The sequence below is a fragment of the Somniosus microcephalus genome, chromosome 33, assembly GCF_052327205.1.
Source record: "Somniosus microcephalus isolate GS21.2 chromosome 33, FLI_Smic_1.0, whole genome shotgun sequence".
Lineage (NCBI taxonomy): Eukaryota > Metazoa > Chordata > Chondrichthyes > Squaliformes > Somniosidae > Somniosus > Somniosus microcephalus.
In genome coordinates this window covers 29,450,902-29,522,990 of record NC_141019.1, presented here as the reverse complement: position 1 = coordinate 29,522,990, position 72,089 = coordinate 29,450,902, and the positions used below count along the sequence as shown (strand labels likewise).

Genomic DNA, 72,089 nt, shown 5'->3' with positions numbered 1-72,089 from the left:
AGCATAACTAGAGGCCATCAATATAAGATAGTCACCAAGAAATCCAATAGGGAATTCAGGAGAAACTTCTTTACCCAGAGAGTGGTGAGAATGTGGAACTCGCTACCACAGGGAGTGGTTGAGGCGAATAGTATCGATACATTTAAGGGGAGGTTAGACAAGCACATGAGGGAGAAGGGAACAGAGGGTTATGCTGATAGTTAGATGAGGAAAGACGGGAGGAAGTGCGAGTGGAGCATAAACGCCGGCATGAACTGGTTGGGCCGAATGGCCTGTTTCTGTGTTGTATATCCTATGTGATCCCATGTAAGTCAATCTCACTCTATTGCTCCTCAGTTGGGTAAATTCATGTTAAATTAGTATTTTTAAGTTGTTGTTTAGTGTCACTGAGGAGTGGTATTGTTGGTAGATTTTATTTGTCTAATTGAAGATTGAGGGCTTATTTTCCAGGGGGTTTCTCTGGAGCGTACCTGCTCTTGTTGCTGTTTAAATGTGCAGCATGAGCATTAGTGAGGGCAGCAAACCGGAGCGATTCTATTTAGAGAATGCTATAGCGTAGAGGAGAGTCGATGAGAGGTAGTGCCATAGGAAACACTGATTTAAAAAAAACTTACATTTCTATAGCGCCTTCATGACCACCGGACGCCTCAAAGTGCTTTACAGCCAATGAAGTACTTTTTGAAGTGTAGTCGCTGTTGTAATATCGGAAACGCAGCAGCCAATTTGCGCACAGCAAGCTCCCACAAACAGCAATGTGATAATGACCAGATAATCTGTTTTAGTGATGTTGATTGAGGGATAAATATTGGCCAGGACACCGGGGAGAACTCCCCTGCTCTTCTTCAAAATAGTGCCATGGGATCTTTTACATCCACCTGAGAGAGCAAACGGGGCCTCGGTTTAATGTCTCATCCGAAAGATGGCACCTCCGACAGTGCAGCACTCCCTCAGCACTGCACTGGAGTGTCAGCCTGGAGTTTTGTGCTCAAGTCTCTGGAGTGGGACTTGAACCCACAACCTTCTGACTCAGAAGCGAGGGTGCTGCCCACTGAGCCACTGGCACTGAAAGGACCAAAAACTGTGACAACAGGAAGTGAGGTTTGTGGACAGGCAAGATTTTTAAGAATAGATCATCTTAAACAATACAGGAGCAGAAGCTGTTCATGGTGATTTCTCTCCAACCCAACTCCCGCCTTGGGCACCTGTATAAAACAGACACTAGGAGAGCTGCAAGCTGTTCATTGAAGAACTCCACCACTTAAAGCTAAGCCACCATGTTATTGGGACTCGCATTCTGACCGCTGTTTCTGACTAGAGCAACTGAAATTTGTGCATTAGAGTTTTTTTTCCTGCTGCTATTTTGCTTCAGTTCAGCATTCCTTTGGTGCACACCAGTTCACCCCTGCAGCGGCAAGCAGCATTGACCATGCGCATTGCATTGGGCCTGCTAATGGCAGTATTGGATTTGGAGAAAGACAAGGAACTCCTGAGGAGGGAGGAGAGGCAGGTGCAAAGCAGGCACCTGGCACCCCCCACAGATGGCCCAGGAATCACATCATACGACCCAGGGGCAACTACTTACGTATATTGGAAGAGATTACCTGCAACACAACCGGGATGCAGTCAGCAGGTTGTGCTGTCTACTGGAGGCTTGTAATAAGGGAACATCTATAATTATGGGGGATTTTAACTATCATATTAATTGGACAAATCAAATTGGGCAGGGCTGCCTTGAGGATGAGTTCATTGAGTGTATTAGGGATGGGTTTCTTGAGCAGTATGTAACTGAACCGACCAGGGGGCAAGCAACCTTAGATCTGGTCCTGTGTAACGAGACAGGATTAATTAAAAATGTCCTAGTAAAGGATCCCCTTGGAATGGTTGAATTCCATATTCAATTAGAGGGTGAGAAGGTTGGATCTCAAACAAGCGTGCTAAGCTTGAATAAAGGAGTCTATGAAGGTATGAGAGCGGAATTGAGTAGAGTGGATTGGGAAAATAGATTAAAGGGTAAGACGATACATGATCAGTGGTGTACATTTAAGGAGTTATTTTACAACTTCCAAAAAAAATATATTCCACTGAGAAGAAAAGGGTGTAAAAGAAAAGACAGCCATCCGTGGCTAAGTAAAGAAATTAAGGATAGTATTCGACTAAAAACAAGGGCATATAAGGTAGCCAAATCTAGTGGGAGGATAGAGGATTGGGAAAACTTTAAAAGACAGCAAAAAATAACAAAAAGTTTGATTAAGAAAGGGAAGATAGATTATGAAAGTAAATTAGCAAAAAATATAAAAACAGATAGTAAGAGTTTTTATAGTTATATAAAAAGAAAAAGGGTGGCTAAAGTAAATGTTGCTCCCTTAGAGGATGAGACCGGGAAATTAATGGTGGGAAATATGGAGATGGCAAAAACACTGAATGAATATTTTATATCAGTCTTTACAGTAGAAGACACTAAGAATATCCCAACACTGGACAAACAGGGGGCTAAAGGGGGGGAGGAGCTAAACACGATCAAAATCACTAAGGAAGTGGTACTCGGTAAAATAATGGGACTCAAGGCGGATAAATCACCTGGACCTGATGGCTTACATCCTAGGGTCTTGAGGGAAGTGGCGGTAGGGATTGTGGATGCATTGGTAATAATTTTCCAAAACTCCCTGGACTCGGCAAAGGTCCCGGCAGACTGGAAAACTGCTAATGTAACACCCTTATTTAAAAAGGGCAGTAGACAGAAGGCTGGAAACTATAGACCGGTTAGCCTAACATCTGTGGTAGGTAAAATTTTGGAGTCCATTATTAAGGAGACAATAACAGGACATTTGGATAATCATAATTTAATAGGACAAAGTCAGCATGGTTTTATGAAGGGGAAGTCATGTTTGACAAATTTGCTGGAGTTCTTTGAGGAAGTAACATATAGGGTGGATAAAGGGGAACCAGTGGACGTAGTGTATTTAGACTTCCAAAAGGCATTTGACAAGGTGCCACACAAAAGATTATTGCTTAAGATAAAAAATCACGGGATTGGGGGTAATATTTTGGCATGGATAGAGGATTGGCTATCTAACAGAAGGCAGAGAGTTGGGATAAATGGTTCATTCTCAGACTGGCAATCAGTAACTAGTGGTGTTCCGCAGGGGTCAGTGCTGGGTCCCCAACTCTTTACAATCTATATTAACGATTTGGAGGAGGGGACCGAGTGTAACATATCAAAGTTTGCAGATGATACTAAGATGGGAGGGAAAGTAGTGAGTGAGGAGGACATAAAAAACCGGCAAGGGTACATAGACAGGCTAAGTAAGTGGGCAGAGATTTGGCAGATGGAATACAATACTGGAAAGTGTGAGGTTATGCACTTTGGCAGGAAAAATCGTAGAGCAAGTTATTATCTTAATGGCAAGAAACTGGAAAGTACTGAAGTACAAAGGGATCTGGGGGTCCTGGTGCACGAAACTCAAAAGGTTAGTATGCAGGTGCAGCAAGTGATTAAGAAGGCCAATGGAATGTTGGCTTTCATTGCTAGGGGGATAGAATATAAAAATAGGGAGGTATTGCTTCAGTTGTACAAGGTATTGGTGAGACCACACCTGGAATACTGCGTACAGTTTTGGTGTCCATACTTAAGAAAGGATATACTTGCTCTCGAGTCAGTACAAAGAATGTTCACTCGGTTAATCCCGGGGATGAGGGGATGGACATATGAGGAGAGGTTGAGTAGATTGGGACTCTACTCATTGGAGTTCAGAAGAATGGGAGGCAATCTTATTGAAACATATAAGATTGTGAAGGGGTTGGATCGGGTGGATGCGGGGAAGATGTTCCCGATGATGGGTGAAACTAGAACTAGGGGGCATAGTCTTAGAATAAGGGGCTGCTCTTTCAAAACTGAGATGAGGAGGAACTACTTCACTCAGAGGGTGGTAGGTCCATGGAATATGCTGCCCCAAAAAGCTGTAGAAGCTACATCATTACATAAATTTAAAACAGAAATAGACAGTTTCCTAGAAGTAAAGGGAATTAAGGGTTACGGGGAGCGGGCAGGAATTTGGACATGAGTCTAGGTTCGGATCGGTCATGGCCCTGTGGGTAGCGGAGCGGGCCCAGGGGCCGTGTAGCCTGATCCTGCTCCTATTTAGTGTGTCTAATTCTGTTAGATTCAGGAGATGGTTCTGTGATAGTGGATTGGCGGTTAGGATCAGATCAGCCATGATCTTATTGAATGGCGGAGCAGGCTCAAGGGGCCGATTGGCCTACTCCTGCTCCTATTTCTTATGTTCTTATGGAGCATGACCTTCAGTCAGCGTCCAGCACAGGGACAGCCCTGCCTGTTGCAGTTAAAGTCACCACCACATTGAATGTTTATGCTACTGGCTCATTTCAAGTCAGTGCCAGTGCCATTTATCAAATTAATCATTGATGTGTTTGACGGGTCACTGCAGCCTTGCCCGCCAGGGGCAACACATTTCCCACTTTCCCAATGGAAAGGAGACAACAGCTGGAGAAGGCCCAACACTTCTATCAGGTGGCTGAGTTCCCAAGAGTGTCAAGTGTCACTGATGGCGCCCATGTTGCTATCAGGGTGCCAGACAACAACTCCATGCCATACAGGAATAGAAAAGGATTTCATTCGATCTACATGCAGATGGCCTTGGACCTTCATAACTGAATAATGAGGGTGACTCCAAGATACCGTGGCAACAGCCATGGTGCTTTCATCTTGCAACAGTCAACAGCGCCACAACTCTTTGAAGGAGCAGGATGGGGGCCAGAGATAATCCCTAGCTATTTAGCATCAGTCTGGAACCTCCACACGGGCACCAAAAGGAAATATAGTGAGACTTGTGCCTCCACCTGAATTCTTGTAGGATATGCTATCAGGATGTTGAAGCTGCACCTCTGATGTCTGGACAGATCAGGCGAGGCCTTACTCTGAGAAAGTCTCAAAGATCATTTGAGTCTTCTGTGTTCTCTACAATTTTGCCGTTAGAAGAGGGGAACCCAGGCAGTCAGGGGGAGCCTGCACCCATGCCTGATTAGAAGGAAGCAGAGGAGGAAAGAGAAGTGGTCCTGGTGGATGCATGATCAGGCAGACTGGTGAAACAAGAACTGATTGACAAGACTTTTAGTCGAAAGCAGTCCTGCAGCCCCTACAGGAGCAGTCTTTTGGGTCACTCCCTCCCCCTATGCCAACACTTAACTTGTTTTCTTCTTCTCCCTGGTGCCAGTGCCCAATTTGGCTGAAAACAAGTTCCAACAGCAATTTTGTCAGTCAATCAAACATTTAAAGGTTAAAGGTTGGCGTGGCTGTAACATAGATATTACTAGGTCAACTTTTGATACAGTTTTACTCATCAAGCAAAGAAGGGCTAACAACAGATGAATGGACTGAATCAATTGTGTAGATGGGCTGAAATATGGCAGATGGGTTTTAATGTGGATATAGATGTACGGTAATGCATAGAGGAACCACGAACAGCAAACATGTGTGTAATGTGAAAGGGTCTAGTTCTCTAGCATGGTAGCTATCAAGGGACCCAAGACCTTGACTGTTAATGCAGTTTACAAGGGCACTAGACCACCTAACCCAGAGGTTGTGAGTTCGAATCCCACTGTTGTGAGTTGTATAAATCTGGTAATTTGTGGGAAAATGACTCTGCAAGCTGCCAGGTTGTTGTAACAATCCACATGGTTCACGAATGTCCTTCAGAGAAGGGAACCTGGTCTGCCTTGCATGTGACTCTAGTCCACAAGACATGATTGACTCTTAATACCCTCTGAAGTGGCCTAGCAAACTCACCATCTTCTCAGGGCAAATAGGGATAGGCATTAAATGCAGCCATCTCCCAAAAAACAAAGTTTTGTCTGCAACACCCCTGGTGAATTGATTTTTTGTTTTTTGTTTGGGCTCCATTCTCCATTTTGGGGAAAATGCATCTCTATTGTAAATCAACAGGGAAAATATTATAGTAAATGAACTCACCATGTTGACTAAATGCCTTGATGTTGACTTGATCGGCAGTGACATGTAGATTATCCCCGATCCAATCACAGCTCCAAGACACTGAGCCAAAAGATAGGACACAAACTGGAGAAAATCCAGCTTCCTGGTGCACAGGAACGCGAGTGTGACAGCCGGGTTTACCTGAGCACCGCTAATCTCTCCAAAACAGTGGATCAGGCTGACAGCAGAAAACCCAGCAGCTACAGCCACCTGCATCAGCACTGGAACTCCATCTTCCTGTCCAGGGGCAGAGGCGCCCAAAATAACCGAAACCAAGACCAGGGAACCAACCAGCTCTGCCAAGACCGAGCGCCAGAACCTGCGACTCTTCAACTCCTAAGACAAAGAAAGACAGCGTCACTGGGGAGATTCTTTTCCCTTTTGGATTGTATTTCCTTGCAAACTTTACATAGAATTACATAACATGCACAGCACAGAAACAGGCCCTTCTGCCCAACTGGTCCATGCTTCACACGAGCCTCCTCCCACCTTACTTCATCTCACCCTATCAGCATATCCTTCCATTCCTTTCTCCCTCATGTGTTTATCTAGCTTCCCCTTAAAGGCAAATTGATCTTCATTTAGCAACAAGGATGAAATGATTGTCTCTGCACACTGTTCCACAGCTATTCTCAACACTCATCCCATTGACTTCCATTCCTATTGCGATCACCCGGCTACCGACCATAGAGCACATATACCAGAAACGCTGTTTACGGAGGTCACGGTCCATCATCAAAGACCCTACCCACCCCAGCCACAGTCTGTTCGCCCTCCTGCCATCTGGGAGACGCTACAGATGCATTCACACCCGAACGACCAGATTTAGGAACAGCTTCTTTCCCAGGGCTGTCATCCTACTGAACTCCACAAATAAACTCTAAAGCCTGCACATCTGCCAATGCACTTTATTATGGTTATGTTTATGTTAATGTATTACAAGCCAAATGTATGTTGAATGTTTAAATGTCTTAATCTAAATGTACACTCTCGGGAGCCGCAAGCCTACATTTCGTTGTACTGCACTTGTGCACTAACAATGACAATAAAAGTTGATTATGATTATGATTATTATTCCCCGTTCCCCCCAAAAATCTCTGTTATTACCAGGCTTCACACTTCCTCACAAGGATGATTTTGACTTCTGGATGAGGACTCCGGCCTTCCTCACCAAAAATATTTTACATATCTCAAGTGAAGCCTGAAGTTTTCCACAGACCCTAGGTCCACACGTGAATGTTCCATCGACTCCGGCAGATGTCCCACAGGCCTGAGTGGACAAATCCTGGATTCCCTGAGACTGATGTCAACTCCAGGCTTCCTGTTAATACCTTTCCACCTGAACATGCATGTTTTTCATCGGTACACTGTTGATGTTATCTTGCAACGTAAGTGAGATCCCGAGATAGTTGATATTTCAGTTTAAAAAGGGTTTAAAGATGCCAAACACAAGTTTACAGGGAAACATTGCAAGTCTGGTCTTGTACAATCCAACATTTTGGTTCGGTTCTCAGCTCACCCCCGTGTGTTTAGGTGCTTAAGCAATTCACATCAGCCAGTGATGTTCTGTTTCTCTCTTTTTCTTTTTCTCTTTCTCTGTCACTCTTTCTGTCCTTCTCTCCCTCTCTACCCTAAATTCTGCAAGTCTGCACCAATGGCGAGGTGACTTGCCCACCAACCCAGCAGACCTCTTAATGTCTCTTCACTTCTCTTTTGTTCTATCGCAGATCTATTTTATTTCCTTTCCAGTTTTGAAAAAGGGTTTCGACCCGAAACGTCGACTTTTAATTTCTCTCCACGGATGTTGCCTGGCCTGCTGAGTTTTTCCAGCATTTTCTGTTGTTATTACAGCAGACACTCGTGGTTGTGCTGTTGTGATTTATCGTCGCCAGGGCATATCGTAAAGTTTGTGGGGTATAAATCGTCCAGCTGTTCTGCCCACTGCCCGACTTTCTTTTCCATTGGTCAAAAATTGGGCGGAGTCAAATGTAAAACAGGCAGTCGATTCGCTATTGCCTGTTTTGCGCTACCACCTAAAATGAATTTATATCCCTGTGTCTCTCCTTTTACTTTGTTCTCTTCATTGCTCTCTTGTTCTGTCTATCTTTCGCTCCACATCGCTGCAGACTTGATTTGTTCTCTCCATCTTTCTATTTCTCTCTCTATATACCTCTCACTTCTTTCTATCTACATTACAAACATCATGAAAGGTAACACCTATACACATGTAATACAGGGGACATACATGGATTGATTCGGCAGCTTCTATTCCCACTTTAAGCACTACACAGGGAAATGACAGATTCTCCATTATCAATACCGACCTTCAGGTTCTGAAACACTGTCCCCATGCTGAGGTTCATGTAACTTACAATGTATACCGAATACGATTACCACTAAATTCCCGTCAGCTCAGCAGCGATGATGGGGGTCGAGCATAAACAATGGAAAGTAAACCTCCCCAGCTATCCGACAGGAGCTACATACCATCTGTACATTGCACTTACACCATTTGTACAGGCGATGGGCACCATTTATGTCACTTCTGCATCCATCCGAGAACTTGAAGATGAATACTAGCCTCTCCATCACCGAAATATCTCACTCAGCAATTAAATATCAGCTCTGCTGAGCTGGACATGTCACCTAATCTATTTACATCAGCTGCATACAGGAGAGAATATTGCATATAACAGCCGTACAATACCAAATCAAATTGAGTTGTTTTACCCAGTGGGTACTATACACAGTACAAATGGATGATACAGTATATTAATCTTATATAAAGACTCATATAAATGAACAGATATGTATGAATTGTTAACCATTAAATTTATGTGCACTGTATTCATTTACACCTCTATCAGGTCTGCCAACTCCTTTGTGTTTTTTCTGCCTCTGATTTTCTTTCTTTCTACCCATTTATTTCATCGCCTGGTATTTATCTTCTTCATTTATAGTCAGACTTTATGTAAGTTTCGACATCCATCCATTGCCTTTTTGCTTATCTATCCCCCCTCGCAATGCTACATATCTTGCTACCTCTCTCTCCTGTGTACCTATCTGCCTGTATTTATCCATCATTCTGTCTTTCAAGCTACAGTGTCTAATTTTTGTTTTTTGATTCACCTATTCATGTCCCTCCATTACCCTCTATCCATCTATTTTTACCCTTTTTTTTATCTTGCCACGCTAAGACAAATCTCTGGATAGTTCAAAAATACAAGTTTTAAAGCCGTAATCTGCAGAAAAACAGCGAGCACTTCAAACCACTTTAAAGCACGCTTGAACGAGATCATTTAGCATCCTATGATGAACAAACTACAATCGGACGTTAATTGCCTTCAAGCTGAGAATATTCCCTGATTGATTGGGGAGGGGAGAATTAAACCCCTTTCCTTACCTCTCGGAAGGACATGCTGACTGCCAAGGGGAGATGCTTCTGGTGACTGATCTCACTCCAGAATATTTTTCCTCAGCTGTGTCTTTCAACAGAACCACAAGGGACCCCCAAAGAGCTCAAGAGTAGGAGACACAAGCCAACTGGCAGACCTATCACTCGCAAAAGAAACAAATGAATCCATTTCATTCTACAATCAACCTCCTCCTCCTTTGCCACCTCCCTCAAACTGTGTTAATTTGAAGAGGATAGAAAAGATTGCAGGGCACTGGTAGATCAGCTCAATACTCTTAATAACCCTTTAATGCGTAGGGTAACATTGGTGTAGCAGATATTTTATACAGCGAACACACAATAACTGGCAACATTTATTATACGGAACTAGGTGAGAAACAATGTAATGGAAAAAGTCCTGGTTCACAAATCCACTGTTAGAAACTCGAAAGGACAAGACTGGAGTAACTTCCTTCTCATCCCTTCGCTCTCCCATTGAACAGTCCTTTTCACATCTCTCCTTTTCCCACCAAAAAGATGCCACAATCTACAGTTCCGTCACTGTCTGCGTCAACTCCCATTCATACCACCCCATCAAAGTAACTTCCAAACCTTGCCAAGAACAGTGTCTGTACATACAACAACTTTAGTGCTACCATCATACGGTGTGCATGTGCCCACTTCTTACCACAGTGTTTCCCCTTTGGTGCAGGTGGATGATGCTTGACCTAATCTAGTGCCCTTCCTAGATGTTACCTAAGTGCCAGGAGTGCATGAGGTACCTGGCTATTGCATTCCAATATGCGTCTCTTGGGTGGCCTCTTCTCCTGTTACATGGGCACCCTGGTCCTGTGAGGGGGCTGGCAGGAGGTCACGCATGTGCTGCCATCTTGAAAGACAGTGAGCAAATTCTTGCCGTGCCACCAGTACTGGGCCCTGGTTCTGCATGGGACCTGATCTGCAGGAAAGCAGACCCAATGATACCAAGCAGATGAGTGAAGCCCGAGCAGATACTTGTCCATATCCCATCCCCATACGCTTGGAGGTGGGAAAAGACAGCACTCTGCAATCTGGCCAACAAAGCCTCTATGGCAGAAGTCTGTGCAACATGGCAGAAGCTTAAAAAAAGAAAGAACTTGCATTTATATAGCGCCTTTCACAGCCAATCAATTACTTTTGAAGTGTTGTCACTGTTGTAATGTAGGAAACACGGCAGACAATTTGCGCACAGCAAGGTCCCACAAAAAGCAATGTGATAATGACCAGATAATCTGTTTTTAGTGATGTTGGTTGAGGGATAAATATTGGCCCCAGGACACCAGGGATAACCCCCCCTGCTCTTCTTCGAATAGTGCATGGAATCTTTTCCGTCCACCTGAGAGAGCAGATGGGGCCTCGGCTTATCACCTTATCTGAAAGACAGCACCTCCGACAGTGCACTCAGTTCTGTACTGGAGTGTCAGCTGAGATTATGTGTTCAAGTCCCTGGAGTGAGACTTGATCCCACAGTCCTTCTGAGTCAGAGGTGAGAGTCCTACCCACTAAGCCAAGGCTAAGGAAGAGTTCCTGAGTGATCACAGGTGTAATGACCCCTGAAGTGCTTTGGTCACACCCCTCACTACCCTGAGACCTGTGTTTGTAGGCCTTTCCATATGTAGCTAGACATGCCAGAACGCAGGCTGTCACAGAGCTGTGAAAGATGCTGCATGGTGACAGCGACAGCTCTTCCCATAGATGTGAAGGTCACCACAGGAGGTCATGAAGCTTCCATCCAAGCCACCCCTGGAAGCCAGCTGCCACATCAGGCAGTCTGCCGTACACATCTGTATCAGGGAATTGACAACTGCTATGTTTGCAAGGAGCAACTCCTTCATCAGTTGTCCTGTGCAAAGGAGGGATCAGCTGGACAGAATGGCAGGGTTCCCTTGAGTGCAAAAAGTTGCACTTGGTACTCCAATGGGCATCAGGGCTCTTTATGTCAACCCCACAGCTTTCATGAAGAAGGGTTTACACAATCAATGTTCTTCATTTTGCACGTTAGTGGCTATTATCCAGGAAGCAGCCATGATATCTTTATTGTGTGGCATTCCATGATTTTGTGTTTCCCAGCCAAATGTGCTACGAGTTCTTTGGGCAAGCCTTTCCTTGTGGTCTATTCAAAATAGGGGGCAAGCCTTAGATTGCAAAGTTTGGTGTGAGCTGCCTGCTCCCTCCCCCCAGCCACAGAGGCATACAGCCCCAATTTTGCCGTGATTGCAAAGTGAGGGCTAAGATGTTTATGGTACTGGCAATACTTTGAAAATGGAACTTAAAGGCTCACTTATTCCCCAAGCTTCTCAGTTCGAGATGGCTGAGTGAGTCATGGATAAGATGAACGCCCTTAAACAGGGAAAATTATGCTAAAATGTAGATTTAAAGATAAATATTGAATTAATGCTCTGTTTTCTTCCACTAAAAGCAAGCAACAAGCAGCCATCGCCTCCTTTGATGTGCACAAATACATGATCAGTGTTTGATCTGCCCTGTGCTGAAGTCACGTGGTTCTAATAAAACACAACAAAGCCTGCAACGTTAATGGAGCTCAGAAATAAAGGCTTACATTGCAGGGATCAGGTACTGTCCTAGAAGCTCTTTTTAATGCCAATGATATGAATTTGTATATGTCTAAAAACGCTGTGTAGTTTGACACTACCTTTCAGCAAACCTAATGCCATTCAAATGTTTTTCTAACCTTTAGTTGCCAATTTAAATGAGTTTGCTAGTAACCCTTCACTTTAAATCTCTTTCCCCCCTACAAAATGGCTGATCTAATTAAGGTTCCTGATTATTATCGAGTATTAATTATTTAGTCCGCTTTACAAACAAATTTCACGTAACACGAGGGAGAAACGAATTCTGGACCTAGCTAGAACTGTGTATGTACCCACCTGTTCTTAACCATAATGGAGACAAATTGGGATCGTTTCTCAAACTGGAACATCTCCCCTGTAGACTTTCATTCGCCTTTCAGTTTATAACGTTGGGGCCAGGATAGTGTGTTGAGGTGAGCCAGCCGTGTGACAATCACAGAAGAGGATCAGACTTGTTTGTGATATCACTGTTACTGGCCCATGAGGGGGGAGATGCTCGTTGTTGGTGGGGGTCGGGGTCGAAAGGCAGGAGTAAAAGCATTTGATGGCAAAGCAAAAGGAAATAAAGGTTTGTACAAATTGTTTTCGCGCTGTTCGTAGCTTTCTGAAGTGCCATTGAACGTCATGTTGTCATGGTAACAAGGTTTTTTCATTTCAAAGCACAGGAGAAGCTCCTTCCCCCACAAACTGCAGTTGCCCTGGCAACTGTTGTCCACCACCTTTTGCTGAGATTTGGAGAAGTAGCCACTTAATTTACAAGGGAGGGAAGGGACTGCTTTATGAATAGCAACCTCAAATCGCAAGCTCATTTAATAAACATGAGCATCAAATAAAGATTTGAAGTATCGTGGTATCAAAAGGTGTGATTAGGTTTAACATTCAGCCAACTGAGATCCCTTCTATTACTTGAGAGTGATAATTAGACACGAACTACATCTTGGCAACCGCAGGGAAGATGAGCTCCCGTGTTGTGTCCTTCACTGTCTGACACGCATCCATTTCATTAAAGATCTGTGAGTGGTTTTACTTATATTCCAAATCAGAGCCCAGTCAGCTGTTTCTCCTTCGTGTTTCTCATGATCACTCCACTTAATGCCATTTGTCTCCATGAATCCTCATTAGGCGAGCAAGGGTGAGCCACACCTCATTACTAGATTAAACTATCCACTGAAAGTACAACAGTGCGAAAACATGCAAACACATGAATTAGTATCCACTAGAATTACCCTCATCCATGCTTTTGTTACCTCTGGGCTTGACTATTCCAACGCACTCCTGGCTGGTCTCCCACATTCCACCCTACGTAAACTTGAGGTCATCCAAAACTCGGCTGCCCGTGTCCTAACTCGCACCAAGTCCCGTTCACCCATCACCCCTGTGCTTGCTGACCTACATTGGCTCCCGGTTAAGCAACGTCTCGATTTCAAAATTCTCATCCTTGGTTTCAAACCCCTCCATGGCCTCGCCCCTCCCTATCTCTGTAATCCCCTTCGGCCCCACAACCCCCCGAGATATCTGCGCTCCTCTAATTCTGCCCTCTTGAGCATCCTTGATTATAATCACTCAACCATTGGTGGCTGTACCTTCTGTTGCCTGGGCCCTAAGCTCTGGAATTCCCTCCCTAAACCTCTCCGCCCCGCTACCTCTCTTTCCTCCTTTAAGACGCTCCTTAAAACCTACCTCTTTGACCAACCTGCCCTAATTTCTTATGTGGCTCGGTGTCAATTTTTTGTCTTATTACACTCCTGTGCCGCGCCTTGGGATGTTTTACTACGTTAAAGGCGCCGTATAAATACAAGTTGTTGTTGGTTTGCCGCGCCCAAAAACGAATAAACAGGAAGCGGGCCAAGTGGGATCGTAGCTTAAGTTCTGAGGTTTGCTTTGTTGCTGAGGAAAGGTCGTTGAAAACATTACCAGTCTTAACAAATAGCCCCCCCCCCCCCACCCCGGCACATCACAACACACAGAAGTGGAAAAATCAGGTTTCTATATTAAAGTATAAACAGAAAATGCTGTGAAATACTCAGCAGGTCGGGCAGCGTCTGTGGCGAGAGAAACAGAGTTAACATTTCAGAGCCATCTTTTGTTTCTTTATTTGTCAATTACCACCCACTTTTGCCTTGCACCATCATCCCTTTGTGAATCTTTGGGCTTCTCTTCCCCAGAGAGCTGTGGAGGCTGGGTCATTGAATATATTGAAGGTGGAGATAGACAGATTTTTGAACGATAAGGGAGTCAAGGGTTATGGGGAGTGGGCAGGGAAATGGAGTTGAGGCCATGATCAGATCAGCCTTGATCTTATTGAATGGCGGAGCAGGCTCGAGGGGCCGAATGACCGACTCCTGCTCCTACTTCTTATGTTCTCTCGATCCTCCTCTTGAGTTATGTTTTTATGGTTCTGAAGTGCAGAAGGAAACCTCGAGAACATGCTCTCGGGGTGGAACTACCTACCTTCATGGGTTGTATCTAAAACTACATTCGCCCTTAGAACACAGACCGCAGGAGTCTAGCATTTTGTGCATTGGCTACCGTGATTGCCTCGTGACGCAGAACCTGAAAAATGCAGAAGCCAAGATTTGTTCACCTTAAAAGAGATGGGGCCGTACTTTACAATCTTCTAAAGGTGGCTATAATATAAAGCTGGGTCTTTACTGATGCCTATGCTGCTTCCATAGTTACGTGATGTGCTGACTGTTGTCATGGAGCTGTGATTCTCAGCATCAGCATCTGAAATGCAAGGCTACCAATATGAACAATGAACAGAAGCTATCACTCCTAGATCTGCTGTGCTGGCTGGGCTTTGAGTTCCAGCATGAACAAGATCAGCAAAATCCCACTGTTTTTGACCACCACTTGATAAACTCTGTGTTTATCCCCCTTTTGCAAACAGAACAAAAAGAAAAGCAAAATAAGTAACACATCAGCTAAATCCTGACACATCCACTCTCCCCTGACACTGTGGCTCATCCCCATTGTTCTGACAGCTCTGAATTCTGGAATTTTTTTCTCTCTCTTTGCTGAAAGTCCACTGCATTTTCTTTTTTTTTTCAATCTAGTTTGCTGACTGCCAGAGAAAAATCAAACAATTGATAAGCTGCGTGTTCAAACAGATTCGAACAAAAGAAAGGACTCAGAGACTGTTTCCCAAATCGTGCCATGTGCCATTTGTCACATTGTATCAAAATCAACATTTTGTCCAGTGTGCTGACCCCCATGTCATTGGAGCACTCCTAGGTTGCACAAAATTGCTGCCAAAGTCAGTGTGTTAACAGTGAGGGATAGTCAAACCCTCAACACTAGGGCTGTTTCATAGGCTTTCGTTATGAAACACACCTAGCATATAGGCTGAGTTATATTACACATTTTGCATCAATTCAAAGCTGTTTCAACTTTGCATCGACACTGAGGTGTCAATGAAATCCAGGCACATAGCATGAGATGCTTAGAGGAGGTAGTTTGGTGTTGGACTCGTTGAATTCACTGACTTGTCCCACGTATAAAGAATGGCCACTTGGGTGAGATACTCGCATCTATTGAACTATACCCAGCAAGTCAGTACAGCGGCGAGAAAACTGGGAGGAAAATGCAACAGATGACATGGGGAAGTGCATGAGAAGCAATTAAATGGTGGGAGAGGAGAGAAAAATCGCATTGTTCCCCAGGCACTCGCATTCATTTTCAACATTATGCAGGTTCTCCAGATAATTACTCACGAATATGAGTGTTTATCTAAAGACCTGATTTCTATGGAAAGCCTGGCTTCACTTTCTTTGCATTTGTTTTATTTATTCATTATTCGATTAACAGCTGTTTCTGTCATGAACCACTTGTCAGAGACAGGAAGAGAATTAACAAGCAGCATGTGTTCCAGACATGTGACAGTGCTGCTCTACAGATTCCCAACCGCCAGACATTTTCTCAATTTACGCGTGACTGCAAAATTTGATTTATTGAATTCCAAATTGCTTCCCAAAGTAAGCTCAACTTGGAACTGACATCAGCCTCTGTAATCTGTGTCCCTCAGTAATACCGACCAGGGAAGTCTCACATTCGATCCCTGCTCTGAGCTGAGATAGCTCATCTCATACTGATCTGCAGTGAAAGTGTACAAGTGGCTTCTGTGCCCCAAGGGAAACGTCAGCTATAATTCCCATTCCTGATCCCTATCCAGTGATCCTGCTGGGAAGTCCATGTGTGGATGTTGGGCAAGAACAGAATTGGACACGGCTGTGAAATCTCCATGGTTAAATCATTTGCCAGCACTCACTGTCCAGTGATTGTTGGCAGCCTATTCATTGTGTGCGTTTACCTCCCTGAATATGCACTTTAAAAATGTTTTATTCGTTTTTTATGGGATGTGGGTGTCGCTGGCAAAGCCAGCATTTATTGCCCGTCCCCTAATCACCCTTGAGAAGGTGGTGGTGAGCTGCCTTCTTGAACCGCTGCAGTCCGTGTGGTGAAGGTACTCCCACAGTGCTGTTAGGGAGGGAGTTCCAGGATTTTGACCCAGCGACGATTAAGGATCGGCGATATACTTCTAAGTCAGGATGGTGTGTGAGTTGGATGGGAACTTGGAGGTGGTGGTGTTCCCATGAGTCTGCTGCCCTTGTCCTTCTAGGTGGAAGAGGTCGTGGGTCTGGGAGTTGCTGCAGTGCATCTTATAGATGGTACACACTGCAGCCACATTACACCGGTGGTGGAGTGAGTGAATGTTTAAGGCGGTAGAGGGGGTGCCAATCAAGCGGGCTGCTTTATTCTGGATAGTGTCGAGCTTCTTGAGTGTTGTTGGAGCTGCATTCATCCAGGCAAGTGGAGAGTATTCCATCACATTCCTTACTTGTGCCTTGTAGATGGTAGAAAGGCTTTGGGGAAGTCAGGTGAGACACTCACCGCAGAATACTCAGCCTCTGACCTGCTCTTGTTGCCACAGTATTTATGTGGCTGGTCCAGTTAAGTTTCTGGTCAATGGTGACCCCCAGGATGTTGATGGTGGGGGATTCGGCGATGGTAATGCCATTGAATGTCAAGGGGCAGTGTTTAGACTCTCGCTTGTTGGAGATATTGCCTGGCACTTCTGTGGCGCGAATGTTACCTGCCACTTATCAGCCTAAGCCTGAACGTCATCCAGGTCTTGTTGCATGTGGGCATGGAATGCTTCATTATCTGAGGAGTTGTGAATGGCACTGAACACTGTGCAGTCATCAGCAAACATCCCCATTTCTGACCTTATGTTGGAGGGAAGGTCATTGATGAAGCAGTTGAAGATGGTTGGGCCTAGGACACTGTCCTGAGGAACTCCTGCAGCGATGTCCTGGGCCTGTGATGATTGACCTTCAATCACCACAACCATCTTCCTTTGTGCTAGGTATGACTCCATCCCGTGGAGAGTTTTCCCCCCCGATTCCCATTGACTTCAGTTTTACTAGGGCTCCTTGATGCTACTCTCGGTCAAATGCTGCCTTGATGCCAAGAGCAGTCATTCTCACCTCACCTCTGGAAATTCAGCTCCTTTGTCCATGTTTCGACCAAGGCTGTAATGAGGTCGGCAGCCGAGTGGTCTTGGCGGAACCCAAACTGGGCATCAGTGAGCAGGTTATTGATGAGTAAGTGCCACTTGATAGCACTGTCGATGACACCTTCCATCACTTTGCTGATGATTGAGAGTAGACTAATGGGGCGGTAATTGGCCGGATTGAATTTGTCCTGCATTTTGTGGACAGGACATACCTGGGCAGTTTTTCACATTGTAACTACAAAAATTGGGTTTGTGATTGGAACTATTCCTTACGCGCAACATGTTCTCATTCTGGATTCTCTCCCCACTTCTTTGACTGGGGGTCCAGTCAGTGTTTCAGAATTCACTGACAAGAATCAACGTGCCACTTGTATGGAAGTTCTGCTGCTAGTGGAAGTGGATCTGGCCACTGTATACCATGGGCTAGAGTTCTTATGAGAACAGGAGTTCCTGCCTACAGTATGCAGCAGCTGGAATCACTTCCCAGCAAGACTGAGGTAAAAGCAGTGCTGAGGGGATATGGATGGCAATGAAGGAGAAGAGGGCAGACACTGGGAGCGATGCTTTGAGGGGGCAGTGGAGAGAATCTGGGAGTGGTGCTTTAGAGCTGTGGGAGGATTTTGTAGAACACTTAAGTTACCAACAGTGACAAGTAGGGCCAAGCTTGCGTAAGATTTCCTAGTTTTCTGCTACTATTTCCGGTCAACTATGGCCATGACTGGTTTTTGACAAAGGGTCTACACTCAAAAAAGGTTCTCACTTTTCTTTCTGATGAGGAGTTAAGTGTTTAAAATCATGAAGGGTTTAGATAGAGTAAATAAATAAAAAGAAACTGTTTCCAATGGCTGAAGGGTCATTAACCAGAGGGCACAGATTTAAGGTGATTGGCAAAAGAACCAGAAGATTTGGAATGCACTGCCTGATAGGGCGGTGGAAACAGATTCAATAGTAGCCTTCAAAAGGGAGTTGGATAAATACTTGAAGGAGAAAAAATTTCAGGGATATGGGGAAAGAGCAGGGGCGGGGGGAGTGAGACTAACTGGATTGCTCTTCGAAAGAGCCGGCGCAGACTCGATGGGCCGAATGGCCTCCTTCTGTGTTGTACTATTCTATGATTCAAACTGCACTGTAGAAGGCGGTGTCATCAAGAAGAACAAAACTCTTGACATCCACTAGATAACTGTTAAAGACAAAAATCTGAGTGAAATCAAGCATGCTTCCCCTGATTAGATGCTACTTTCTACATCGACAGAACCAATTTTCCAGTCTGAGCAATTATCACCTACCGAAACTTTAGGTAAACCCCATCACCAAACAACAAATGGAAAAATCCATAGTCGTGCTGCTGACCCCAAATTTCCTGGAGTAATCTTAATGTAAATAGTTTGGAGTGTTTCTGCCTGTGCTGGAGGTGGAAAATCTCTGCTGCTGCAGGACTCTGGCACCTAAAGTTGCTTAAAGGAACCATCTTCCTCTAAGCCAGCAAAAAACATCTGGACTCTGCTAGGTCTGCCACAAGGCATCAGTAGGCGAAGGCAAATTGATCGCCCCTCAGAGGTGCATCTTTCATTTTTTTTTTGAAAAAAAGGTCTCTGGTGGGCCCAGCAACATAGGACACCTGTTGTATACAGGTGTTCCATTGGTACTGGCTGGCTGTAAATAGTACACCACAGGCAACAAGTGGAGGAGTTAGAACCCAGCATTGCAACACAACCACTCATTTCGCACTGAACGACGGCCAATGTTTTCCTACCAACGATATGGATTCACAATGTAGCTGTGATGGGATTCCAGGGCATTTATGGGACAACGCAGTTGATCCAACCTCCCCAGAATATTTGGACTGTGTGTTGCAGATAGAAGTGTAGTCCTGGATGGTCACATACACCTCACAACAGTAGCTCTATTGTTGCTTTGCTGGTAAAGTAAGACAGACACTAAGGTACAGTATTAAGCACCATAGTTAGTATCATAACAAATAGAAGGAAGTTTTCACAAATGTAAAAGTCTTGTTACAGAAGTTAATGGTCTAACATTCGATTTATTAAATATCTTAATCATAAAATCCAGTGCATATATTGCAGCTTAATACAGGCATAGTTACTTTTGTGTTTCTTTTTCAACCTTATTCTTGGGTACAAAGATTATTTGTGTAATTAATACACCATGGTAGTTGAAATTACACTGTGGGGTAATGTGTTAAGTCAAAATCTCTCAAAATTGGTAAATGCCTCTGCTAAAACAAACAGTTTAATGGCTTCACACCCATGACCTCACAGTATAATTTCAAGCCCCATATAATGTTACTGCAAACGGTTAATGATAAAATGTGCAACAAATGGCCATGAGTTGTCAGTGTATTCCAGCATCAGGTTTCTGGACTGTAGAAGCATATCTGCACAAATGCGTACAATGGACCCAGGGGATTATAAATCTCTAATCTACAACACAAAGCAGAAGTTATTCTGCAGTAGATGTCTAATCCCCTTCCCAGGAGCACAAAGCCATAAGGGGGTAATGTTGAGATAGATACAGATACACCTTTTAAAAATGTTTTAATCTAATCATTTAAAAGTGAATCATTAAAATATTAGCCACCCTTAATTATTCACGAGAATAATTAAAGCAAGTTTCTGTTAGACAGTTTCTCGGGTTAGATACACACCACTTACACCAATTATTGAACTTTGAAAAAGCTTGGATGTTGGCAACATCCAGGTTGTAAAAAAAACAGAAGCAGGGCAGAGACCGGAGTAAAAAAAGAGATTGTGAATAGCACCATCTTCTGGCAACCCAGCTTCCTGTTTCATTTCAAAATGTGTAGAGATCGTAATTAGTGCGTGGACGATTCCGATGTAAAATGATCCACGTTTACTAGATACAAAACATTGACAGACCTCACCAAGATGAAGACAAGTCCCAACAGCACATGATTTAGATTTACAATTTATTTAGGTCGAGAACTACTATAAAATTTGGTTTATTTAGGCAGGGAAAAAAATTGGTCGGAGGTTAAATGAAACCCTAATGCACGTTGCACAGGCAAGAGGGGGAATGTTAGCTATCTACTGATGATTGTATTTCAAGAATGAGGAAGACCAATCTACCTACACAAAAAGAATTTACAATCATTCATGACCTTGGAAAGGGCCAAGGATACCATCTGTTTGAAATTCATACCCTTGGGCTGCCACTGATTGTGTATCTTTCTCTACTCCAAACTACTGCTTTTACCAAAGGGACTTGAAATTACAGCACAAGCAATGCACACAAGTATTTACCCTAAGATGCAGTAGGTCAGAGAGTCAGGAGACAGGATTACATAGCATTTACAGCACAGAAACAGGGCAGTCGGCCCAACAGGTCTATGCTCCATACTGTAAACATATATTGTGTTATACAATGGAACTCTGTCCTGTCGGTGCAGCAATGAGGGGTTTTGCTTGAACTGATGTGAGTTAAGGAGTTCCGTTAAATCCGGGCTCCCTGATGACCCAGTTTGAACGGAGCCATAGACCCAGGCTTGGTCGCGGTTTTGTGTTGAATTAGTTCCAGCTGGGCAGTGCTGGGACCACCCTATTGGCCTGTGTTGTCCCCCAGCCAGTGTTACCGTTCCGTGATTGCTATCCATTAACTCTTGCTGGAAAGAGCACGTGTGGAGTTCAGGTGAGAGTGCAACTGGGTTCAGCTGTGAAACCTCCCATAGCCAAATAACCTGCCAACATTTACTGTCGAGCGTCACACTTCAACAATGAGCACTTGGGAGAGGTGCTGAATGCCAGGGATCCCCAGCAAAAGTCAGCACCTTCTGGAGAGAATATTAGAATTTCCCCATTTATTTGAATGGGCCCAATATCAGTATTTTGAGTGAATTTTATTTCTGTTCCTGAAAAGATTGAACTTCTGAAAAGTCTGATGTTTATGTTCATTTTTTGGTGGCTACAGTAAGTTCAGTGTGGTGTGGTGCTCATTTGCTGTTAGTTTGCATAGATTGACTGATTTTGTTGTGCTCTGCTCTGTTCTGTTCTTTTGGGGTTTTTTTGGACCCATATTAAAGCTATTTCTCTCTTTAGGCCTCCTCCCCACTGAGAGGAGCAGAGAATAACCATCTCTCAGCCAGTGGCAATGCTTCTGTGTAAATGGTTAATGAGGTGTGAGTGTGTGACTAGTCTGTGTAACTGTTGATGGGTACAGGGGCAAGAATGTAAATCAGGTTTCACTTTGTGTTCTTTGTTAAATACATCCCATTTCAAAATAAACACTCAAAGACAGTTGCAATAAAGCTTTATTTGCATCGTACATACATATACAAAAATGTACAAGACATACAAAAATCCTTAAGGGACTAGTGTAACCATAATGGACTAAAGGCAGTCATGAGGTGTTTAAAGATGAAAGGATAAACTTTGAAGAGACTTTGGCGGATTTAGTTGAGACATTTACAGTAAGGTATTATAACTAATGGAAAATCTGAATTTTTCAATTAAGAAATGAAAAAAAAAAATCCTACAATATAGTCAGGCTACAGTGTCGTTTCCCTGCAAGTCAAAGATTAAAGTCAAAAGCAGAAGGTAAGAGATTGGAATGGTTAATTTACAGAAAGTATTGAAAGTTCAAAATAATTAAGCGAAGCTTCAATTTGTTTTGTTACTTGTACGGTTCTAAAACAGGGACAAGAGAAAACACAATTTAAATTAAGTTCCTAGCCGGGCATCAAGGGATGAACTCAGAGTCAAGACCTGAATATTTTCCATTTAAAAAGTGTACTGGAACAGTTTTACTGACATCCAAATTACCAGGTCACTTGCTTATCAGTAAACTGATAACTGAAATTGTGTCAGAAGTATTAAAACTGAATCCTGGCAGACAAGAGAGAGTGTTTTGATGTTTCTTTCAATGGGGAACAGGAAACCAGGAAGACATCACTAGATTTATATCAGGCCACATTTCCATAATGAGGATTAGCACTGATGCAAATATGATGCCCTATAGAAGCTTTCAGCTACACCAAACAATGGAGACATGCAGAACGGGTGCTGTATTTTTAAAAATTTGAAAACATGGTGGCATTAAAGACAAATTATTGCAGATGAACTCTGGTTAGATCTTAAAAGTTGAACACTCCTGGTAGAATCTGAATCAAATCTTTAAATGATTTTGGGGACTCTACTATCAACAGGTGGCCAACAATCCAGCTTACAACAGATAAATACCTACATCTTTGGGACAGTTAGAAAAAAAGCTTGTCCTTATACTGCAGGACCAGTCACATGATCCAATACAGGAAACTCTTTTATCTGGCACCAACGTGGTGCCGGTTTATCAAAAAGTCCGGATTACAGAGAGGTATAGTTAAAAGGTACGAGAGCTCCGTACACAGCAACAAATCCAGGCTTCCCTGTTGCTTAGCAACAGGTGCAAGAAGCCCAGCCACAGACCAAGCGTCCCTGTTGCTTAGCAACAAGTGCAGGAACCCCAATTACACAGCCACAGATCCAGGAACGGCCACTAATATGAAGTAAAACTTACCTGAACCTACTCCTGAATTTTGCTGGTTAACAGAGATTTCCGGTTATTTAGGTGCCGGTAAATCGAGAGTTTCCTGTATATGCCTTCAGGTCTTCAGTTGGAAAACTGGCAATACCTATTACGTGGTAGTAAAGTTCCTGCCACCTCTGCCTTCTGTTTACAGGGAACATTTCAATTAACTGATGTAAAGATTGTGAAACTGCAGGAGCCCTGTGATATTAAAACAAGCAACTCCAAAAAAAATTACAGCAACATTTATAATCATGTCCTTTTCATATTACACATTTTAGAAAGCAAAGCCCCACAAAAAGATCTGAGCCAACTGGTTAAAGAGTGTTAGTGTTAAGTACGAGAGCTCAGGCACTTGGAGTAAAGTCAATCCTGTAATTTTTAAGCTGGAGACCTTTAAAGGACAAAAAGAAATTGATGCTGGAACTCACACGATCAAAAAAGGAAAGTCTTCATGACAGAGAGGGCATCATTTCTGATGAAATGGAGAATGTATTTTGAAAATTAGACAATTTACACAGCGATGAAACCGATTGTTTCTAAGACAGCAGGAAAAGTGTTATACTTGAGCTAATTAGGCAGTTTATATAGTTGATTGATCACAAAATGTGAAACAGCTTGAGTATTACATAGATGGCATGGATTTTCGGTTTTAGTAAGGAATCGCCATGGACATTTACTGTTCATGTACCCAACAAGCATAGTCAATCAAGCTCTTGAAGTGTCCACAACTTCACATTTCTGCAACTAAACCAGTCTCCTCACCAGAATTCGAGGCAATGATACAGATGATGAAAAAAGAAAATACCAAACTTCATAATTGCACCACCCACAGGGCAGGACATGTTTGCTCCTCATGAACTGACACCAGAAATTGTTGGAGCGACTTCTGGCTGGTTATGCAAGGGGGCAGCTCGATTGGGACAAAGTGCTGTGGAGCAGAAATATGCAGAGTTAGAATCCAAGATAATACCAATTTAAAAGCTTCTGCGATCAGTTTTAGGGCTGCAAACAAATCTGAAAGGATGAATGCAGCTCCAACAACTCAAGAAACTCGACATTATCGAGGACAAAGTAGCCCGCTTGATTGGCACCCCATCTACCACCTTAAACATTCACTCCCTCCACCACCGGCACACCGTGGCTGCAGTGTGTACCATCTACAAGATGCATTGCAGCAACTCGCCAAGGCTTCTTTGGCAGCACCTCCCAAACCCACGACCTCTACCACCTATAAGGACAAGGGCAGCAGGCGCATGGGAACACCACCACCTCCAAGTTCCCCTCCAAGTCACACGCCACCCTGACTTGGAAATATCTCGCCGATCCTTCATCATCGCTGGGTCCAAATCCTGGAACTCCCTACCTAACAGCACTGTGGGAACACCTTCACCACACGGACTGCAGCGGTTCAAGGCGGCGGCTCACCACCACCTTCTCAAGGGCAGCTTGGGATGGCCAATAAATGCTGGCCTTGCCAGCGATGCCCACATCCCAGGAACGAATAAAATAAAAAAGGTTTGGAACAAAAAGAATAAAAATCAACTGCCCCCTCCAGTTAGACTCTTGCAACACACCCATCTGTCCAGTGGGTGGTGGTGTACATAGCTGGAAAGTTTTGCAAAGCTATTCAAATTTAAAGAAGGATGAAAGGCAGCCTTGTTTTAAAGAAGTGGTGACACAGGTTTGTGCCCAGAACCAAGGGTGGCTCCTTTAGCACCAGAAACAGATTTTAATTTGGGCCAGTTATGCAGGCTCTGTAGAAAAAAAAAATACAAAAATACTTTGATGGGGCATGTCCAGATTATTGTTGAATGGTGACAACTAACTGAACATACAGTCCAAAACAGGAAACCAGCTAAAAAGTTAGAACCAAAGCTAGCATGTTTGTTTCACTCAGTATGGTAATTTGAAAAAGATTAAAATGGAGTCTGCATTTTAAGAACACAAGAAGAAGAAATAGGAGCAGGAGGAGGCCATTCGGCCCTTCGAGCCTGCTCCGCCATTCAATAAGATCATAGCTGATCTACTACCTCATCTCCACTTTCCTGCACTATCCCCATATCCCTTGATTCCCTTAATATTCAAAAATCTATCGATCTGTCTTGAATATACTCAACAACTGAGCCTCCACAGCCCTCTGGGGTAGATTCATAACCCTCTGAGTGAAGAAATTTCTCCTCATCAATCCTAAATGGCCCCTGGTTCTAGGCTCCCCAGCCAGGGGAAACATCCTCCCAGCATCTACCCCTTCAAGCCCCTTAAGAATTTTGTATGTTTCAATGAGATCATCTCTCATTCTTCTAAACTCAAGGGAATATAGGCCTAGTCTACTCAATCTCTCCTCAAAAAGGACAATCCCCCCATCCCAGGAACCAGTCTGGTGAACCTTCGTTGCACTCCCTCTACGACAAGTATATCCTTCCTAAGGTAAGGAGACCAAAACTGTACACAGTACCCCAGGTGTGGTCTCACCAAGGCCCTATATAATTGCAGCAAGACGTCTTTATTCTTATGCTCCAATCCTCTTGTAATAAGGGCCAACATACCATTTGCTTTCCTAATTGCTTGCTGTACCTGCATATTAACTTTCAGTAATTTGTGTACAAAGACACCTAGGTCCCTCTTTGGAGACGGCAAAACTCTTCCGTTCCCCATGAGGGCTTTCGTCTCACTTTCTGAAAGCCATGCAGAAAGAGAGACAAAAGCTTTTACAAATATTCACGTCAACTTGTAACTGTTGCTGAAGTACACTTGTGCAAGTCACAAACCTAGATTGGCATACTGTAAATCACAAATGCTACTGTAAGAAAGATTGACCTTGTTTGCTCCTTTCCCTTCCCAGGAACAAAATTCACACTAGACCAAGGGACAATACCCCGGAAGTTCTTCTTTGGTGGTGGTATTACTCACCATAACTTCTTGTTGCTCAAGTATTTTGGCTACTGGATTGGTGCAGTTTCTCTCCCTCTTTATCCTCCCATCAGGTGACTGGATGGCACGAGCGAGCCAACAGGAAACCTCGTCGTCTAAAAGTGCCTCCTGGAAACGTTTTCGGCATCCAGGAAGAATCTCACCAAACCTTTGCTTGATGCTGGTCGAGAGCAGGGTAGCTCTGCCTGGAGGTCAGAACAGGCAGCTTTTAAAATTGCCAGCGCAACTCTAATGGTACTCAAATAATTTCCAAAAAACTCGGATCAACTGTCTTTTGGTGAATACTTGTAACTAAGTGGGACATTTTTTTGTTTTCAATTGTAGTATCCAAACCCAGAACTTGTCCTTTTTATACTTCTCCGGAAAAAGAAGCATTTCTAAATTGCACCTGTGAATAGACTTTACAATTCATGAATAGAGTCAGAATCATAACGTCACAGAAGGAGGCCATTCGGCCCATCGAGTCCGTGCCGGCTCTCTGTAGAGCAATCCAGTCAGTCCCATTCCCTCGCTCTATCCCCGTAGCCCTGCAAGTTTATTTCCCTCAAGTGCCCACCCAGTCTCCCCTTGAAAACATCGAGTGTCTCCGTTTCCACCACTTCCGTCGGCAGCGAGTTCCAGGTCCTCGCCACTCGCTGCGTAAAAAAGTTTTTCCTCACATCCCCCCTTATCTCTTGCCCAAAACCTTAAATCTGTGTCCCCTAGTCCTTGTACCATCAACTAGTGGGAACAGCCTTTCCCCGTCTAGCCTATCCAAACCAGTCATAATCTTGTACACCTCGATCAAATCACCCCTCAACCTCCTTTGCTTTAATGAAAACAAATCCAGCTTCTCCAACCTGTCCTTGTAGCGAAGATCCCCCATCCCCAGAACCATTCTGGTGAATCTCCTCTGCACCCTCTCAAGGGCCTTCACATCCTTCCTAAAGTGTGGTGACCAGAACTGGACACAATACTCCAGTTGAGAATAAAAAGTGGGATCAAACTGCAATAGTTATTCATTGATCAATGATCAGCTTTGCTCAGTTGATAACACTTCCACCTCCAAGTGAGAAGATTGTAGGCTCAAGCACCAATCCAGGACTCAATCTAGGCCGACACTGGAGTGCGGTACTGACACAGCTGTTTGGGTGGAGGTTAAATGTCCTGGCCAAACTTTCACCCTCAACCAGCTCCACTAAAACAGATTAGCTGGTCATTCTTCTTATATGGTTATGTATGGGATCTTACTTTGAGCAAAATGGCTGCTATGGTTACCGACATATAACAGCAGTCTTTGCACTTCAAAAGTAATCCATTGTATGTGAAGCATTTTGAGATCTTGGTGAGATAGACAATAAAGTGCTGCACAAATACAAGTCTTTTTCCTTTAAAAAAAAATGTTGCTTTTGTAGGGGGAATGGAATGTTCTTCATTCCAGTAACCTGGAGGGACTTTTACTCCTCTTCAGAGATCTGGTTGCTGTGCCGAGAATGAACATTCCCAGTTTCTGCTGGATACTTTTAGCTCAGAGACTAAACAGGGATTCAAAACACATGAGAAGAGCGCTGTGAATCTCACACGGTCTACCCTTAATATCATGGCATTTCTCATCCTTACAATACATCAGGATATTACTTCAGAAAGTGTCAAAATTTAAATAAACAAAGATAGGCAATCATTTTATATTGACCTGGAGCCATACAAGCACCCGCCGATCTGAAAACTTCCCTCACCGACAGAAATTAACCTCATTATCCCCATTTACAACAATTAGGAATTTGTGGCCTTAAAAGGACTGGCCCGGTTAACTGTAGCAGCAGAATATTATGCTGCAATAATATGGTAGAAACAGTCCTTTCATTATAAAAGCAACCTATCTAACTTCCTAAATCTACATATATAAATGATTCTATGATACTAATGATAAGTAGCTCACACCTCTGTTTCCACTGCAAAAAGGAGATTGGGATTTTAACCCCTGGACAGTTGTGTGCAAGTGTGAAGAGCTCTGGGAAACGGGTGTGGGCAATGTGTCCATCACATTCAAAGCCATGTCAGTAGAAGAAAGCAACAGCTCAGACTGGTGGCCGATGGTAGGAAGACTATTTGCAGCTCCAGAAACACAGTTAGTCTGTATTGAACAGTCCACAGGCATAGGTGTTTGATTGGAAGTCAGGGCCGTACAGTGGGAAGGCAGGGCATGTTTTTCAGCTTCTTGCTGCTTCAAGGCTGTGGCGATTGGTCTGCTTGTCAAGACGGCACCAGCCAAATTGGGATGTTCTTCTGGGAAGATGGGTACACTTGCGACACAGTTGCTTTCTGTGAGCGTCTCTTCAATCACCTTTACCTCTTGCATCTCTTTCTGAAGAAGCTGTGCAAGAAGTTCAATTTTCTGTAAAATAAAAATCACAACAGCTCAAGAGCATGAACAAGGACAAAGTCAACATGGCTTTACAAAAGGTAAATCGTGCTTGACTAATCTACTGGAATTTTTTGAGGATGTAACTGGTAAAATAGATAAGGGAGAACCAGTGGATGTGGTGTATTTGGACTTTCAGAAGGCTTTCGATAAGGTCCCACATAAGAGATTAGCGTGTAAAATTAAGGCACATGGGATTGGGGGCAAGGTATTGACTTGGATAGAGAACTGGTTGGCAGACAGAAAGCAAAGAGTTGGAATAAATGGGTCTTTTTCCGAGTGGCAGGCAGTGACTAGTGGGGTACTGCAGGGATCGGTCCTTGGACCCCAGCTATTCACAATATATATTAATGATCTAGATAAGGGAACTAGATGTAATATCTCCAAATTTGCAGACGACACAAAGCTGGGTGGGCGTGTGTGGTGTGAGGAGGATGCCGAGAAACTCCAGTATGATTTGGACAGGTTGGGTGATTGGGCAGAAGCAATATAACGTGGATAAATGCGAGGTTATCCACTTTGGTGTCAAAAACAGGAAGGCAGATTATTATCTAAATGGCAATAGATTGGGAGAAGAGGGAAGTGCAACGAGACCTGGGCGTCCTTGTGCACCAGTCGCTGAAAGTAAGCATGCAGGTGCAGCAGGCAGTTAAGAAGGCAAATGGTATGTTGGCCTTCGTAGCGAGAGGGTTTGAGTACAGGAACAAGGATATCTTGCTGCAGTTGTACAGGGCCTTGGTGAGGCCACATCTTGAGTATTGTGTGCAGTTTTGGTCACCTTATCTGAGGAAGGGTGTTCTTGCCATGGAAGGAGTGCAGCGAAGATTCACCAGGCTGATACCTGGGATGGCAGGAATGACGTATGTCGATTGGGCTTGTACTCGCTGGAGTTTAGAAGAATGAGAGGGGATCTCATCGAAACTTAGAAAATTCTAATAGGACTAGACAGATTAGATGCTGGAAGGATGTTCCCGATGGTCGGGGAGTCCAGAACCAGGGGTCACAGTCTAAGGATAAGGGGTAAGCCATTTAGGACAGAGATGAGGAGGAATTTCTTCACCCAGAGAGTGGTGAACCTGTGGAATTCTCTACCACAGAAGGCAGTAGAGGCCAATTCATTAAATATATTCAAGAAGGAGTTGGATATATTTCTTAAGGCTAAAGGGATCAAGGGATATGGGGAGAAAGCAGGGACAGGGTACTGAATTTGGATGATCAGCCATGATCTCACTGAATGGCGGAGCAGGCTCGAGGGGCCGAATGGCCTACTCCTGCTCCTATCTTCTATGTTTCTATGTAGAACCTGGAGAAAACAGAAAGAAAATGATGACACAGCACTTGGTACTCCACTCTTAAATCACGGATCACAAAGAAAGATGCATACCAATGCTCCCTTTAATTTTTTCTTTTGGGTGCGTGGTCCCTTGAACGGGCTGCGCGGCCTATTCAAAATGTCACGCATGTGCAAAATCTCCCAGTCAAAAGCCGGTAAGCGGCCTGCGTGGGACCTCTAGACAGCTGCGCAGCCACGTAGCTTGGCGGGAACGTTGATGCATACACGGTGAATGCTCAGCTATGCCATTGTGAGGAGTGGAGAACAGAAGTACTGGCAGAGAATTGAGCAGCTCTTCTTTTAGCCAGGGAACGGCAGGTGGGGAGGAAAATTAGCACTAGAAATGAGAAAGAGAACACGGAAACCAAAAAGGGAAAACACTCCCATTAGTCTTAGTACCTTAGGTTGAAAGAATCATAAGCTAATTATGCAAACTGTATTCATTAGTTTTTTTTTAATAAGGATGCTGGAGGGGAGAAGAGTTCCTCTTTTTTCCTCCCTTTCCCACAATGCCATATGAAATTGTTGGGAAAAGAGAAGGAAATTAATGAGGCTATGAAAGGAGCAAAGTTTTATAACACCCAAGTGATAAAAAGTCAACAAATAACGACATTACTGGAAGCCGTACATGTGTATTTTAACTAGTGTTTAAATTACAGCCATTAAACGCTGGTTCTTGTACCTTTAGCTTTTCCAGCTTTAGATCGACTAGCCCTGGACCCTGCTTGGACTTTGGTCTTTCCAATTCTTGCTTCAAGCTTGGGGGCTCTGTTGCTTTCTCGACTTCATTTGGATCTTCTGAATCATTAAAAAGACGAAGTACTATCCGATCCTAAAATAGAGGTGTCAAACCCATTACGTACGCAGTGCAAAATCTCATCACGCCTTCACTTTGATATGTTATTATACACAACTTCATTTGCACCCCATCAGAGAATTGGGAAGCATTGGTGGCGGTTCTAGAGAGTGTACCTCCTAGTGACAATTGATGGAACAACACTGAAGGCTTTAGCTTTGATTTCTGCCCATCTGCGTATACAAAACTGCTTAAAATTTGTAATTAAGACAGTTAACACACTCTTTAAAACCAGGAGGCCTATCTAATTTGAAAAAAAGGTAACCAACATGGTCACACCCCTTTAATTTCGAGAAAGCCAATTTCTGCATTTTGTTTGCGCAGTGACCAGCTATTTGGACAACGTTCGTTTAGTGCAATATTTAGCAGCCTCGTTCAACAACAACTTATTATGTCTATAAGGCAACGTTAACTGAAAAAAACTTTCCGAGGCACTTTACAGAGGGAGAAAAAGGAATGGATTCCAAGCCACAAGGGGAGAGTTAGGACAGGTGACTGAAAGCTTGGCCAAAAAGATGAGTTTTATAACAGCTCTTTCAACCCCAGCGACATCAATTCTTGTCTTGTACAAGAGCATATACAGTAGTCTTAGAACAAACATTGCAACTTTTTCTGTTGATTTAAGTTGGTAATGTGCTACGTGACACAAATACGGTCTCACTATCCTTCACCCACCATTGGCAGATATTCACCATCCTTTGCATGGTCTGAGGCATTACTCTCATCTGCCTTGCCCGTAACAGAGTGAACATCTGACCATTTCACAGGTTTGTAAGTTGCAACCTGTAGGAATGAAAAAAGGTAGGTTAACAAAAGAATCTAGACCAAATTTTTGAACGTCTGTGAATGAAAAAGGACAGTGCTTGGAAGCAGAAATTCAGGATCTCAAATTCTCAACACATACAGGAGAAGGAACACTACAAATTGAACAGGGTAGTGAGAATTTTCAAAGAATTTATTAAGAGTATTAGTAGCAATAGGAACACATTTAACTGCTCATTTTGAAGTCATACTGGCTTTGTGGGTTTGTCAGTCACTCCATTAAGTGTGAACACTGATTTTGAACCAGTGTTTTAGAAAAAGAGCTATCCAGTCTAATCCCACTTTCCAGCTCTTGGTCCGTAGCCCTGTAGGTTACGGCACTTCAAGTGCATATCCAAGTACTTTTTAAATGTGATGAGGGTTTCTGCCTCTACCATCCTTTCAGGCAGTGAGATCCAGACCCCCACCACCCTCTGGGTGAAAAAAGTTCTCAACTCCCCTTTTGTACCACTAATGGCAATTAAAAGTACACATATACAAGTTCTTTATTAAATTGCTGAGCCCATATTGTCACTAAATGTTCATGATTGGTGGGAGCATTTGAGTACGCAGCATTTTAGAATTTAACTCATTTTACTTCAATAAACTTGTCATGAATCTTACCATTCATGTAGAAATGTCTCATGAGATAACAATGGGCGGCCAGCTAGTGGCGCCGTCCAAGGAGTATAAATACTCGGGCGTGGGCCCAGCTTGCCCAGGACGTTTTTGTAACCAGGAACTAGTGATGTAACTAGAGCTCATGGTTGTGAAACAGTTGATTAAAGCCTTGTTTTATACTCAAACCAAGTGCTTCGTAGTTTTCTTACGAACTTGTTTTGACCTGAATTTGCAATTATGCTGTAAATGTAATTGAACTTAGCGGCAGGAGGCAGAGGGTGATGGTCGAAGGTTGTTTTTGTGACTGGAAGCCTGTGTCCAGTGGTGTACCGCAGGAATCGGTGCTGGGTCCTTTGCTGTTTGTAGTGTACATTAATAATTTAGATATGAAAGTAGGGAGGTATGATCAGTAAGTTCGCAGATGACACGAAAATTGGTGGAGTGGTAAATAGCAAGGAGGGAAGCCTCAGGCTACAGGACGATATAGATGGGTTGGTCAGAACAGTGGCAAATGGAATTTAACCCTGAAAAGTGTGAGGTGATGCATTTTGGGAGGACTAACAAGGCAAGGGAATACACAATGAATGGTAGGACCCTAGCAAGGACAGAGGATCAGAGGGACCTTGGTGTGCATGTACATAGATCCCTGAAGGCAGCAGGACAGGTAGATAAGGTGGGTAAAAAGGCATATGGGATACTTGCCTTCATTACCCGAGACATAGAATACAAGAGCAGGGAGGTTATGATGGAGCTGTACAAAACGCTAGTTAGGCCACAGCTGGAGTACTGTGTGCAGTTCTGGTCGCCACACTATAGGAAGGATGTGATTGCATTGGAGAGGGTGCAGAGAAGATTCACCAGGATGTTACCTGGGCTGGAGTGCTTCAGCTATGAAGAGAGACTGGACAGGCTGGGGTTGTTTTCCTTAGAGCAGAGAAGGCTGAGGGGGGACCTGATTGAGGTGTACAAAATTATGAGGGGCATAGATAGGGTAGATAGAAAGGAACTTTTCCCCTTAGTAGAGGGGTCAATAACCAGGGGGCATAGTTTCAAGGTAAGGGGCAGGAGGTTTAGAGGGGAGTTGAGGAAGAACTTTTTCACCCAGAGGGTGGTTGGAATCTGGAACTCACTGCCTGAAAGGGTGGTAGAGGCAGGAACCCTCACAACATTCAAGAAGCATTTAGATGAGCACTTGAAACGCCATAGCATACAAGGCTACGGACCAAGTGCTGGAAAATGGGATTAGATTAGACAGGGCTTGATGGCCGGCGCGGACACGATGGGCCGAAGGGCCTCTCTGTGCTGTATAACTCTATAAACTAAACAATTAATGCAGAGTTTAAAGGAAAATTACTGTTCACTTATTTTACTCAACACAAGTAACTCTCAAAAAAAATCAAATGTTAAAATCTTAAAGTACTAGACAGTACATTTGAGCATGAATTTCTATTTTATTTCCAGCAAGTTCCTTTATATCCCCCTTCAAGTCCCCCTCCCCTTTCTTGTAAAGATAGCAACTCATGCTGATGTATTGTTCTACATTTCTCTACTACCTCACCTAAACGAGGATTCTTTATAAGTGATCTTTCGTCAGAACTGGACAAAAGCAGTTCTGACGAAAGGTCATCGACCTGAAACATTAACTCTGTTTCTCTCTTCACAGATGCTGCCTGACCTGCTGAGTATCTCCAGCATTTTCTGTTTTTATTTCAGATTTCCAGCATCTGCAGTATTTTCTTTTTGTACTGATTAATATAAAATGCTTTCAATTTCCTTGGATAGGACGGTCATTACAAATACATTGTCCAGTTACTAGTTTATTATACCAATCTACTACCCTTGGATCATCGGTACTCAAAATGATTTCTCAGAAGTCTAATACACAAACCACCAGTTCAAACCCAACCCTAGATGTATACTGACCACACTTGAAGGGGGAGCAGGTATACGTCTCGGATGCCATAGGATTTGTGATGGCGCCCGAGTACTGCTGAAGTGATGGTTAGATGGCCGTAACACTCTGTCAGGTGTTTGCATTTCTAGATCTGAAAGAAAGAGAGGTTTTCACAGTATCAGCATCACCTCAGTCTTACAAAACCATCAGAGTGACAACATGAGTCTATGGCACAATGTGTTCATTTTATGGCTGGGACTTTGGTCTTAAGCTAGCACAAAGGATGATGGCATCTCCTCTGACACGGAGATCAATGATCTTCGGTGAAAACTTTGAGCGATCTCAGTCCAATCCATGCTCCACCTCGATAGCAAAACTCATAATTGGCAGATAAATACTGTCTCACAATTCTCTGCGTGAAGAGGTTTCTCACTTTCTGTTCCACATATACGCCGACGATACCCAGCTCTACCTCACCACCACCTTTCTCGACCTCTCCACTGCCTGTGTTGTCAGACTGCTTGTCCGACATCCAGTCCGCCACCACAAACTCCGTTCCCTAATCACCGATTCCATCCCCCTCCCTGGCCACTGTCTCAGGCTGAACCAGACCGTTCGCAACCTCTGCGTCCTATTTGACCCTGAGCTGAGCTTCCGATCCCCATATCTGCTCCATCACCAAGACCACCAACTTCCACCTCTGTAATATCACCGGTCTGCGCCCCTGCCTCAGCCAATCTGCTGCTGAACCCCTCATCCATGCCTTTGTTATCTCCAGACTTGACTATTCCAACGCCCTCCTGGCTGGCCTCCCATCTTCCACTTTCAATAAACTCGAGCTCATCCAAAACTCTGCTGCCCGTAACCTAACTTGCACCAAGTCCCATGCGAAATTTAATTACATTGACTCTTGATGTTTATTCTGCCAAGAGTTGAATTACTGGTGGGTATTAGACAGAATGGAGGATGCAGGTTCGACCTTCACTCTGCTGAGCAGTTCTTGGCCATGCTGCAAAAGGGGAAAAGTGAATGGGGAGCCACCACTGGGCCACTTATTTGTCTCCTGACATTCAGCTAAAAACAGCACTGGGACCAGGTCACCCAACCTGCCCCATCATTATCACATTGCTGTTTGTGGAAGCTTTTTAAAAAAAAAATTGTTTACGGGATGTGGGCGTCGCTGGCAAGGCCAGCATTTATTGCCCGTCCCTAGTTGCCCTTGAGAAGGTGGTGGTGAGCCGCCTTCTTGAACCGCTGCAGTCCGTGTGGTGAAGGTACTCTCACAGTGCTGTTAGGGAGGGAGTTCCAGGATTTTGACCCAGCGACGATGAAGGATCGGCGATATATTTCCAAGTCAGGATGGTGTGTGACTTGGAGGGGAACCAGGTGGTGTTCCCATGCGCCTGCTGCCCTTGTCCTTCTAGGTGGTAGAGGTCGTGGGTTTGGGAGGTGCTGCCGAAGAAGCCTTGGTGAGTTGCTGCAGTGCATCTTTTAGATGGTACACACTGCAGCCACGGTGTGCCGGTGGTGGGGGTAGTGAATGTTTAAGGTGGTGGATGGGGTGCCAATTAAGCGGGCTGCTTTGTCTTGGATGGTGTTGAGCTTCTTGAGTGTTGTTGGAGCTGCACTCATCCAGGCAAGTGGAGAGTATTCCATCACACTCCTGGCTTGTGCCTTGTAGATGGTGGTAAGGCTTTGGGGAGCCAGGAGGTGAGACACTCGCACTGTCGATGACACCTTCCATCACCAGGTCACCCACCCTGCCCTGTCATTATCATATTGCTGTTTGTGGGAGCTTGCTGTGCACAAAATGGCTGCCGCATTTCCCAACATTACAACAGTGACTACACGTCAAAACTATTTCATTGGCTGCAAAGCGCTTTGGGATGTCCAGAGGTCGTGAAAGGCGTTATCTAAATGCAAGTCTTTTTTTCTACCTACCTTTGCCATCTGGTTTCCAAGTGCCGGGAACTCCAGCAGAAACAAACATGGGGGGAGCACAGCTGGAAGATTCATAAGCTCCTTCCATCTGAAGAGAGAGATATGAAGAAAATGTTATGCAGTTCTAGATTATCCAGATTTCAATGGGTGGGGGGGGGGGGGGCTGGGGGGAAAGAGAGATGGGGACACAAAAAGATAGAAAAAAAATGGCCAAATTATGGGAATGGGTAATTTTGGGAAAGGGGAAAATAGCACCATTTTGGCCCAAATGACCTCACTGGCTCAGCTGTCATTAATCTATCCCAGTTTACATCTACACTCTTAATTTATAGCAACTTGAAATCCAAAAATCGGGAGAGGTCTAGAAAAAAAAAATGCAATCTTTGGTCAAACACCAATGGTCAAATAACGAGTGGATGCTCAAAAGTTTGTAGTTAGTTAAAAGCATTGATTCTACAGACAGAGGACGTCTGAGGTTTGCCATGGCTTCAACTTTTCTAAAGATTGCTTTGAACATTGAAGACTACCAACACTTCTTGTTTCATCTATATTTAATATTTGCAACAAAAAGATCAGTAAATAACTTAAGTAGGAGGCTGGGATTGCCACTTCCTGTGTAGGGATGACTAAATCTCACAGCTTAGGCAACATCAACGGAATGCACAAAATCTGAACCAGGCTGAACTGAATCAGAGACTCATTTGTAGAATAGCTGGAGTGGGGGGAGGCGGGGTGCAGAAACAATCCATATATGACGCACTTCCTTCCTTCTCTAACTGCCTCCTTAAAAATACTTCACAAAGGCCCAGTTTAGTTCTTCTGCATCCCAAAATATATTGAGAGTTAGGAAGCCAAAATCAAGTTCCCTGCTCATGGTGACTGACATAAATCGTGCCATTCATGTAGAAATGACCGATGAAATATACTGGGTGGCCTGCTGGTGGCACTGTCCAGGGAGAGTATAAATACTCGGGCACGGGCCCAGCTTGCTCAGGGACATTTTGTAAACAGGAACTAGTGAAGGATAACTAGACTTCAATGTTGTGAAACAGTCGATTAAAGCCTTGTTTAATACTCTGACCAAGTGCCTAGTAGTTTTCTTACGTCAGTGACTATTGCCAGTATACTTTGCAATTGATTCTTCACACATGCCATGCAGTATTTCCCCCACTTTGCACCTGCCATAGGAACGCTTACAGCAGTCCTTGAATGCAAAGTTCTGGTGTGTGTAGACCCAGGACTGCACTTCAAACCTAACCCCGGAACAGCACAGCGGTTATCCCAAAGTGAGGGGATCTTACTGTCTCGTTTTTCTTTTGTGAAAAGACCCATAAAATCACAAGTGAGGACACAGAACAAAAGATTGATACAATAAATAGGAACTATTAGCACAAAGGAGATTTCACACAACCCAAGTTTGCCAAAACTTGTAGAAGGTTAACTTCATTGAGACAACTGATTAATCATATAGGCCAGTAGTAAAACAGTTGCTCCAATATAGCATTTTTCACAGAACACAGCAGGAACAGGTTAGATTAAGTAGAAACAATGGGATTGAAAAAAATGACTATAATTTCTCCCTCTTTTGGTGTTCTCATGCCACTCAATGGCCAAGATAGTCAACTTACTCCTAGGGTCACTGTGATTAGCTGCTAGGAGGGGAAGAACACTTCTAACTGACTCCATCTTAAGAGGGAGCAGATACCTGGTTTCCATTAGGAACCTTCCCAATGGTCTGACTGAGATTGGGTCCAGTATAATTTAATAAAGTACTTCATACTGTAACCAGCCACCATCTTGATATCCCTGTGTTTTTTTTTTTGGGGGGGGGGGGGGGGTGGGAGGGAGAAGGGAAGGAAGTAAAGGAAAGAAATTTATAATTCACAAGACCATCTCAGCACATTACTCTAGTGATCCTGGGGCGAGGGGGCAGAGGTAGAAATGTTTGCATAAGCTATAGTCCTGCTCATTTGCAAAGAATACCAAGATGCTTGGTACTCTTTCACTACTATCCAGAGACATATACAGACCAAGTTGAAGTCCAGGCCATCAGGTTTACGGCTGGCTGATTTCTGGGATGAGAAATGATGTCTACTGCTCAATTGGTTATATAGTTTGATTGGCTGAAGAACTCTGCTTGGAGAGCTTATTTCAGTACCTGAAAAGGGAAAACAAATGGTAAAGTATTAAACCTCTTTCATGCAAAGCTAAAATAGTAATTACCAGAAAAGACAGAGAATGAAATGTACTTTAGTAGTATTATTTTTGAACTCTTCATAATTTGCAGTGTCATAAATCGGAGAGGTTGAACAAAGAAGCACAAAGGTACGTTGGCCAAAAATATAGCAGGTACACAAGGTCAACCCAGGGAAGAAAAAAAAAAGACTGGGGTATAGCAGAAAGCGAGTTCTGCATCAACATCATTTGGGCTTCTGATCTGCAGTCAAGTCAAAATTAGTGAAAGTTTGAACCTGGTGGCCTGACTGATACCTCGCCTAAATGGTGGTGTTCTGCAACTACTCAAAATATGCAGAACGGTAATATAAATGCACGGATCAAGGTTACATTCTGTATTACAGGAGTGGTGGTCTTCATTCGTTCAAAACAAGTTCAATCTACACGATAGCAAATCCTACACAGGAGAAAAAAAATACCCAAAAATAGAATAGATCCCTATTCAGAAAGGGAAAAAAATCTTTCCATTAGGTACTTTGCCACAATACAATTGATTCAGTGAATCTGATACAATATATTCTCAAATTACCTTGAGAATGTCAATCATCTGCTGCAGTTTTCCAGTATCCAACTCCTTTCCTCCATGGCCCAGCACTCTACCTCGTTTTACTCTCGATTTTTCTCACTATTTTGAGTGCAGATCACATTGGAGGAGCTATAGAATCATAGTAATATCTGCGCTGAGGACAACTCCAAGTCCAGAAGAGATTCCCTACTGGCACCTGGCTTTTTTGTGACATAAGCCTCTGTTGTGAGGCTATGCAGGAGTTGGCCATCAAAAATGGTAATAGATTCGTAAGTGGCAGAATAATGAGTTCACCCTTCCTGTCAATTCTAATTAGGATGTTCGTCCTTCCAGTCTGGGAAGTTAGTCAGTATCAAAGGGCTAGCAACAGAAGGATTAAGCACAAAGTGGTGCTCTACTAGTGATGCTGAGAATGCCTGTACCAAAGTCAAGGGGGCGATTCTGCCAGCCCTGGGGAGGCGGGTATGGAGGTGGGACTGCCGGGAAAATGGCAGAATCTGGGGGCGGGTACCCATCCCGCCCCCAAACCCACCTCTGTGCCATCTTCCCAGGAGGCGGGTACCCGACCCGTGCCGGGTCCCATCTCCTGGAGGCGGGAAGGGGATTACAGCCACTTAACTGCCTATTATCCCCATTTTTCCAGCAGAGGTGCGGGCTTCCCGCCAGGGTCACCGAGGCGAGCAGTGGGTCAGAGGGGTCCAAAAGTGCGCTGTGGAGGTGAGTGATGGGTGCAAGTGTGGAGAGGTAAGTATGTGAGGCGAGTGAAAAGTGTTAGAAAAAGTTTCCTTACCTTTGTTTCTTCGTGCAGGCTTCAGTCGTTGGGGATCCGGAGGCTCTGGCATCTCCACGGCAGAGATGACAGAATGGCTGCTACATTCTCCGATGCAACAGCCATCTGATTTCTGCTCAGAAAATAGGTTTGGTGAGCCTTGAGCACAAGAACTCGCCAAACAACAGAGAATGTCAGTGTTTGACAGCTTCTCAAAGCTGTCAAATGATAACAATTCATCTGTCAAAAACTTTTGACAGATGAAACGTCATACGCTGACGTTCTCTGTAACCGGCTTCCCCTTAATTAGCCTGCTAAGCCCGCTGGGCAGGCTTAACAAGGTCAATCAAGGGAAAATAGCGTGGGTTGGCCACAAGTCGATGGAGGTGGGACTAAAACCCGACAAGCAGCAGTCCCGCCTCCAACACGCCCCCATTGGCAAAATCACCCCCCTTGAGTCAGTATCAGAAAGTCAGCAAGTCTATAGTAGCCATCTGCACACTACACACCACGTGTTCTTAAAGACTCAATGTGCCAGTGTACATAATGCTTAAGGAGTCCGAGAAGATTCCCCAGTCAACAGCTCATCTCTTGCATTTGCAAAAGATGCATCAATTGGAAAGTTTGTCAGTCAAAGCTGCCCCTTATTGGGTGTAGAGCAGTATGGGAATCTTTACAATTACCAGGTTGGAGACAGTAACATAAGGCACTGACACCACCATCTACACAAGGACACTGATGCACAAGTCAGTCCCAGCATCAGGCCGCACCGCAGCAGTTCCACTACCAGAGATTATGTGGGCCTCGGCACCTTCTCTCCAACCACGGTTCAGTGTGGAACACTGGTCGACGAATGCCTCTTTTTCTGGATTGCTCCCAAGAGTAACCTCTAACTGAATCAGATTATTTTTGATGTGGAGATATAGGTGTACTTCTTGGAACGATCAAAACTATCCATTTGAAAGAAGAGTTTGGACATTTTTATAAATAGGCTAAGAGGAGATGGTGTCATTGGTCATTTTTGAAAAAATAATTTAACTAAGAATACAAACTACATTTTTATACAGCACGGATGAGTTTGGTACACAGGCTTTCTCCAATGCAGATAGACAAGTCAAGACTGTTGACAAAATGGGAGAAGAATACTAAGGATATGGTTCAGAATAAGGCCATGTATACAACGGAGTGGGAAAAATGAGGGAAGATCACTCACCAAAGTTCCCTTGCCATTCCCCACCCATAGTACCAAGTTTTACATGTGGAATGAAGCAATTCTGAACAGCAGCTTACCTTTGGTACCCAGATTAGCAATGCAGGAGGCACGGCCCCAAATAAGTGGTAAAGTGGGACGATTACAGGGCATGTATGATGACCTTCCCATCTACAAGAAAGGGAAAATAAAACAAGGAAATGTGATGGTGGCTTACATAAATTCTCAACCATGTTTACAGAAAAACACTGACAGTAGGAAAAAAGGTTACTGGATCCAGAAAAATAGAATTTTGTGGCAAATTCAACTTTTTGTAAACTTCACTGGTGGCAGGTACCATAGACAGCTAGCATGCTCAATGCAGTTACTGCACAGCACTCTTATTGAAACATGAACAGTTGTGAAAAAACAGGAATTGCGTCTTAATAGTCTAGTAAATATTTCAGACTCCTTTGTAGAATATATCTGCTACAATGTTGGAATGTCTTGCAAGAATCTTAAAACCAACTGGAAAATGGAAAAAAGTAACAAGTTCATTAAAAGGGTTATTAGTAGGGGAACATACTTACATTCTGTTTATCAATTGGCACTTAAAGCCTTGCAGTACTCATGTGGAGTTGGCGGGGGGACCCTCAAGAAAACACACAGTTGAGGCAAGATTCTCCCAACATTGAAATTAGAAATTACAGTACAAGATGTCAGACAAAAATGATTTTGGCTCACAATGGGAGTTGAGAGGGGTGGACCCGGGTTCAAACCCAGACCCCCAGAGAGAGGTTCCAATAGGGCCATGCAAGGTGAAAGTTTTTGACAGTTTAAGTGGAATATTAGGTCTACTTGGATGCTCAATTTGCACAATCTCAGAATTATGAGTTGATGCGCCATCAATTACTCAAAAGACTGAGGTTAAGCGAGTAACAACCAGGCTTTTATTAACTAAAGAATGAAGGTCTTGTCTCGAGTGGTCGACCCGTCCAGAATACTAAGGGACTGGGAGGTAGTCACTTATATACCTGGAATAGTGGGAGGAGTCAGCCGAGGCATGTCCAGACCTGTACCTAGTGGAATACACATACAGGTTATAACAGTGGTTTACCACATTCACCCCTTGTTTAAAAATGAGTCCGGCGGGGTGAAGTGTATTTAAAAGTTCGTGTATTGGAGTCTCTCCGGAGGTCTTGTCTGCCGCTGTGATCGACGTGGCGACGGCAGGGGTGGTGGAGCTTCCGGCGTCGCGTCCCGTGTAGGCTGGGGCCCTGGAGTGTAGTCCTCGTGGGTGACGGTCCGAGGTGAGCCGGCTGCTGAGGTTGGATATCGGGTCGTGGGGGGGGGGGGGGGGGGGGTGGTAATGGGTAGTGGGTTACAGCGGTCCCCGAGGGTGCGAGGTCTCGTATGGAGACTGTGTCCTCCCGCCCGTCCGGGTACGCAATGTAAGCGTACTGGGGGTTGGCATGGAGGAGGTCGACCCTCTCGACCAGGGGGTCCGTTTTATTGGCCCTCACGTGTCTTCTCAGTAGTACCGGCCCTGGGGATGTCAGCCATGGCGGTAACGATGTCCCCGATGTGGACTTCCTTGGGAAGACAAACATTTTCTCGTGAGGGGTGGCATTGGTGGCAGTGCAGAGCAGTGACCGAATCGAGTGGAGCGCATCGGGAAGCACCTCCTGCCAGCGGGAGGTTGGAAGGCCCCTAGACTTTAAGGCTAGTAGGGCGGCCTTCCAAACTGTTGCATTCTCTCTTTCCACCTGTCCGTTCCCCCGGGGGTTGTAACTGGTGGTCCTGCTTGTGGCTATACCCCTAGCGAGCAGGTACTGGCGGAGTTCGTCGCTCATAAACGATGAGCCCCGGTCGCTATGGATATAGCTGGGGAAACCGAACAGGGTGAAGAGGCTGTTCAGAGATTTAATGACCGTGGCACTGGTCATGTCCGGGCAGGGGATAGCGAACGGGAACCGGGAGTACTCGTCAATGATGTTGAGGAAGTACACATTGCGGTCGGAGGAGGGGAGAGGCCCTTTGAAATCGACGCTCAGGCGTTCGAAAGGGCGAGTGGCTTTTATCAGGTGGGCTCTGTCTGGTCTATAAAAGTGCGGTTTGCACTCAGCGCAGACTTGGCAGTTCTTGGTCATGGTCCTGACCTCCTCGATGGAGTAAGGCAGGTTGCGGGCCTTGATGAAGTGGAAGAACCTGGTGACCCCCGGGTGGCAGAGGTCATTGTGGAGGGCCCTCAGCCTATCGATCTGCGCGCTGGCGCAGGTGCCACGCGATAGGGCATCTGGGGGTTCATTGAGCTTCCCAGGCCGGTACAAGATCTCGTAATTGTAGGTGGAAAGTTCGATTCTCCACCTCAAGATCTTGTCATTTTTGATTTTGCCCCTCTGCTTGTTGTTGAACATAAAAGCAACTGAACGCTGGTCAGTGAGCAGGGTAAATCGTTTTCCGGCCAGGTAGTGCCTCCAATGACGCACAGCCTCCACGATAGCCTGGGCCTCCTTCTCGACTGCGGAGTGTCTGGTCTCCGGGCCCTGGAGGGTTCGTGAGAAGAATGCCACAGGTCTCCCCGCCTGATTAAGGGTGGCGGCCAGAGCGAAGTCGGACGCATCGCTTTCCACCTGGAAGGGGATGGATTCGTCCACTGCGTGCATGGTGGCTTTGGCAATGTCTTCCTTGATACGGTGGAAGGCTAAGCGGGCCTCTGCCGTCACGGGAAAAGAGGTGGACTTGATCAGCGGACGGGCTTTGTCTGCATAGTAGGGGACCCACTGAGCGTAGTAGGAAAAAAACCCTAGGCACCTCTTCAGAGCTTTTAGGCAGTGGGGCAGTGGGAGTTCCATAAGGGGACGCATCCGGTCCGGGTCGGGACCGATGACCCCGTGTTCCACAACACAGCCAAGGATGGCGAGGCGGTCTGTGCGGAATATGCACTTCTCCTCGTTATATGTCAGGTTCAGGAGTTGGGCGGTGCGGAGGAATTTCTCGAGGTTTGCGTCATGGTCCTGCAAGTCATGGCCGCAGATGGTCACATTATCTAGGTAAGGGAAAGTGGCCTGCAGCTCGTTTTGATCGACCATCCGGTCCATCTCCCTTTGGAAGATGGAGACCCCGTTAGTAACGCCGAAGGGAACCCTAAGGAAGTGATAGAGGCGGCCGTTTGCCTCAAAAGCAGTATACTGGCGGTCTTCAGGGCTGATGGGGAGCTGGTGGTACGCTGATTTCAGGTCAATGGTCGAAAAGACGCGGTACTGCGTGATCTGGTTGACCATGTCAGCTATGCGGGGGAGTGGGTAGGCATCCAGCAGGGTGTAGCGGTTTATTGTTTGGCTGTAGTCGATGACCAGGCGTTGTTTCTCGCCGGTCTTAACGACTACAACCTGGGCTCGCCAGGGGCTGGAGCTGCCCTCAATAATCCCCTCCTTCAGGAGCCGTTCCACTTCGGTTTTGATGAAAACCCTGTCCCCGGCACTGTATCGCCTGCTCTTTGTGGCAATGGGCTTACAGTCGGGGGTGAGGTTAGCAAACAGTGGGGGGGGGTGGGGGGGGGTGACTCTGAGTGTGGAGAGGTTGCATCTGGTGCGCGGCGGGCAATTTGGAGGCAGCTGGCTGCGGACTGTGAGTGGGGGGAGGGGGCCACCGTACGCCATCGTAACGCTTTTGAGGTGGCACTGGAAATCCAACCCCAGTAGAACGGCAGCGCAGAGGTCGGGCAGGACCAGGAGTTTAAAATTATTGAACACAGTCCCGTCTACTACTAGTGTCACCGCACAGTAGCCGCCAATGTCCGCTGACTGGGACTCGGAGGCCATAGAAATCCGCTGGTGCGCAGGCAGGACGGGGAGAGAGCAACGCCGCACCGTGTCGGGGTGGATGAAGCTCTCTGTGCTCCCGGAGTCAAAAAGGCAGTTTATTGCATGGCCGTTTACCTTAACGTCCATTTTGGACCGAGCTAGCTGGTGCGGTCTCGTTTGGTCCAGCGTCACAGAGGCCAGCGTAGGGGTCGGTGTGTCGCTGCGAGTATCAGATTGGGGGGGGGGGGGGGGGGGGGGGGGTTGGCGATCTGCTGCGTCCCGGCTGGTGTCCAAGATGGCGGCGTCCATGATTCCCATGTGGCTGGAGTCGTCCAAGATGGCTGCTGCAGCGGTGGTTCGCACATGGCTGGGGAGGCCCAAGATGGCGGCCCGCACGGCCCACACGCGGCGCTGTTGGGGGCCCAAGATGGTGGCTCGCACGGCCCACACGCGGCGCTGCTGGCGTTCGGGGTGGCTTTGGCCTTGCAGACGCTGGCGTAGTGTCCCTTTTTCCCGCAGCCCGAGCAGGTCGCATTCTTCGCCGGGCAGCGCGCTCTGGGGTGTTTGGCCTGGCCACAGAAGTAGCATTTCTGGCCTTGGGATACTGCTGTCTGGCTTTGGGACACTGCTGCGGTAGTTGGGCCGTTGTTGGGCTGTGGCTGGGGTGGCACGGTGCTATGGGGCTGTCCTACCGTGTCCCAGGTTGTCGTTCCCCGCGGCGTCCACGGTGCAGAGGAGTAGGCATCCATGCCCCGGAAGGCTGCGTCCAGCGTTAGTGCGATGTCGGAGGCTTTGTCGAGGGTGAGGTCACTCTGCTCCAGCAGTCGCTGTTGGGTGTAGTTGGACCTGTGGCCCGCTACGAAGGCATCCCGGATCAGTTCCTCCGTGTACTTAGTGGGCGTTACCGCCTTACACCCACAGGCCCGGCCAAGCACGGACAGTGCTTGGAGGTATTCCTCAGTCGATTCCCCAGGTTGTTGCTTGCGACTCCCCAGAAGGTGCCTAGCGTATACTTCGTTCACAGGGCGCGTGTACTGGGTCTTGAGGAGCTGGAGGGCGGCTGTGTACGAGGTCGCGTCCCGGATGACTGAGTACACTCGGTGGTTCACCTTGGAGAACAGGACAGACAGTTTGTCCGCATCCGTTTCGACTGCAGTGGAGGCAGTCAGGAATGTCTCGAAGCACGTGAGCCAGTGAGCAAACTTGGTGGAAGCGTCCGCTTCCCGACTGTCCAGGTCCAGGCATGCTGGGGTGAGGATCTTCTCCATTATAAAAAATTTAGTTAATAAAATTGATGCGCCATCAATTACTCAAAAGACTGAGGTTGAGCGAGTAACAATCAGGCTTTTATTAGCTAAAGAATGAAGGTCTTGTCTCGAGTGGTCGACCCGTCCAGAATACTAAGGGACTGGGAGGTAGTCACTTATATACCTGGAATAGTGGGAGGAGTCAGCCGAGGCATGTCCAGACCTGTACCTAGTGGAATACACATACAGACACAGACAGGTTATAACAGTGGTTTACCACATGAGGCAAGATTTTTCCCACAGGATTCTTCAAATGTAGTTCACACAGCTTGGAATGCATCTATTGTCCATTGGGAGAAAGCCATCGAGACGTGGTCCCTCAAGATCTGCAGTTTGAGTTGCATTACTTTCCCTACACTGCGCTAAGAGGCCCACCAAAGGCCAGTTCAGCGCTTTTCAGACAATTTGCAGTAAATTATGCTTACACAACAAAGGAAATTGATCAGAATGCTGTACTACTTACAGTAGGCATCAATATTTCAACAGTTCAGTCTCTCCACATAAATGAATATGCCATCATCCAAAACAGGGGAACCCACTGGGATACCGTTCTAATTTGGGCTATGTGGGCTTTGCCACCCGAGCTCCAGGAACTCATTCTGGAAGCTCATCTCTTTCTTTAGCCCTCCCTTTACCAGCAGCAGATTATCCTAAGGAAGATGCATGGCTTTCTACAGGGTTGTGCTTTTATTTTGATAATTCTCCCCTGCTGTCGAGATGCAGCTCCACAGATGCTGGTCCACCCTCTGGTACCTTACCCAAGTGGTCACTATTTACGTGATCCTAGGTGACGAGCATTAGCGGGCAATTTGACCATAGGGGCTAGTACAGCATGAAATATCCACATGTGCTCACTTTCTAGCAAGAATCACTGGTTAACAATAAGGAGCAGGAACTTATTTTTCCCCTCCCTAGGCCAGGAGTACCAAGACCACTCGTAGCATCACAATTGCAGCCTTGGTTAACTCAGCACAGACCAGGAATAAAACTTGGGGTCTTTTGGTCTGTATACCTCAGTATTACAACAAGTATTATGGGGGGGAACCCCATAATTGTCTGGGTCAATAGTTAGCTTAATTCAGTTGAAATTTAGAAAATCTACTATAGGTTTTAAAATACATATAACTACTTTCACATTCAAGTTGGTAGATTCTGTCATTGTAGTTGGCTTTGGTCAATGCAAGTACCCCAGCTTCAAGATCTGCTCACAGACCTTCCCAGTGACCACATATAAATTGTTGTCTACTAACATACATTATTTGTTTCAGTTCAGCAGCAGCACTTATTTGCTCCATACAAATCTTTTTGGTTCTGGCTTCTCAAGGCAGGATCTGCAGGTTCAGACAGACAACTACTGCTTGGGGGCTGTTCCCGGAATGGTCCAGAATGCAGGTAGGGCTCCAGTATTTGACATATTAGCACCAATATACGTGGGGTGGAGGTTAAAGGAAAAGATAAAAAACATACTGCTATCAAAATTGTGTGTGAGAGCAATTTTAGGTTAAATGTAATTCACTATATCACTAGTGACTAGAAATGTAACCATCACTCTATAATTCAAAATGCTTTCTGCAGACAACTCAAGTTTAGGAGGACAGAAACTAATTCTAATGCTAGATGTTTTCCACAACTCGAGTGGACATAGAACAAAAATTTCACACGTCCAACATGATGTTTTACAGAAATCTTAGTGACACTGGGTTCTTATCAGCAAGGGAAGATTATGATTCATGAGACATTTGCCTATGTAATGATAACTACACTTCAGAAGTAGCTCATGGGCTCTGAAAGACTTGGGACATCTTGAGAATCCGAAAGATGCTGTGTAAATGACATTTATTTTCTCCTTTCAAAGTCCTGGAGATACCAGGACCATTTAAATGAGATAGAAAGTTGTAAACTTCTCCTAAAGTGTAATAGCATTGCATTTATCCAGTTACTAAATGCTCCAGTGACAAGTTGATTTTTGTGGTTCAGTCGGGAGTCCAACATGCCTGGAAACTCACCCAGCATCTTGCTCAAGAGTCTCCAAACTACCAAGAAATCCACACAAGTAGTTTATTTGCTGGCTATGAATCACTCACTCTCCTCCCCCATTTGGCACACACCCCTCTTAGTTAACTTGCAAGGTGGGAAAAGCCAAGGTTTAGGTACCCCCTGGCGTACTGCTGGAATTTAACTAGTTAAAACTGCAGCGTTCTCGCACAAACCACTAGTAAAAGCTTCACGTTGCATATCGAACCGAGACCACCATACTAGTTAAGCTGTTCACTTTCAGAGTTATCGGGAGCCAACTGGGAAGAACACCAGCCCACAGTGACATCCTATGCCCCAAGCGGTCTATACCTAAAGATCTCATCAATGAGCCAAGTTGGCTGATCAATCATCAACAGTGTGTTGGAGTAATGAGCTGCCTGGCTCAGGCATCAGATTTGTTTTCCAAGGAGTCTAGTTTCCAGCTGATCATTAAACACCGACAAAAAGAAGAACTTGCATTTATATAGTGCTTTTCACGATCTCAGGACGTCCTAAAGCACTTTACAGCCAATTAAGTACTTTTGAAGTGTAGTCCCGGTTGTAATGTAGGAAACACGGCAGCCAATTTGCGCACAGCGAGGTCCCAACAAAAAGCAATGTGATAACGACCAGATAATCTGTTTTAGTGGCAAGTATGGGTTGGAGTTTACCAGGCAGACGGCATGTACCAGAAACTCCTCCTGATCAGCACAACGGACCATAAAATTTGTGGACATTAACACCATGTCCCTGAACACAGCATGGGGACAACTCATACCCCAGGAAATGGTAATTCCACTAATTGGAGACACAGAGCAAGTGCTTGTCTCTCTGCAACCCAAATGAGGTAGGCACCGAACCCTGAATATACCAGCTCCCAGGTAATGCCTTCCAGCAACTGTCATCCCAAGATTCAGAGTTTCCTCATCAGCTATACAACAGACATCTTCCCTCTGTGACAGGAGGAATGACGCATGACAGCTTGTGATGTGCTCGCCACTTCGAGGTTCTACAGGAAACTTTCTGGTATCCGGCACTGACGGGACCGAGCTGGTGCCGTACCATCAAAACTGCCGTAGAAACCAGCACTAATGTTAAAACATACGGAGCTTTTGAGCTCAGTGTGAATCAACAAACCCTGTTAGCAACAGCTTCAAAACAGTCAGCCGCAGCTTAAAAGCGTCTCTGTAGCTAAGCAACAGCTTCAGCTAGACCGTGCAGAGCCTGACTGGAAAAAAAAGCAACAAGAAGTAAAAAAACTTATAGGAAACAGCTCCTGAATTTTGCCGGTAGATAGAGCTTTCCGGACATTTAACCTCTGGTTAAACGAAAGTTTCCTGTATATGGCAAAGTCCAGTGCTGTATACCAGGCCTATTCCACCAACACCTTAGCACAGGGCTCATGTAGGGGCAAGAGTTATGCCTGCCATGAGTCTGACTGTCTTTCCAGGGAGCCCTAGTTCCTTGTACCAGTTTCCCCTTTTTGCCACAAATCCACTTCACAGCTTGGTCCTGGATCTTGTACATGGGCCGAAAGGATCAGCATGCCTAGGAACTCTGAACAACGGTGTAACATAGAACAGTTGTGCACCTCTGCCAAAATTGCGCACTAAAATTACTTGAGCAGCCCTGGTCTAAAATGTGAATGTTCAAAAGAGAAGTGTTTTTTTTAAAAAAAAGACTTGGTTCTGACAGTATTTGCAAATCATTGCAAGCGTTAATTGTGATAAAGACCCACAACCAACATAACACTTAAATTGCTTACAAACATAGGCTGTGCGATTTCTTGCAGCAAATATTTCTTGCATGCTTTTCAAAGTGACCTACCACATATGGGTTTTGCGCAGTATACTTGCAATGGAGTGCATTGTCCTTCACAGGGGCTCGCATTGCTGTGCTAGGTTTGCCACAGAGGATGCTGAAAGTATTCCCGTCCTCAAGAGTCGATGGGGCATTCCCCAGTGCCATACCATGGTTATTACCTACACCAAGAAAATCCACACAATAAAATAAAACCTACAGCCACGGTCTCTTTACAGCCTCCAGTCTAAACAATGCTCCTAGTTTGAAATCATTTCAAAATTGTTAAAAATGCACTATAGGGAAAATACCTGAATTTAGGTTCGGCGGCTCATGATTTTGGATATTCTTTTTCATAGACATTCCGTGTGCCAGGCTGAGTTTGCTACTGATAATATTAAAAGCATTAACTCCAGCATTCGATAGGATGCTCTGTAGTGCCATTGGATTACCCACAAAATCTCCGTCACTATTGCCTACAATTGTACAGAAACACAGTTATTTTAGATCCCTCCAGATGGAAACACTACTCTCAATTTTAAATCACTTTAAAATGTAGAATACTAGCACTACATGTTGTAATTCAAGAGGCTCAAAAGAATATCAAATTATTAAACCCTTAAACTCACTGCCTACATATATACATAATATAAGAGAGTTAGAAACACATTTTGTTGCTTTGTTGGGAGAATTCCAGTGTGCATTAGCTTCCATTGTAAAGGATCACTGAACATATGAATCTACAGCATAAAAGGCCATTTGTATGAATATCTTCATTCTATCCAGTTGACCAGTGTGTGAGAAATGGGAAGATTTTTAGTTTTTTTTTTAAATAGCTAGAGTTAAAATGGAAATTGATCCCATTCTAAGTTACAAAATGGCAGATTCAGCACGTGGGAAGAGACATATAAAATATCCTTGCTGCGAACAAATCTGTGGGTGTTGATATGAACAGCTTGACAGATAATGGTGGAGCTGCTCCTAAACGCTCACTATTTCGAGAGAATAAGAAATTCCATAATAAGTGTGAAACCCCAGTAAAGGGAAATGGATGTGGGAAACAGCAGAATCCAGATGATATCAACAGATCTTTCTTTCATCTTGTGGACTATTAAGTGTTTAAAAGAAGTTTAAAAGAACATGAAAGACGTCCAATGGCGTATAGCACAACTCAGACTGCTAAGCTCTAGTCCTGAGTGCATCCAAACTCCATGGGCAAACTGGAATTTGTCTCATCCATGCACACTCTCTTTTGGAGGGTCTACCAAGGCTGATTGTTGCATCCAAAATAATTTTAGTCTTTACACATTGGTCAATATAATTTTCCACCTTTGGAAGTAATGGGAGGACACAATGGACATCCTACATACTCTCCAGTGAGAAATATACTGTGATTAGGGATTCATTGTTAGCCAAGACATGATACCCCATACATGGCAGTGAATTGGGCACATTTTGGTTCACAGGACATTGCTTGCACATGGAAACTGCCATCCATCTGTGAATGCAGAGAAAGTCCAAGCTAACATGGTGCTCCACCTTTGTGAAAATCTGACCCTAGAGACCACTTGACTCGTGTCTCATGAATCTTTTTGCGCCACTTTTCAAGAATGTCTACCATGGGAGCATCTGGCACATGCAGCCAAACAAAGCAGCAGGGCATGGCACACAGGCAGAGAAGAAAATGCCGCAATTTCACCAGCAAGCCCTCCGAGGAGATTGAGATCAGGATACACAGACGGCTTGGTGTCCGTGGCAGCCAACCTGCCACAAATCTCAGTCGTGCCACCTGGAGGGAGGCGAATGAATGAAGCACTTTTGTAGTCACTGTTGTAATGCAAGAAACGCGGCAGCCAATTTGCACACAGCAAGGTCCCATAAACAGCAATGTGATAATGACCAGATAATGTTTTTTTTTTTTTTTTTAAATAAATGATGTTGGTTGAGGGATAAATATTGGCCAGGACAGCAGGACGAGCTCCCCAGCGCTTCTTCAAAATAGTGCCATGGGCTCTTTTACGTCCACCTGAGGGGGCAGACAGGGCCTCACTTTAACATCTAGCCAAAAGACATCACCTCAGACAGTACAACACTCCCTCAGCACGGCACTGGAGTGTCAACCTAGATTTTTGTGCTCAAGTCTCTGGAGTGGGACTTGAACCCACAAGCTTCTGACTCGGAAGTGCTGCCCACTGAGCCACGGCAGACACCATACCTACATGAAGGCTCCAAGGTCAGTAACCAAGGATGTGTGCGACACAAACAGGTGTGACTCAAGTCGACAGTTCTCATTTGCAGCAACAACTTGGAAGTTTTGTCTTCTTTTCAGGTACCAATGGACCGTGTGGCAGCTTCACTGCAATCTACTGCAGGCTCCCACCTAAACAGTGGTCAGAGACCAGTGGGTGCTTCCACCTCCACAGGAACACAGACTGCAGCTCTGGTGGCAATAGGGGAGGAGAAAAGATAGCACCCTGCAGACTGGCTTCCAGACCATGGCGGCTGCGATGCAGGCTGCTGTCTCAGGGCTTTCAGGATCTGATAGCTGCCATTAACTCAATCATCCCGCTGATCAGTGGGGACACAGATCCTGGGCCCAGTGGAATGGCGACAGCTGGAGTCCACCTACCCGATACTGGCACAGCAGCACATGCCAGGCCTACCCCCACCCCCTCACAGCAGGTCAGTGGAACGCGAGAGGTGACACCAGGCTGCCCAGGAATAAGGTCCATTGATGCAGCCAGGAGTCAGCTGCCAATGAAAGGAGGGCCAGCCCAGTGCCATGACTATTTTGTAGAGGGTGAGCAGCCAACCACCTCGTGATCCTACCCTCAGGTTGAACCTAGGTGAAGCACTTAGAAAGAAAGGGGAAGCACAGTGTTAAGAAAGAATAGGCTGGCTCCTGTTCACTTTGGGATTTATTGTAATAAAATAGAACATGCACTGATGTCACACTTCTGTTAATCATGGAATTTAGACATACAGGAAAGGCTGCACTTATTCATAGCTGATGATTATTGGCACGGTCACATAGGGCAAAGAGGGCTGATTTTGTGTCATGTTGCAGGATGAGTAGAGGATTGAGGAAATGTCCCTTTATTTGAACGCAGGAGAAGAGGAGGTACGGCACTGGTGTCAAAGATAGACTGCGTTACATAGAAGAGAAGATTTCAGTGACGAGATGTGCCCTGATGGCCAACGTTCCCTTTAAGCACCGCGGCCGTGCAGTGTTCCAGGGTTCCCGTGCAGCCGGCTTTTCAATGTAAAAACGCGCATGCGCGGTATTTTGAATGGCCTGCGCAGTCCCTTAAAGGGACCGCGCCGCGCCAAAAAAAAGAGGGAACATAGCTGATAGCCCTTGCAGTAAATGCTACCCGACTCTCCTTTGCTCCATCCAGTGCTGCTCCTCCATGATAATGACATACAAGTATATGCCATACCTGCTCCCGAGAAGCCCTCACTGTGGGTAGGGGGGTGAAAATCTCTTGGTGGTCTTATCCTATCAGAAACAAGTTCAGGTGTGTCAGCACAATGGCAAAAAAGAGTGTTTTTCAACTGCAGAAATCGCTAGTGAAACTCTCCACACACTTCAGTCTCAGAAGCTCCTCACTTCAGACTGTCTGAGTTGATCCTGGCAACTGGTGTGCCTTATAATTCTCGGTTTAAACTTACCACAAGTGCTGAGAGTGTGTAAAAGCAGGAAACTGGCAGCTGCTGAGCCAATGGCAATTGGGATTCGGCTGGCAAATCGTGGGAAGGGTCAAAAAGCCCATGGGAATTTGGGTGCGGGGAAAAAAGATCAAGTTTGAGGTGGAAAACTGGCGTGAACTGCTCTTGCCCCATTTTCCTGCCACAAAAAGTTACTTGCCCCGATTATGCGCTGCAATTTTGCCAAAAAAAGGGCATGGTAATTCTCCGCGAGAACGTTTACTATCTGGATTTCTTTACTCACTGTACAACTGGTTTTATTGTGTTCTCTCTGGTTAGTTATTTGTGCAAAGCATGCCGATTACATCTTGAATTCCAAGCTTCCAAGTGAATATGCCAAACCAATAGTACTGCATTCATTTTGGGGACATTTTATTATTTATTAGAAATACAGAAGAGATTGAAGTGAATGAGTCACAAGGTTAAACCCAGATTTCAAGATTCAAACAATGTTCAACTCATCTAGGTCCCAAGGCTACATTGCATTCTATGAGCATCCTTAGAGCAGAGAAGGCTGAGGGGGGACCTGATTGAGGCGTACAAAATTATGAGGGGCACAGATAGGGTAGATACAAAGGAACTTTTCCCCTTAGTAGGAGGGGTCAATAACCAGGGGGCATAGTTTCAAGGTAAGGGGCAGGAGGTTTAGAGGGGATTTGAGGAAAAAAAGTTTTTCACCCAGAGGGTGGTTGGAATCTGGAACTCACTGCCTGAAAGGGTGGTAGAGGCAGGAACCCTCAACATTCAAGAAGCATTTGGATGAGCACTTGAAACGCCATAGCATACAAGGCTACGGACCAAGTGCTGGAAAATGGGATTAGAATAGACAGGGCTTGATGGCTGGCGCAGACACGATGGGCCGAAGGGCCGCTTTCTGTGCTGTATAACTCTATGAAAGACTCGAAATGGGATAGACCTGACAATTGAAGTCAATCTCTGAGCTGGATCTGAAATATAGGCCAGAATTTTAATCAGGAGGAGAGTTGGAAGCGGTCGGGAAACCCGGGAGGCCCTGCCAAATTTAATGGTTGCATTTCAAAGGTCTGTTTCCTGCCCACAGCCAGCCAGATGGAGAGGCAGGCTGGCTGCAGGCGGGTAGGCCTGAGACACAAGGCCGCAGAGAGAAGGGATGGAGGGATCGGGTGGGGGCCGGAGCATCTTGGCGGGGGGGGGGGGGGGGGGGGGGGGGGGTGGATTTAAAAGAAAAATTGGAGGCCTTGTGGTGGTTCTCCGATCGTGGGGGGTGGGATAAAAAGGGACACTGGATCCAGGAGGCAAGTGTAAAGGCACTTACCTCCTGGATCCATCAGTCCTATCCTTACTTTAGCTGGCGGGTTCCTCCGAGGCCTGCGAAACCCCGACCAGCCAGTGTCAAATTTGAAATGCTGGTTAAATCTGAGGCACGTCAGCCTCATTATAATATTTAAATGGGCGACCCGCCTCCGTTAAAACTGGAAGTGGACGGGTTGGAGGCAGGTTCTGATCGGGATTCTGCTTTTTAACACTTTAACCTCCCACACGACCCCAACGCGCCTATTTTTTGGGGGTTAAAGTTTTCCCCAAAGTGTTGACACCCCCTGCATTTTAATCAATTACACACAAATACTAGTTTACAACTTTAGAATCTTGCTCCATCTTTACCACAAGAATGGATCTTGTGCCTAAACTCACCATTAACCTTGAGCACCGTTTTCCCCGGCAAAGCAGAAAGAACAAATTGCCACGCCTTCCATCAAGCGAGGAGGGAACGACACTGAATTACCACAAAGCAGGAGTTCTGCTTTTCCTAAAGGCAGCTGGCATGGTGAACATGTGTTTTGTGACTAAGGGGTGGTCACAGACATAAAGATAGGGCAAAGCAAGTTCCTTCCATAGTTCTTCTCGCCACATTACCAAAATCACAGCTGTTGGTAATGTTTTAACAGCTACAGACCAGCAATCTGCACATGTTTTAGTCAAACTGCCTTTGGTTTTGTATATTTGGGGCAATTAGGTCAACTGGCACCCATGGGTACATTCACCCATTTAAAACAGAAGGTTGAATGCACATGCCACCACGTGTATTCTGCCCTCTTCAAGATTGCATCGAAGGATTTACTCCAAGTACCTGTATTTGGTTTAATGGTCTCATTCCGTAGGATCTCCATTTTTGCTTTTGCCGGTGGTGAAGGCGGCTTGATCTCACGTGCTGAATTCTGGACATAGGAGCTCTTGGTTTTACTCGGAGTGGCGCTTGTCTGCCAAGGACCAAAGCTGGAGACAGACAAGACAGTAAAACTACATTGTCACCATAGCACTGAACCACAAGGGAGACACAAGACAGACCAGAAGTTCAAGATCACTGAATGCCATTGATGATTCGAGGACCCAACCCTGCTAAAAATACTTTTCATACACCAACCAACTAGGGGAGATTAGGATGGAAAGAGTTTGCACTAGATATTTAGAACGATTTCAGTGTTGAGTAAACATGGTCTTAATTAACGCATGATGCTGGCTGCTTAAAACAGAGTCAAGAAAATTTGATATATACATCACCCCCTCCCCAATTGTTGGAAAACAATGGACACCATTCTTCAGCTAGTTCAGGAATAGGTGCACAAGTTATCTGCTCAGGCCCACTTGTAAAAATAAAGAGGGCAATTGAGTAATGCTTCACAGTCAGTAAATAAAGAAAAGAAATGCTGGACTTGGATGTAAATCCTGCAGGCAACAAAGTGACAAGCTGTGAAACAGTCGCCAATCATGATCAGTCTCTAAGATTTTTTTTTTTTTTTATTTTTTTTTTTAAAAATACAGCGGATGACAATTACTATATGTATTTTCACAAAATTATATTGATCTAATGGTTTGTGAATTGGCACTTTGTGTCATGTTAACCACAGAAATGGTTTTGTTTTGTGTCATTTCAGCTAGCCTGTGCGGCAAGCAGAACCATCACAGTGCACCATTCTGGCCAGGTCATCACCAACTAGCCTTTGACATCATTTTACACATCAACCTCACTTAAAAAAAGTCGTCGTCGTACGTGTCTTCATACTGTTCCCTTTGGAGAACTGTATGAAGTGGTGGAAGGATTTCTGGCCGCGATTAACGCTCCTTCCGTGACCGTAACCATCTTCGTACCAGCCATTAGGGTGGTTAGTCCTATGGCGGGAGGGTTTTACGGGCTCCCACAACCCATACGAGGGGGGGTGTGGGGGCCACCCACACCCGCAAGTATCCCGCTGGATGTCAACCCAGAATTTAGAGCTGGAGCTCTGACTCCACTTACCGGGACTGTCTGGAGCGGGGTTCGAAACCCTACGCCTTCTGGCCCAGCGGCGGGGATGCTACCGCTATGCCAAAGGCCCACTCCACTTAAAAAAAAGTGAATGTAATTAATAAAAAAAAACATCTCTTACAAAACTCTGATTGGTTATCCAACTGTATATAGATTACTTTATCAGCCCTTTTCATTCTTTTACAAGTGGGGACAGGGAGAGAGAGAGAGAAATGAATTTTATACTTACTGATGTAAGAAAAAGGAGGCTTACCATCAAGTAACTTTAAAGTAAGCTTTAAGTAACTTATAAACACACTATATACAAGAGAGGTCTTTACCATGCCTCTGGTAGAAGCCTCTTACAATACTGAACAGACCAGTATTTATACCAGTCCAACAGGAAGTGACATGACAGGAAGTGAGGTATGTACACAGTTCATAGTTCATAGTTCACAGTTCACAGGAAGTGATGACATAACTTCCCGGAAGTTATTATTTTTATCACACTTACTGCTTTTCTTTCTTTGCCACCTCACTCTCGTCAAGTTTCAGGGTTGCAACTCTTGGACCCAAGTCTCTGCCCTCTTGGTGAGCTGCTGGCCCACAGCCTTGGTTCTGGATTGGTTTTATTTCAACTGCAGCCTGATCTGTAGCTACCATCGCACACTTGGCATCAACTGGATCACTTTCCTCGGATTCGGCTGACTCTGTCTTGGTTACTGCACATGATATTGCCAGTGTATTCTCACCAACTGTTTGATCTGTGCTCACGAGCCGAGTTGACTTGGCTCCTCTGGATGCTGCAAAGTTAAATGGAACTGGCTGGGTGCAGGCCTTTTTGGCAGCCGTTTGTTTCTATAAAATGATAAACGGGACACAAAAACATCCAAGTGATCAACTGTATTTAGAATAAAAACATTCAAAATCAAAACATGACAAGCAAAGATACTGGCAACACAAGTTTACTAAATTCAGTGCCGTTTAGCAAGAAATTAAAGATTCAATTGGTCAATTTCAGACTCAGTCAGGCACATGTTAAACAATCAAAATTGGTTAAAATTAAATTTGAGGAATTTCCCATCTTAAAATGGACAGTTGTGGCAGAGCCACCAGGGGATTCAGGACAATTGTTTATAATTCCTTTAACAGCAATGTAGTGCAACCGGGGGCTGCACCTTTAATGTATCTGTTAACTGTACTATGGCTTCTTTCCTTTACTCCGCGTGATGACGTCATGCCGCCCGTCACGTGATCCCCCAACGGCGGGAAGAACGTCATGACGTCAGTGCTCGGAACCTTCTAGCAGTTCTAGAGAGGCTTTCAACCAGACCAGACCTATTTGCATTGTATCCAGCAGTTTACTGTTTAACTTCGTTTGTTCATTAAATTTTATTGTTTTTGATTCTCTGCGTCGATCTCAATTCTTCAGCTAGGAACCTCCGTTCCTACACAGTGATATTTTCTGCAATCGTCTCGAAATCTAGAAATCAAATAAGTGGTATCGACTGAGCAATGAACACTAGCCAGCTCCATCTCAATTTAGTCACTGTAAAACACATTGCATGTTTTAAAAAAGTTACCTGAAAAGCTTGGGGTGCAGCAGCTTACGAATCAATAAAAAGGTCCTAAATGAGATCCCTTGTCGTCTTTGCTGAGTTAGTTAACCTAGCTAGGATAGCGGTGGGAGTGCTACATTGCACCTCCGTGTCTGGGCTGGAGGAGGAAGAGCCAGACAGGACCCCCCCACTCCTGCTGGGAAGTGTGAGTGACTGTATCGACGCCAGGGCAGGGTCAGCTAGAATTGTTTTTCCCTCCCCTATGGTCAAACAACTTCCCAGTGCTGCTTAGATTCACACTTGAATGGGCTACTTAGTCACTTATCAGAAGGCTAGTGGCAGTCATGGAACCTCGAGTCAACACCTTGAGGATAGAATTGGAGAAAAGGAAGCTTTTCCTGAACGCTTGATGCAAGTTACAGGTGTGAACAATACACTGGATTTTTACAACAATTCTCTTCTGATCGCAACAGAAGGGAGGCAATTGTTCGGAGGGGGGAGATTAAATTCTATAGGTAGTTTTATTAATGAGTGAAGTCCTTTATGAGATCTTTACAGTTTGCAATTATGAATAATCAGAATTCATTCACATTGCTTCCATGTAATAATATGTATAAAAGAAGTGTCTTGTGGTTACCCAACTAGGAAAATGAAAAAGATTTGCCCAACACACAAGATTAGTACAATTTAACATTGAACTGATGTCAAAATGTAGCACTTAATCCCATGGTATGGTGTTCAATAAACTGATGTGTGATTTAGAATATCTTGCAGTTTAGAGAGCCACTGGAAATATTATAGCCAGCACCTGTAGAAGTCTGCAGCACCTCAAGTCCAAGTTCTGCTGATGCTTGACTTGTGCAATCAAATTACATGATTTGAAGTGCAGTAACATTCTTTTTATTTATGGAGGCGGAGTGATAGTGGGTTAGCAGACTGCCTGCTCACCTCAGACCCCAGCCTGGCTTAGAGATGACAATCCACCTAAAGTTGTAAGGGAGGTTGAGGCAATGTGCACCTAGTTCCCAGCGGATATGGACTCGTAGCACAAAAAGGTCTAGAATGGTAGCAGTCTCACTAAGCGTTCACAACCAGAAGGAGGATTGGTGTGAGCAATGGAAAAACTCCACACGGGTGCTCAAGGTGTACTTCATTCTGCATCTGGCCTGGGAGTGCTCAATCAGAACACTCCGTACCAAATGTGGAATTATAATTTTCATTCCCCAGCTCAGATAGCCCTCACGCCGAGCACAAAAACACACACACATCCTGGGAAATGTATTCTGGATATGCCATTTCTGTACAACATGGAGTGAAATAAACTGCTATCATTGCTGGTTTGACCACATGGTTCAATTATAGAAACAGCCATGACACCCACCACTGCCAAAAAAAAGCTTGCTGAAAAAGGAGAATAAAAGTAGCTGCTCTTTCGTGCTTCATTGGAGTAGTTTTCCTGATATTGCCTTCGGGGTGGGGATCTACACCTACCAAAAGTACATATTGGAAATCCGGGCACACAGAGTTCTTTTGATATGTGTTCTTAAAAAGAAAGAAAGAAAGACTTGGATTTCTGTAGTGCCTTTCATGACCTCAGGACGTCCCAAAGCACTTTACAGCTAATGAAGTGCGAAGTGTAGTCACTGTTGTAATGTGGCAGCCAATTGCACACAGCAAGCTCCCACAAACAGCAATGATATAATGACCAGATAATGTGTTTGTTACGTTAATTGAGGGATAAATATTGGCCAGCACACCGGGGAGAACTTCCCTGCTCTTCTTCGAAATAGTGCCATGGGATCTTTTACTTCCACCTGAGAGGGTCTCATCCGAAAGATGGCACCTTGGCACTGCACTGGAGCGTCAGCCTAGATTTTTGTGCTCAAGTCTCTGGAGTGGGACTTCAACTCACAACCTTCTGATTCAGAGGCGAGAGTCCAACCCACTGAGCCACAGCTTACAAGCAAACAAGGCTCCACACCAGGAGTACCAAGTCAGAAATGACCCCGCATTTGTATACAAGATGAACATTGAAGCACCTGAAGGTTGGGCTAACATCAAGAAATTGTACAAGCTTTGCTACTACAGTAACAGTGCCACCGGAACCCCTCAGAGTGACTGATTGGAATTCCCTTGCCAAAATTGCAAGATCCCTTTTAAAACTAGTGTCGCAGGTCCAGGAGATGAAGATTAAACCATTCAAGCTTTCCTCTCTGGTATAATTGAGGGACTAAGTTGTAATTTACCAAGAGGCTCCTTTTCCTTTAGATGCTCTAGAATTTAAAATCCACAGAAATGTCTCCCACTGTCCTGATATTGGGATACAAAACTTTGCTCAAACTCACATTACAGATCAGCAAGTTCTCAAATGCCTAGCAATGCCACATGTACTGGACAACAAATTTACCTTCTGGAAGTTTTGATCCCAATTTTGATGCAACTTTTTGAAGTCCGGAACAGATTTGACTTTTAGCTTTTTCACTGGCACAGGTAGTTTACTTCCACACACAGCAGCTCCTTTCTCTGGCCTAACTGGTCTTGGACAGTTTTCTTTGTTGGCCACAGCTGGCTTCACAGGTCGAGCCTTGTGAGCGAGACACGCATTTCTGCCAAGAAACCAAATAGTCAGTTATTTTGAGCCCCGTGTTTTGTGGCGCATGAGATTGCACACAATACCAAAGCAAAACGATGGCAGGTTACTCTTCTATCAGGTAACAAATAACATACTGACACTGATCACCATATGAATGTGTGCCTACAGCATTCATGGATGTTTAATCAAGGTGGAGGTTGATGATCGGAGTTGCACAGGTTTTTGCCTGGAAAGCCAACAAAGCTCTCTTCTGCATCAATTCCACCGGTCTCTTTCCTGCCACCCCTCCACTGCCCTGTCCAAACCAAATTGGCCAAGACCACAGAAGGAACAGGAAGTTGCCAAACCCAAACACCATTCCCACATTCTACTAAATATCCAAGTCCCCTCTCGCACCACCGCCTGCTTCCAGTAAATAACACGCTCAATCTCTGGCTGGCCCCACTTAGCCTGCAACCCATTTGTCCACTATCTCCTACCTACTTGCTTAAAGTACCCCTTAAACCAAAAGTGATAGCTGGTACTAACAGCTTTAAAAACACGTCAAGTATGTCAGGTTAAGAAGAGTTCACCATACACATTAGGATAGATCTATACTTTGGGAGAGGGAGAAAGAATGGAGAGATCCAAGGTCAGGAAAGGCCAGGTCAGGCACAATGCATCAGAGGAAGTCTCAGAACGAGACCACTCAAGAGCACATGACCTGGCTACCTCAAACAACCTGCGGTACGGCACCTCACCAACCAGAGAGACCCCGCTTCCAACAGCAGTCACTACAACACATCATTTCTCTGTACAAGGGATGACCGTCCACAGCTTGTCTATGCTGCAACATTTCAGATCTAAACAGTGATACATCCAAAAGAAAAGCAAGCTATCTGGCCAGATCACATTTTAAATTTAACCAGATAATCTAATTACCTACAACTGGATTGTCCATACAAGATTTTTATAAAGTGTTATTCACCCATAAAAAAGCAAAATAATGCAAATTACACAAAAACAGAAAAAGCTGGAAACACAGCAGGTCAGTCAGTATCTATGGAGAGAACAGTCAATTTTTCAGGTTCACACCAGTCTTCAGAACTGAAAAATACAAGATGAACAAGCATACTAATAGAATCAAAGGGGACGAGGATGGAAAAAACAAAAGCAGAGAGCAAGTATCAGTGGAAGGATTGTTGGATTATATAACCGATCATCTCAGTCAAATAATAGAAAGAAGCATTAAAGAAACCAAGGCAGTGTGAAAGGCTAAGGCAGTGGAAGGCCTAAGAAAAAGGTGAGCAAATAGGAGAGATGGAAAACAGAGAGAACCTGGGGATCAGGTTAGAAATTAAAACAGAAAATACTGGCAAAGCGCAGCAGGTCCATCATCTCCAAAAGAAAAAACACTGTTCTTTCTCCTTTTGCAGTTTTTAAGCAGAAAGCTGAGGAGGGTAAGATTTTTGCTAGGCTTAGAAGTTTAGAATGCAGCAGGGTAGTTCAGAGTTACTTTGTATAAGTAGAGCAAGACAACCAACTGATGTGGGGAAGCATAGCATATTCGTTATTTTGTATCACTACACAAAGGTTGTGCTGATTGAATTTAGTGAGTTTGATCATAAATATTGCTTTGTACATTCATTTGCTGTGAAATAAAGCAGTTTAATTAACTATTTACTAGCCCCATCTTACCAGGTATTTTCTTAACAGCTTATTTCCATTAGTTGACTGATGCGATTTGTTTCATCATCCAGCAATCACTCCAAAACACTTTCCCTTTTTTCTGATTCTATTAATAGGCTTGCTCATCTCATATTTTTGAGTTGCATAGAAAGGTGCAAACCCAAGACACCAACTGTCTGTTCTCTCCACAAATGCTGACTAGTGTGTTTCCAGCCTTTTCTGTTTCTCGCCTTACAGATTCTCATCATTTCACCATCTCCCACCCTCCCTCAGGAAACTCAACAACTTACATCTGTGTAGTGATACAAAATAATGAATACACGGTGCTTCCCCACATCAGTTGGTTATCTTGCTTTCCTTAAACAAAGTAACCCTGAACTCCTGCAAGAAAGGGTGGCCCAATCCAAGCTTCTGCCAATGCTGCTCTCAAATTGACTGCAAAAGGTACATGAGTCAGCACCCTGATGGAGGCTCCCTATTGACCCAACACCCCAGTCAGCATCTCCCTGGGTACTTGAGCTTAAGAGCTACCCCCCTGCACACATTATTTGTGTATCAATGTGCACAGATCACAATGTCTTAGTCAGAACTTAAGAAGCAGGAATTCTATTATATTTTGCAGATGGATGGCACAATGTGCTTCCTGTTTAAATGGCCACCTTGGTGCCAATACTTCCCGGCTGGGTCTGCCCAGGCTCGATTATTCCCCATATATGCTCCCCAGTCACACCCCTACGGTTGACCTGAAGGGTGGGATGTTGTAGTGGCCGTCTTTGGCCTGGAGCTATCTGAATATAGAACTGGGTCACCCTCCTGCCCCGTCGGCCCACCGGACATCCTCACCTGGGGGCTGTGGCAACCGAACCCCGTGGGTTCGCTCCCCTCTCGGCGGCTGCCATCCTCGGTGAAGTTTTCCTTTTCAAAGCGAAACCCGGTTGCCTTTCGATCTCCGCGCAGCTTCTCCTCAGGCTTTACTGTTGCGAAAAGGGGCCCCGCTTTTTGCCTCGGTCGCTCGCTCTCTCTGATTGAATTTTCCCCGTCCAGTTCGTAAAAAAATAGCAAACCTTCGATTGGCCCGTTCCTCCGCCGAGCTGTCCAATCCACTGCCGCCGAGCAAAAACATCACCAGGACAACCCGCAAGGTCTCGTCAGTTCTCGCGAGACTTCCTGCGAGCTCGAGCCAGCTCCACCGAAAGAGAGGCGGAGTCTGCGCGGGTCGCTGGAGGCCCACTGCCGCAGTCGACACCAGGCAGTAATATCCTGATTGAATTCGATAAGTTTTTCTTTTTGTTTTAATTACAATATGGATTGTTGTTGTTAATTTGTTTGCTGATTAATGACAAAAGCCATCCTAGTTCCATCCGTGGCTCAGTGCCTCTGAGTCAGAAATGTAAGAAGTCACACAACACCAGGTTATAGCCCAACAGCTTTATTTGAAATCACAAGCTTTCAGAGCGCTGCTCCTTCTTCAGGTGAAGTGGAGAAATGCATAAAGACACAGCTTATATAGTCAGAGAATCATGTCAGATGTTTACAGGTAACCTTTCCAACTGCCATTTATCACACCTCGGCAGAGAGATAATCACAGCAGTCAAAGGTGTGAATGGTGTCCAAACAGGTCAGTCAGAAGGTTGTGGGTTCAAGTCCTACTCCAGAGACTTGAGCACCAAAATCCAGGCTGACACTCCCAGTGCGGTGCTGAGGGAGTGCTGCACTGTCGGAGGTGCCGTCTTTCAGATGAGACATTAAACCGAGGCCCCGTCTGCCCTCTCCGGTGGGCGTAAAAAATCCCGCGGCCACTATTTCGAAGAAGAGCAGAGGAGTTATCCCCAGTGTCCTGGCCAATATTTATCCCTCAATCAACATCACTGAAAAACAGATTATCTGGTCATTATCTCATTGCTGTTTGTGGGCGCTTGCTGTGCGCAAATTGGCTGCCGCATTTCCCACATTACAACAGTGACGACACTTCAAAAGTACTTCATTGGCTGCAAAGCGCTTTGAGAGCACTTGGAAAACAGTGACAGGATCAGACAAAGTCAACATGGATTTACAAAAGGTAAATCGTGCTTGACTAATCTGGAACTTTTTGAGGATGTAGCTGGTAGAATAGATAAGGGAGAACCAGTGAATGTGGTGTATTTGGACTTTCAGAAGGCTTTCGATAAGGTCCCGCATAAGAGATTAGCGTGTAAAGTTAAAGCACATGGGATTGGGGGTAAGGTACTGTCTTGGATAGAGAACTGGTTGGCAGACAGGAAGCAAAGAGTTGGAATAAATGGGTCTTTTTCCGAGTGGCAGGCAGTGACTAGTGGGGTACTGCAGGGATCGGTGCTAGGACCCCAGTTATTCACAATATATATAAATGATCTAGACGAGGGAACTAGATGTAATAGCTCCAAGTTTGCAGATGACACAAAGCTGGGTGGGCATGTGTGCTGTGAGGAGGATGCAGAGAAACTCCAGTACGATTTGGACAGGTTGGGTGATTGGGCAGATGCATGGCAAATGCAGTATAATGTGGATAAATGCGAGGTTATCCACTTCGGTGGCAAAAACAGGAACACAGATTATTATCTGAACGGAAATAGATTGGGAAAAGCGGAAGTGCAACGAGACCTGGGTGTCCTTGTGCACCAGTCGCTGAAGGTAAGCATGCAGGTGCAGCAGGCGGTTAAGAAGGCAAATGGTATGTTGGCCTTCATAGCGAGAGGATTCGAGTACAGGAGCAAGGATGTCTTGCTGCAGTTGTACAGGGCCTTGGTGAGACCAACCTATTGTGTGCAGTTTTGGTCGCCTTATCTGAGGAAGGATGTTCTTGCCATGGAGGGAGTGCAGCGAAGATTCACCAGACTGATACCTGGGATGGCAGGAATGACGTATGAGGAGAGATTGGGTCGATTAGGCTTATATTCGCTAGAGTTTAGAAGAATGAGAGGGGATCTCATTGAAACTTATAAAATTCTAACAGGACTAGATGCAGGAAGGATGTTCCCAATGGCGGGGGAGTCCAGAACCAGGGGTCATAATCTAAGGATAAGGGGTGAGCCATTTAGGACAGAGATGAGGAGGAATTTCTTCACCCAGAAAGTGGTGAACCTGTGGAATTCTCTGCCACACAGGGCAGTTGAGGCTAATTCATTAAATATATTCAAGAAGGAGTTGGATATATTTCTTAAGGCTAAAGGGATCAAGGGATATGGGGAGAAAGCAGGGACAGGGTACTGAATTTGGATGATCAGCCATGATCTCATTGAATGGCGGAGCAGGCTCGAGGGGCCGAATGGCCTACTCCTGCTCCTATCTTCTATGTTTCTATGAGACGTCCGGTGGTCGTGAAAAAGGCACTATAGAAATGCAAGTCTTTCTTTTCTTTTCTAGTTGGCACTAAACAGAGAGGAAGAGTCTGCTGCCGGGCAACCATTTGAAGTCACCTGCCCTGGTCTTTTATCTAGATGTTTTACAGTATTTTTTCCCCCCCATTTAGAGTACAATTGTTCAGATTCACACAAGACTGATGAGGGAGGTAGTTCTGCCCATCTTAGCTCATTCATCCAGCAAGAAAAAAAAACTTGCAGCCTTCCCAGCAGAGCATCCAACAGGATTTTAATGACTTGAGCTGGGTTTACACTGCTGGTCCAAGTGATCTGCAACTGTGAGCCAGTTCCCCTTCTTTACACTACTATGCGTCTCTTATCATTAAAAATGGGTCTATGATTCTGGCATTGGGATAAGGGAGTGCGGATTCGCTTCCGCCCACTTCTGTCACGAACCGCGGCGGCCAACATTTTGGGCAGGTCAGCAGCGCGGCTGTTGGAAAAATGTTAATGAGTCAGAGTGTGACATCAATCAGCGTGCAACGTTGATTTGATTCAGGACCTGCTATTCTGGACGTTGTCGCTCGAATGTACGCCCTCTCCAAAGCACGCACAGCTGTCCGACTCAGGAACTTTGCATGTTTTCCCAGTTACAGGTTGCCAACCGTCCAGGATTGCCCTGGAATCTTCAGCAATTAAAGATTGATTTCCCAGACACACACAACCCAGGAGAAAAATCATAGGGGCGTTGAAAGAAAATGGAGTTTAGTGTGTTTTTTCATTTTGTTTGAACACATTTTCGTTTATTAGTTCTAAAAATGTTGCAGATCGGGGGTGGGGGGGGAAAGGCCGTTTGACTGACAATCAAGAATCATCCAATCAGACAACAAAGACTCTGATCGCTTTCTGATTGGCCGTGGGAAGGTGGGGCACCACGAGGATGCACGTGTTGGGTGACCAATGGCAGGAGTGTTGGGGGGGGGGGGGAGGCAGTTGGAGTCGGGAGGTCATGTGATAAAACTTCCAAGAATACGTCCATCCAAACTTGGCAACCCTATTTCCCATGAGGGAGAAAGGAATAGAAGGATATGCTGATAGGGCGAGATGAAGAGGGGTGGGAGGAGGCTCGTGTGGAGCATAAACACCGGCACCGACCAGTTGAGCCAAATGGCCTGTTTCTGTACATTCTACTTAAAAAGAATTTGTAGCACCAGGAGAGATTGATTTCGCATTGCCATCGCTGTGTCACAAATTCCGTCTTTGTGTCTTTATACTCTACTAGCAGGGGAGCCCGGCGTTGCCAGGGCAATTTTGGGCCGTGCGGTCTCCGTGCCCCTGTGTGTCCCCCCTCTCTGTCCCTCTCCTCGTCTCCCTGTGCTGTCCTCTCCCTCCCTCCCCTCTCCCTGCCTAGCGCCCGAGGCCCGGTGCCGTTGTGATAGTGGCCGTGCGGGGCCTAGTGGTTGAGGCGCGGCAGGGCTGTCGGGCCGAGACGGACCCGAGCTGAGCTCACCCGTGGATCGCGCGGCTGACGGCCGGCCGCTGCCGCTCCCCCGACCACTGTGTGTGTCGGGCCGAGCGGTTGCGAGGCACAGCCCGAGTGAGCCCAACTTACCTGCCGCTCCGGCGGGGCGGGAGCGGGATCGGGAGCTGGAATGTGGAGTTTTGTTTTGGTGTTGCTGTCCCTGTGGGGATGGAAAAAATGGCGGCGAAGTTTAGGGAGACTGGAGGATTAGGACCCGCCCGTGACGCACTGATTGGTCAACCATCAGGTGAGTGAACTGTAGGATTGGTCAAGCAGCACGTCAGTCAACGCTAATGACAGGTAGGATTTTTGAGCCTTTTTTGTATATTGTCATAACAATTTTTGTGTGACGAAAAAGTAAATACGCCTACGAGAGTCCCCTAATGATAAGCTTTCTTTTGATATAACATATGTGTAGGTACGCTCTATAACTTTTGATTGTATAGCCAGACAGACAGAGAGACATACTTTTTATATATATAGATATAGATATCAGCATTGGTTGTAAGCTTTTAGTTTTTTTGCACCTCAACACTTTGTCCCCTGAATCTGCTGATTTTTCTATTGAAATTAAAATGTTGTGAGGATTGTGCCTGGCAGATTTTACCATTAGGGGGCAGTAGAAACCTTTCTTTGTAGCCATTTCACAATTCCTCTCGTAACCCTTTGAGTACTGAAAAGGCATCTCCATTTTCAAAGGGCGCATCTCTTTTCATTCACGCAATGCCTGTCAGGCTGATTTTCTGTAACAATGCTTCGCCTAGCCAGCCATCTCGCTATCTCTACTTCCTCCTTTCTTTTTGTCACCATTCTGATGCTTCTCCAATACAACTCGTACACGAGCGGAACAAGTAGCCTCCGGGGTCAGACAGAAATGTTCTTGTTGCTTGTTTCACCCATAGTTATTCACCTCCCTCAGGAGATGAAATAAGTTGTCAGAGTCGGTTGAAAAAAAAACAGTCTGTGGAACAAATAGGCTTGATGGGTAAAAGGTGAATTTCCTCGCGGCTTTGCCCGTTCCACCACCCTAACTTCAGCAGAAACCCTGTTCGCACGTGTAAACGGGGTTTCTGCTGAAGTTACGGCAGCACAGTTGGAGAAGCCCTGAGGAAATTCACCCCCTGCCATCTTTTCAAATACTGAAGTATTCACGTCGAAAGACTTGCATTTCTATAGCACCTTTCAGGACGTCCCAAAGCGTTTTACAGCCAATGAAGTACTTTTGAAGTGTAGTCGCTGTTGTAATGTCAATGCAGCAGGCAATTTGTGCACAGCAAGTTCCCACAAACAGCAATGTGATAATGACCAGATAGTCTGTTTTTGGTGGTGTTGGTTGTGGGATAAATATTGGCCAGGATAGCTTGAATGGCACTCGAAGAAAATGTTGCTCCTCTTCGAAATAGTGCCGCGGGATCTTTTACGTCCACCTGAGAGGGCAGACAGGGCCTCGGTTTAATGTCTCATCCGAAAGACGGCACCTCTGACCGTGCAGCACTCCCTCAGTACAGCACTGGAGTGTCGGCCTAGATTTTGTGCGTGCTCAAAGTCTTTGGAGTGGGACAATCTTCAGGCAAGAGTGCTACCGACTGAGCCACAGCTGACAACATTTTCTTCTAGTGCCATTCAAGTATTTGCAGTGGAGGCTGGATTTCAGGAACATGTGCTTTGTGTACTCCTGTCACTCTCATCTGTGCTTGTCTCCTAGGTTCTAGTGCTGTGATTGTCAGGGACATAGGAAAGAACAGGAGAGGTCAGTTCCAATGAATGCACAAAGGAAAACTTGCAGCAAATGGACCTCTGCTGTTTAAAAAACAACTCCAGTATTTTAACGGACAGCCCTGGAAGAAACTTTTTTCTTTTGTGGAGGGCGAGTCTCCCTCTTTAAGGGGGTATTTTTCTCTCCATGCCATTGCCTCCTTACCCCACTCACAATCTGTGACTGAAAGGGCCGGTGGGTGATTGTGTCCAAGGCCTCCACCAATTCTGTCCTGAAAGCAGATGACAGGAGGTGTGTGAAAGGACTGTCTTCCTCTACCTCCTTGTATGAAACCTCTGAGGATAGAATTTCTGGGATATAAATTGGTCTCGAGCAGTAGCACAAAACGGGCAATAGTGAATCAGCTACCCGTTTTACACCCCGCCTGGAATCCCTTTGCAAAGAAAATCGGGAAGAGTGCCGATTCGTTATCGACCATTTTGCATTAACGCCCAACACAAATTCATGCCCCTCTGAGTTCTCGGTGCACACTCCAATCCACACCCACGACTGACCGTGTCACCATGGTCAAGGACTGAGAAAATCTACCTTTTGGCCTTCACTTGGTTACCACGCTGAGAGTGGGAACTCAATTTGTAAGAGGTATTGCAGGGAGATCTCACCCCACCACATTTTTTTTTTTTGAACAATTGGGAGTTCGAATCATTGAGCCACAGCCGCACAGAAGGAGGCCATTTGGCGCATCATGTCCGTGACTGCTCTTTGCTGGAACAGTCCAAAAGTGATTCCCGCGGCCCTGTTCTCTCTCCCACTTCAAAGTTCTTGTTTATATCCTGAGAAAATATCACTGCAACATCTTCAGAGCATTGAAGAGGGGACATTCATGCATGAGCTTCTGTAGAACATTGGTTTTGAAAGTGAAATTAGTCGTGTGCAGCAGGGTGGGATTTTGACCGGTGAGGTGTGGAAGATGGGCCCCTGGCCTCCTCTTCCCCACTGCTTCCAGCTCATGAGCACCTCCTAGTGGATCGTATAAGAGCAGCACAGACATCTTCTGTGGAGTGAAAAACTGGTTAGGACATCTCACCTTGACCAAGGATAATAAAAAAAATAGATCTGGAGAGGTAAGTATAGGGAGGGGTAGTCAGACAGACAGAAAATAAAGGGGAAAATGTACATTTGAAGAAAAAGGGCCGGGTAGTTTGTAAAATATTTCTGGTGCAACTTTGAAGGAAAAAAATGCATGAAATTTGTTTCCATTCAGTCAAATAGAGATGAAAGGAAGTATTAAATCCAGATGCAAGCAAACAGACAGCTGCACACATTTTGTTACAAAAATGATTTATGCAGCGGATTTGAAAAATATTGACAGTTTGGTAAGAGACTCCTACTTGCAGGGAGGATTGACCTGTGTGTGACAAGCCTGCACATTGATTTTTTTTTCTGAATAATTCCATAAAGTTATTCCTCAGACACTCGCCCAGCAAGGATGTGGATGAAGAAATGTGAGTCGTCAGTCAAACCTGTGCACTTTTTAATAAGATCCCAGGATGGCCTGACACGCAGCCCATGTAAAATAGAATCTATCAATTTATTTCAACAGCAGGGACAGGGAGCACAACTGAAATACAAATGAGTTGCCGCTTAAAAAAAAAAGGGGGCTGAATCAGGGATCAGCACAGCCTTTTGACAGCTTCTTGCCTACTCCTCAGACACTGGGTGAAAATCATTCTCTTCAGATCCCACTGCTGGCTGCTGTTGCACAGTAAGGCATTTCATACATGTTCCTCAAAACGCGACAGCATTTATGACAGAGAACATTTAGTGCCTAGTACATGTTAGGGACCTGCTGGAAACCCACGGAATACAATATGGTGATGGATATTTATGATGTCTGCCCATTAGATATCTCCCTCGCATGTAAACAGAAATTGTGAATTTGATGAGAAAATGTTAATAAAACTCAGGATGCGAACTGGCATTTTGTAATTTAGCAGTAAACTATAGTAACTGTTCCGCTGCGATTGCTGGGACTATTTTAAGTGCCTGATTTAGGTCTCCCATCTTTAGTACGATTGTTGGTGCAGATAAAGGGACAAAACGCTGGCTTTTAACTTTATAAAATTCAGCAGATTCTGGGGGTCTCTAATAAGGATCGAATGTGGTTCTGTAATAACCATTTATTGCGCACACACCTCGTAGTATAAATGCATAATTCCTTTGCATTCGGGAACGATAAAGCAAGAAGCTAAGTGACAAATCGTTCGCACCCCATCTTTTGGTCAATAATTTAAATTGCAGTACAGTCCTCCCAACATCAATTGTAACTTGCCAGAAAAAAAAATCAATCTTAAAGAAGGAGTCTCCTCATTAGTCCACCCCCCCCCCCCCTCCCCCCAATCCCTTTTAAAAATCACACCATTAAAGAGCTTAACTTCATGACATAGGAGGGGCAGGTCATGTACCTCGTCGAGGTGGTGCCACCATTTTGTGAGCCCTGGCATCATGGTTGAGTTTTTTCTGTGCTGATATTTTAATTAAATATAATGAACACTGGTTATTCCATCAAAATGAGCAGTGACTGAATTTTTTTTAAAATTCATTCACGGGATGCGGGCGTCACTGGCAAGGCCAGCATTTATTGCCCTTGAGAAGGTAGCGGTGAGCCACATTTCAACGGGTCTGGAGTCACATATAGGCCCGACCGGATACGGGCAGCAGATTTCCTTCCAGTGAACCAGATGGGTTTTTACAACAATCCAGCAGTTTCATGGTCACCATGACTGATGCTCGCTTTTTATTCCAGATTTATTTAATTAACTGAATTTAAATTCCCCAGCTGCCGTGGTGGGATTTGAACTCACGTCTCCGGATCATTAGCCTCTGGATTACTAGTCCATAACATAATCACTATGCTACCATACCCCATATCAACACAGGGTTCAAATGGTGAAAAGTGTTGGAAACCCCTGGCCCTGATTATTGTATCTGCTGATGTTGATTTAATTTCTACGCACCGTGAGCACAAGCCAGAACTTCCGACGAGAGCTCTTCGCCAATTTTCTAAATAAAGAAATGCAACACAACACCTTGGGCCGTCATTGGTTGCTACAGAGCACGAAGGTCTGAGTTTGTGCTCACCCTTCGCAGAAAGCTAGGAGCATGCGGCCTGCCTGCTTAGCCGCAGTTAGTGTGCGCTGCAGGGACACCAAGGGAAAGAGAGAGGAGAA

At 45.1% G+C, this 72,089-nt stretch overlaps 2 protein-coding genes across 2 annotated transcripts in view; both read right to left on the bottom strand.

The window, feature by feature from the left end:
- LOC147097066 (aquaporin-4) overlaps positions 1-6,346 on the bottom strand; it is a gene marked incomplete at its 5' end in the record, with an annotated part of 22,616 nt that extends 16,270 nt beyond the window's left edge. Inside the window, 1 exon segment of the mRNA XM_085972866.1 lies at positions 5,987-6,346. Within this exon segment, the coding sequence (XP_085828992.1) occupies positions 5,987-6,346 (360 nt within the window).
- Positions 6,347-21,813: 15,467 nt separating this feature from the next.
- On the bottom strand, positions 21,814-63,449 carry troap (trophinin associated protein). Its single transcript, XM_085972847.1, has 15 exons — positions 63,147-63,449; positions 60,450-60,648; positions 56,998-57,341; positions 55,329-55,474; positions 49,825-49,989; positions 49,541-49,695; positions 40,686-40,776; positions 37,896-38,023; positions 35,866-35,953; positions 33,954-34,075; positions 31,284-31,391; positions 30,435-30,584; positions 27,939-28,392; positions 25,998-26,203; positions 21,814-24,015 (listed from the first exon to the last, which is right to left on the bottom strand). The coding sequence occupies exons 1-15, from the start codon at positions 63,200-63,202 to the stop codon at positions 23,899-23,901; spliced, it is 2,529 nt and encodes an 842-aa protein (XP_085828973.1). The 5' UTR covers positions 63,203-63,449; the 3' UTR covers positions 21,814-23,898.
- Positions 63,450-72,089: the final 8,640 nt, after the last annotated feature.

Bases quoted from the DNA above. Each gene is read 5' to 3' on its own strand.
- troap (XM_085972847.1), bottom strand. From the start codon at position 63,202: ATGGCAGCCGCCGAGAGGGGAGCGAACCCACGGGGTTCGGTTGCCACA. The intron at 31,392-33,953 runs GTCAGTATACAT...TCATTCCTACAG, and splicing joins CTGCTCCCCCTTCAAGTGTG to GTTGCAACTTACAAACCTGT. The intron at 26,204-27,938 runs GTGTGAGCTACT...TCTGACCTCCAG, and splicing joins TTTTTGCAGTGGAAACAGAG to GCAGAGCTACCCTGCTCTCG.